At 45.2% G+C, this 72,089-nt stretch overlaps 1 pseudogene; it reads left to right on the top strand.

Annotated features, from left to right (window-relative positions):
• The first annotated feature begins 24,130 nt into the window (after positions 1 to 24,130).
• Positions 24,131 to 67,654, top strand: LOC144095585 (uncharacterized; annotated as a pseudogene).
• Positions 67,655 to 72,089: the final 4,435 nt, after the last annotated feature.

Genomic DNA, 72,089 nt, shown 5'->3' with positions numbered 1-72,089 from the left:
TTGCGACCGGCGAACGCTGGGCACCAAACGACCAACTCCTTGTCACTTGTTAGCTGGTATCCGGCTGAGCTTGCCACGCCGAGTCGAGGGCATCTCCTCTGTGACCGAGGCCGCTACCCCCACACGCTCTAATGGTGTCTGGGAGCGCACGCGAAAGTGCGCGAAGTGGTGACATATTGGCGTCCACGACAGGACGTTTGGTGCTTTGTAAGCTCAGAGAACGGAGAAAGAGTCGGAAGGAGTTTACGAAGAGGTCGCAAACGAGTGTTTAGCAGCAGAGCGATATTGTGAGGTGCCGCGCAGAGGCGGTTTTATACGGTTCCCCGAGTTGAGCTATACCTGAGGCTTGAACAGGTGGGATTCCAAAATGGATCTAAGAGATCGTTGAGTTGGATCGTCAGCTGGGCCTGGAAGAATCCGAGATTGCGGATTGGGTGAACCAAGAATTAGAAGGGAGAAAGAGAGGACGAAAAGAAATAGAGACAGAGAGAGATGGCTAGAGAAGCCGCCGGGAGAGAAAGAGAAATGGTTTCAGTAGCTAAGAAAGCCTGAGAAGAAGCGCACAGAGAAAGGAATAGAGCACGTTATGGTGCTTAGGAAAGGGAAGGAGCCTGAAGCGAGGCAGTGAATTTCGAAGTGAATCCTGGAAGAGAATTTCAACGAGGTAAAGAGATTCCCGTTATGAGGGATAATGAAGAGAGAAGTAAGAGCGAGCTTCAGCTCACAGCTCAAGGCAAAAGAAGGGGCAGGAGCGGAAGACTGCCACAGCCATCAGTGAAATGCTACCGGTGCAAGAAGGTAGGCCACTACGCCTCGGATTGCCGTAGCAACGTAGCCAGCAAACGAATGGCTGTATGTTTCAAGTGCGGAGATAAGGGACACAAAGCTGCGGCGTGTCCAAGTCTAGAGAAACCCCTTCAAAAGGTGTCGCATGCCTTTGCCTCTTCGTTCGACAGAGAGGAGCAAAATGCTAGTGCCGACCACGTAGAACAGGTGTACTGGGAGAAACCTCCAGTGTTATGGACCATTTCGTGCTTCAGATCAAGGTCTGTCATTGAGGGAATGCCGGTTCTTACCGGAAAAATTCGGGAAAATTCTGTTTCTGTTCTGAGAAACACAGGAGGCACCGGTGTTTTCATCAAAAGAAAATTGGTTACCAATGAAGAACTTACTGGAGAGATGAGCCCTGTGTATTTCGTGGATGGTTCCGCTAAATTGTTACCCGAAGCCAGAGTGCACTTGATAACTCCGTTCTTCAGCGGAGAAGTGACAGCGCTATGCATGGAGTACCCGCTGTATGACCTCATCCTGGGTAACATCAAGGGCGCGAGATCGCCGAACGACCCAGAGATATAGGCCACCGATGTGGTTGACGAACCTCTCACTCCCAGAGCGGAAGATAGGTCGCCAGAGAAGAGGTCTACACTAGAAGCGGCGACGAAAGCACAAGCGAAGGCTGAGAACACGGAGTCCTATTTGTTAGCCCTTGGCGAGAACATGTGCAGGAATAACGAGCCTGATCCACCAGCAGACATAGAAGATGCTGTAGCTAACTCCACAGGTCACAGTTTGGTTGAACAGCGAATTCCTGCTGCCGAAATTAAAGAGATTGAGGAGCAGACCAGAGTGTCACTTCCTCAGGAAAGTGATAGTATAGCTACTACCGAGGTTGGAGACACTGAAGAGACGGCCAGCCTGGCGCTTCAATCAGAGGGCACCTCAGGGAAGGCGCCTGAAGTTCAGGAAGAAAGCAGAAGCTTCACCGAGAAGTCAGATTGCTGCACGCCTGAGAGGTGAAGTAGTGAGCGTGAGGAAGAGCAGTTAAATGACAAAGAACGCGAAAGCTCCTACGCCACTACAGTTGAGGACAGCACTCTGAGTGAGAACCCGGAAACCGTTTCAAATGAACCCTCTACAAGAGAGAAGGCCTTTCCTTCTCGGGAAGGTGAAAGGGCAGTACAAGCAATGAAGCACGGCTCCGCTGTAACAGACGAGCCCAAAAACGGATCACCGGAAGCTGAATTGAAAGCAAAGGAGAATGCATCTCCAATGGATAAAGAGTTGTGCTCCGAGCACTTGGCACGAGGAAAAGCCAACAAGAGAACACAGAAGGAATCGAGAAGAGGAAATTCAGTCCATGAAGAAAAAAAGTGACTGAAACAGTGGCTTCATCACGAGAGCGTAGCTCGGATGATGCATGTGGAAACGAGCTTGGCTTGCCGCCGAAAAATTTGGAAGTAGAAGGAAAGAAAAGTGATTCGGGTACCACCGAAGCGGGTGAACGCGAGCATCAGAAGCACGGGAGAAAATGCAGCAAGAAACTGGGACAAAAGGGAATCAAGCTGAAAACAACTGAGACGAGTGCATTCAAGGTGCACATTCATCACAGCAAAAAGAAAAAGAAGCTGCGAGGAACGAGCTCAACTTTCAGAAGCGACTCAGTGTGGAAGCAGAAGCGGAAACAGATGAGCACGCGCAGAGAAGAACACGCGGCAAGTGGAGGCAAAATGAGCGAACTGGCCTAAAAGCTGTCCACAACAGACGCGCTAGCAGAAGAAATAGAGGAAGGGCTTGAAGTTTGAGCAGAAACACTCGGAGGGGTACGAGTAGGAAGCATAGGCAGAATCATGTTCGGAAGAGAAAACTCTGTAGAAAGAGGAAAACGAGCAGAACGTGCGTGAGGAACAAAACCCACAGTCACGTTAGAAAACGAGCCACTAAGGCTTCCGAAATCTAGAGCAGGGCAAGTTTATGTCGAACCGACTACATACGCCGATTTTGGAAATATAGGCGCAGGAATGCCTTGAACTTGTGTGCTCCCTGTGTAATGATGTGTCAATGTGTTGCCGAGTTGCGGTAGGGGTTGAAGTACATTGTGATTATTGTCAAGTGACATGTATGTAACAACATGATTGAATGTATGTATTCTGGCATTCGCCATACAGATTGTGAGCGCAAGCGTGTGCGCACGAACTTTGTGTTTTGTGAGTATTGTTGCACAATATTCTTAAAGGAAGGGGCAGTGCCACAAAATTCGGCGCATGTTCGAAACAAACCGGCGCTGCGCCTAAACAATCGCGCCCGCGCGCGGTAAAGTAAAACAAAAAAACAGCGGGAAAGAACCCCGGAGCGCACGGTGCTTTTCACTCAGCTCGCCGGCGGGGCGCCAAAGTAAAGACACGCGCGGCGTCGATTTTTCTCGAATGTTGGAGAAGTTTTTGCTTGTTGTCGACGGAAAGGGGGTAACTTTGTGCGCACCAATTGATACCCGCCCTCCTTCGCGCCGGCGCCGATGAATCAGCGTGCCACGAATGACCTAGATTGTTCTAGAAGGTGGTTTCCGCGCTCGACCAACGGAGTCGCGCGCCCGGCGCAAGAAACAGAAGGAGTTGGTGTGGTTAAAGCTGCGTGCAAGTGCGCGCCTGCCAAGGCAGGCGCGCACAATAGACGTGGTCCGCGCCTATAAATGAGGGGCTGCAACCGGCCTCTGTGAGCCCGAGCCGCCGTTCAAGCTTCCGAGAAGTGCGCCCGCTGGACTCCCGGGAGAACACCACTCGCCCAGCCTGGACCAGCGAGACAACGTGCGCCAGTCTGCGGATCGGCCCGTCGTGCTCCTGAAGTCGTCGGACTGTCGCAGTGCCCGGTGAACAAATTGTGTTTTGTTTATTTTTCTCTCCCTGTGTTAGTGCACTTTAGGTGCAAAGATTTTGTTGAATTGTTATCTCTCTCAAGCGTTACCTTGCACGTGTTGCATGTTATTGGTGAATCACTTTGTATGTGCTCGTACGAGTGAAAGTGCAATCCTTTGTATCGTCTCTTCACTGCATAAACTTTGTTTTGTTTTGTGAACCTTTGGCTCCGACCCATTCTCTGGCTTGCGACCGGCGAAAGCTGGACACCAAATGACCAACCCCTTGTCAGTTGGTAGCTGGTCTCCGGCTGAGTTTGCCATGCTGAGTCGAGGGCATCTCCTCTGTGACCGAGGCCGCTACCCCCATACGCTCTAAGGGTGTCTGGGAGCACACGCGAAAGTGCGCGAAGTGGTGACAACCACACAATTTACATGGAAAAATTACTTTTGAAAGGTAGTTAAATATCATTATTAATCACTTTCCTAGAAATCACAGAAGTAAATAAATTACATTATTAATTACTGGTCTCAAAAAGTAATGACATTACATTAAAAATACCTGCTTTAAGTAACGAAAATTGCTCCTTAGGTTCGATGCCAAAATGCCTCGCATTGGTCATAGTTTGTGCAAAAATTCAAAAGTTTTTTGTTTGCACCGCCACTGAGCTTGAAAATGGGCGTCAGAAATTTTGCTCCTCTTTAGCCAATTTGAACAGCCGTTTTGCTGATGTAGATGAGGTCTTTGTAATATCACTCTTCAATCAGAAGTACATCGTTCAATGTGCAATATGGCGCCACCATTATGATTTTGAAGAATTTGTCATCCGCGTAAACAGCGGAAGTGCATTGACTCCTTATCTGCGCATCATCCCAGAAGTGCACAGGTGCGCGAGATGCTGGCAGTTCGGCTGATCAATTGATTTGTTCTGATGGCAAGTTTGTGGAAATACATTGCATGCCGCTGGGACGCTGTTGCCTACATTGCCCTTGAGTTAGAAATAGGGACTGATATGAGGCCACAAAAACCTGAAAACCAACTTTCTTAGACGTGTCAGTTGAGACTTCTTGTCAGTGCGGCGACGTCAAATTACTTGGTCAAGCACTCGCAGTGCGTCTGTGCAAAGGTGCCACACGGCATGCCTTGGTCATGGAGCTCTCCTGGTTGCCATGTAGTGCTTTTCTGTGTGCGACCGTATGCAGTGCAGGAACATGCGTAGCAGCCCTGTGGCTTATATGCAGACTCTTCACCAAGGCAGTGCTGACGCCTGCGTGCACATCACTTCTCGTCCGCGTGCGCCGCTTCCCTGGGGTGCTGGCTATTACTGCTTGCGCGCTTTTAAGGCGCAAGCTTTAAGTGGCACATTAACATCGATACCCGGCGTCGTTGTCGACGTCCAGGAAAAGTGATCCACAACCCCCAATGACAACATCAGCAAAGAGAAAAATTTCTTCCGAGGGTGCACCGCATATAACCAAGGAAGATCAGATTGCGAGGCAATCGCGCATCCCATGGGCCACAAAACCGCGTTGCTTCGTGGCGAATAATGATTCATTTATTGTATGTGTTGGCCTATGACTCTATGCTAATGAGTAGGTGTGGTACTGGAAAGGAAGGAAACAATATAAATTAAAAAGTGAATGTTTTTCGTATTCAAATCATGAAACTAGCCTGTAGTGCCCTGCGTAATTTATTCTTCCTTTGGTAGTTGCTGCGGTGGCTCATTGGTTATATGGTGCTCGGCTGCTGACCCGAAAGACTCTGGTTTGATTCCGGCCGCAGCAGTCTCATTTCGGCGGAGGTGAAGTGCTATAGACCCGTGTACTGTGCGATGTCAGTGAACGTTAGAGAACCACTGGTGGTCGAAATTCCCGCAGCCCTTCACTATGGCGTCCCTCAGAGCCCGAGGCGATTGCTCTGAGACATAAAACCCCTATAAACGGCATCTTTGCTTTGCATATGCTCATCTCCACAAACGTGAGGCCAAAGCATGGCAGATACCAAGAGAAGCATTGACTCGGTATGCAGCAAAAGTATTATCGCAAGTGGCTAATTTCTTTTCCATGAAATTACTGCTTGAAAGTAATGAAATACATTAGAAATTACCGAGAAAAGTAATTTATTTCTTGAGTTTTATTACAGTAATTTAATTTCTGGCTAGTCTGCCACACACTGATTTCATGGTGATTGCACACTGCTTTTCAATGAATGAGAAATTCTGACATGATAGCGTCTGCTAATGGTAGGAGACAAGGCCTTTTGCATCTTTAAGGCAAAGGTTTGTGCCACCTTCCCTTTAATATTTTTTCTCCCCCCTTCCGCCTTTACTTTTTTTTGATGTGATGAATGCAGTGTTTTAGCAACAAGTTTGAATGAGCACCTTCGAAAAATTTGTTTGCTGGTCTGCACGTGATTGTCTCTATGTCCAGGTTCTGCTCCATTTCCTAGTTCCTCGCAGTTATTGGCACTTTCACTTCATTAAAGTTTTTGTGAATGTGCTGGCACAATTTCTGGAAAGTTTCTTTACTAGGGCTTGCAAGTTGTTTCCATATTTTCGTTTTCTATGGGGCTGAAGTTCAATGGCACGCCCAGTTCGTCAGCTATTTCATAGCGTTGTCAGATACTTTGTATTATTACACTTGTGCATTATGGAGGACCCGCAGCTGCTCTTAAGATTCTTTGTCTCCATGCCTTTGCGCAGAGCAGCAGCGGCGTTTTCTTCGCAGTGCTGAAGTGCATTTGGGCAAAGCTTCCCAAAATGATGACTCGTTTGGCTGGCATTTTCTCTTGGTCTCTGAATGCATCGTATGATCAGAATTTGGCAAAATTACGGACATGTATACCAGAGAATCGTTTCAAAAAGTCATCCAGGGTTTTTATTGTGCATAAAAATAGCTCAACACGCATAATTTTTGGTTTCGTGAAACTGCAGATTACGCGAGCCAAGAACAAAGAGGCAAGGTTCTAATGTATTTCTTTGAACGGCTGTGACGGTATTAAAGGGTATCAATTAACCTAGAATTGTCAGAGGAATTTTTCTTACCTCAAAAAATCGGAGAATTGTGAGCGATACCATTAAGAAAGTGGCCAAGTCTGGGAAAAGAACGGACTGAAATTAACGCAGGGGTCTGGCGCGAGTTTTAATGACACTGTGAGTGTACAGCACACGGTCCGTTCTCATTGGCGTGACATATTTTGGTTCTAAAGAGTATTAGTCTTGGCAGCCTGTCTGTTTTAGCTGTCTTTTTCTTGTCTTCAATAAAGTGAGAATTGTATATACTGGTTGCTTCTGTGCAGGTCGCCACACAAGTCATTAAATTTGAGCTGGGGCATATGAATAGACGCCGCTGCTTTCAAAAGTATTTTCTGTTGAATAAGCCGTAGTCAGAGTAATGTGCAGAATTTATGCACTTTCGGTATGATGATGCGAGGTGCCACGCCACCCTAGCGTGGCATAAAAATCTATGTGCAAATCTTGCTGTCAGGCCTCGTCAATCTTGTAGGCTATTGCAGAAACAAACAAATAGAGGTTATTTTCTTTGCAGTTCGAGCTGTGATGACGAGGTCAAAAAAAGCTGTTACTTTTTGTGGAAATCGCTTGGTGCTTTTCCCGCGGCATTGCTGCTATCGAAAGGGATGCCAGAGTGCGCCTTCAATGGAAAGGCAGTGAAAGGCTGATGAGAAAATCAACCTTTGTCAGCCCTCTTGTTCAAGAGTTCCTTCTTGAAAGCCTGAACTATTCTTTTGCAGTACAAGAAGCAGTGTATGAAGCACCTGAAAGCATGCAGAGTGTTCCGCGTAGAAATTTCCCAGAATTTTCTAAAAGTAGCGTTGTTTGTTTCTTCTGTGCAACACATGTCAGCACATATGGCCAACACTCTGATGAACCAATAAATGAAAGGAAAAACTTGTGAGCATAATTTTAACAAACTTCCAAATCTAAGAGTCCGGATCAGTCAGGCACTTTTCTACCAGTGAGATGGGAAACAGCTGCTGAAATTCCTGCACAGATTCCTAGTTGAAATGTGCCAGCATCTGTGGGTCCGTTACGGCCAGGAATTCCAGTGTGGTGGAACCCATACACAAGGGTTAAGCGGGTCATGTCCCGCCAAGAATTCTGCATCTTTGGCTGCATTCCACGGCTGGAGGTGTCACAAGGGAGTGTGGAAGAGGTCGTCTTGTTAATACTCTCTCTCTCCTTGTAGTTTAACTATCTGTTCATCAATTTTTTGTGTCATTTTATGTTTCTCAACATTGCCACATGACTTCATACGCCTTTTCAGTGTCTGAACTGTGGCAAGAAGAGTATCTCCACCTCAGGCGTAGCCTCCCCTTATAAAAATGAGCCTTGAATTTATGTTGACGCAATGTTGAGCATGTGTTGAGCCAACAGAAATTCAATGGAAATTCAACTCGTGTTGAGTTTACACAACACTCACCCAGCAGAATTTCTGTGCCCAAAACCTCAACACAAATATGGTGCATAATTTCTGTTGAATTTCAGTTGTTTTTTTCTTTGAGCACCCACCAGAAAAATGTTCAACAGTAAGTGCTTTGCAACCATCCGTAGCACTGTGTGCCACGTCATGAGCTGTTCTGACAGGAGAATCTACTGCTATGTTAGAAATCGGCTGCTACTTTTGATTCATGCACAAACAAAACGGCGCGAAATGCGGGGACAAAAGAGAAACATACACGACAGACCAGAGCCACGGTGTCTCCGCGACGAGGCCTCCCCTCTCGCGAGCACACACCGTCGCCTGCAGTTCTTTCGAAAGAATTAACACACACACCTCTCGCTGAACGTTGATCCGTTGGCTACAAATGGACTTCTACAGTGGACTTAGGGTTGCTTATTGACGGCGGAATTTATCTCTGATCCATCAAGGCGACTATTTGGTCCGAGACCTTTTTCTCAAGCATCACACCTTAGAAGGCCCAAGGACCAAGGCAGGTGAGATCTTGTACCCATTAAAAACCGGTGGGTACCCGGGGGCACTGGGGATCCAACCTGGCACCTCCCAAATGCGTTGAGTAAAAGAAAAATCTCCCACATCATTAGCACTAATGAACTTCATAAGAACCACTTGAAAGCATGCACAGTGTCTGCATGCTGGCAGGTAATGCCGCTCTTTCTTGTTTTGGTAAAGTTATCTTATACCCAACCACACTTGCCTTACGAGCAATTGCAGTGGATCGACAAGATTGCATTCATCAAATGCTCTAAGAGATATGATAGAAAATGACATAAAAACTGAAATGCATGAAATGCTTATTCATTGCCTGTAACATTCCTATACTTCTGCTTTCTCAAAATGTCAAGGTAAGGACTATGAAAAGCAGAAGCTGGTTTTTTGAATAATACTGCGGTGTTATCAGTAGCTATAGACGGATAAAACTCATGATCAAAGCAGCAAATGCTCTTCATACGAGGCATGGCCCCAACCGATCGTCATGATATCCTGGTTTATCCAGGATTAATGCCTGTGCACCTGCCATTTGCCTGCGATGTCATGCTAAAGCATGCAAGGGGATTAATATCGTGATGTCATAACAATTGGTTGACACTATTGGCTCTAGGGCCTGCTTTAAAGAGTACTTGTTACATCATTCTTTTGTTTCATCACACTGTAGTAATTTATGCATGTTTTACACAATCGTCTTTAATAACAATATTACTGCAGAGTAGGCAGAACACAAGAATGATTGTAATGTACAGCAGTGTTGTGCCTTTGTATTGATATTTAGAGGCAGGAATTCAGTTCAGCAGAGTGAAGATGGCATTCCGACAAAAAATGGTACTAAAGTACAAGGTTGAAAAGCGAGCAGTTTATTGCACACAAGCTAATTTTTCAAATACAATATTGAGATCTGAACACATTTCTCAACAACATTCAAGGCCAGACTTACTTCAACACATAACGTCTGCACAACACTACGCCTTTAGTCACTATTTACACAACTGTACAGGCAATATCAATGAGCTATTTACAAGCACAGCAGAACACTTGCAAAATAAAAGTGTATGTACAATGTGTAACCCCCTCCCCCTTTTCCTTATATTTATACCTCACATTTGTAAGAAATACTCACATGACACTTTTCTGCTAAGTGCTCCTAATATATTTACACTCTTAGGGCAGCATTTAAATGGCAATTTCCACATGTATATTTCACATTCAGCTAACACTAGCTCTGTTTCATTCAAGTACACTCGCTGCACCAGTTCCTTAAATTTCTTCCGCAGAGCTATAAGTGTGCAGTGCAACTTCTGGTAGTTGAAATGCAACTTTGCACTGGCTGTTCAAAAAAAGAATGGTCAAGTGCAGGCCAGGTAAACAACAAACTGCAGCCAGGTGCATGACACCCACGTAAACGGCTGGCAATATCTTGAAGCATATGAATTTTGCCATAAACCAGCCTCAATGCACGTGCACATCATGGCAGCAGGAGCAAAACGCCCGTGTTCTTTTACTGTTTACTGCACATGACTCAAGCGTCAACTTGCAAAGTGCTGAAGCGAAGGACCGCTCAGGCGACTTGATGAATATGGACTGACCAGACTGCAGTGATGATGATCGCAACTTTGAAGAAGTTGACTCATCTACAAATAGAGATGATAGGCTCCAACAACAGGCATCGCCTCAGACAGACAGCACTTTGGTACTGGGCACCGAATGAGGCTGGTAAACAAGTATGCACATTCAAAGTCAAAGGAATATAATGGCTATCGCACAGCGAAGCAACGTTGGAAAGATCCTGAAGAAGTGCATGAACCACTATCTGCATCACGTGAAGAGAAAGCAGCAGCCTTGAAGAATGAATTTAACGTCCTAAATGTTTCGAAAACAGAGCAGCTTGTGCCACAACCAATGGTCTCAGAGGTTTTCATATGAAAATTACCCCCAAAGGGGATACATAATTCCTAATTACATGTGACAAAATGATAGCATAGCAATTCCCCCTGGACACTCGTACTACAGATGTCCTTGCATGTGTTGGTTGACAGTTCGACGGCCGACCGATGGCTGGTGCAAGCTATGATTAGCAGTTCTGTGCTAGATGTCACACAAATTTTAACACGGTCAGTCCTGCACTGGTGCAACATATGGGGGCCCACAGTCTTTTCTCCAGAAACTGCCGTCTCACTGAGTGTGACAGCAGCACAACACCGCCAATGAGACGCATCAATGGGATCCTTATGCTATCACATAAAATGGGCAGTGCTTATTACATACATTGCAAACTGTGACTTGACGTGACATGCTTGGTAGCCAACTAATACTGTGGGCCCCTTCACTAAGGCTCTCAAACATATGAAAATTTCGGCATCAAGATAATTGACAAGGTCTTATGTCTATCAAGGAGAGGTGTCAGTGGTGTGGCACCTCTACAACAGCTGCTACTTATGACAGAACAAAAGGTACATATGGACTCATACAGACTCTAGCATTTCATTTTCATTCACTACACACAAGTAGATTCTGTGCCATTCAGACATATGCACTTTTTTAAAGACTCAGCGTCAACGATGCAACTTTGTGATGTACACTCTGTCTTCACAAACTGCAAATTCTTATCCAGGGGGACATTACTGAACACTGCTTGCTTTACACTCTGGACATCAACATGCACATCAACATGATCACTTCTGCTTGAAGAATGACTGCAAGGTAAAAGGATTTTGACAATGCGACCAAAAAGCCCGTTCGTGAATACATAGGAATTTCTTCTGCGAGATTTGTCGAGGCCTGCAGTGCAGAATATGAAAGGCCCAAGCACCATTTTTCGGAACACTGTACCACCCTCCACACGTTCACCTTTGCCCAAAAGCAGAACACACCCCACTTTAGTGAAGTTCTTTCTCAAAGTATACCCTTTCATCAGACATCTGAAGTCGGATTCTAGAATGTGGCGCCCTTTTCGGTTTAGCGAGTGTGCTGACCATAGTGTTGAAAGTGCCTGCAGAATACAGAACTTCTGAACAATTTGGAAATGAGGGTATCGGGTTCCTTTCAAAAATCTACATAGTGTCCCGTTCATTGCCTCAAAAGAAAAAAGGGAATAACCCCACAATGGCCCCAGTTTTTCACACTTTCCACGAGGTGAAGCAGGAGATGGGAGTTATATGTCATATACTCTGTGCCGTATAAGGTTTCATAATCCATAAGAAAATTTACCATTTCTTTCTCAATTCGGAGAAGCTCTTCTATGTGTACTGACGGACCAAGCAGATAGTGCATCATGGCAACAAACCTTAACCAACCAATGCTTGTAGTGCTTTTCTGGAAAAAAGTCCTTGAGCACAACAGGCGAATAGAACAACATCCAGTTCTTCCACTCTGACGCCTTACATTCTTTGATCTGTGATAGTGACCTTGGGAGTCTCGATATCTCCCATATAGGAGTCAGGCTTAGTAGCAACTTGTTTGCATCTTCAAGGTGCTTGCGCAGTCTGAACTTCCGACAGCGATGTGATTTGAGCCACATGAACAAGGTGCTTCGAACGAAGCTTAAGCACACCGCGTGCATATGGTCAACTGCAAACCCTCCTCCAAATGTAAAAAATGCAAGCATTGTCAAAACACTTGCACCCTTAATGCCACAGCTTGCCTGCTTACTGACCCTTGCCTTACTGGCATGCTCAGCAAAAGAATCTTGTGTCCTCGGCTTGGGCAATGGTGTGGCTGGTGGATACACACGGCAAAAGCCATTATCTTTAGCTACAACTTGGCCAGGGTGCTCACACCAAGCACAACCATTTGCCCCATTAAATTGGGTCATATTCAATACATCGCACCTTGCGACGCTGTCCACTGAACAGGGTCCAGGAAATGCCTTCGACAAGTGTGTATTTCCATCTCTGTCCTGCCACGTGACACCCTCAGCAGACAACTCATTTATTGCCCTCACAAATGGAATAAAAAATGTATTCATTACTGGCTTCCCAGACCCTACCCACAAGCCTGCCAAAAGAAGCTTCTCTCTCCGGTGCTTGTAAGGCAGTTCATTCACCATTACCAGCAGTGGCCACATACTCAGATTTCAACTCTCAAAGAGAGGCACACCATCAGTGTTGAAGGTGAGTGTGACATCATCGGCAGACAAAGGCAATTTATGATAATGAATGCTTTGTGTAATGTCTGCCACTTCGTATTGAACCGAGGTTCCCTCTCTTTTAGCCACTGTAGACTCTAGCACCTCTCGGAGCTGGCTTTTGAGGTCCATGACAAGAAAAAAGGAAGAAGATTTGATAAGACTCTCATGCGTGTGCATTAAATTACATTTAGGACATGAAATATCTTCTCCTTCCATCGCCTCACATATGTACTCAGTGCAAGCAGTACAGTAAAAGTGTTTTTGTATTGCTTTTCACAGGCAATAAAATGCCTAAATAAGGCATATTTCGATCTTGGGTATGTCACCTCTGAGGGCAAGTGGGCACCAATAAGTCGTACTAGGCTCTCTGTCGCCTCCTTGGAGCAGCCATGTCGCAAAAAGTGAGCCATCACCATGAGCAAACTTTCTGCTTGCGTTATATTTGCTCCTGGAAACAGCAAGTCGTCCTAAAAAAAGAAAAAAAACAGTAACCAACATTTGAAGTGCAATGCGAGCGTGTTCTGAGCAAACGAGCAAGGTTTCATGAAAAACGCTGTGCGTGGAAGATGCTCTTATAACTGTACATTACTGCATTACCAATCGTCTTCATGACATTACAATGCATCTCGTTGCTAGACTGTATGCGTCTTAGGGAACAAAAGATAAAATTGCACTCAGAATGACTAGAAATTAAATGACATCACTTTCAAGCATTTCAACTACTAGTTTGTAGAAAAAAAAGTGGTGCACATTTGTGGCAATGACTATGTGAAGAGACCTCAAGTGTGCTCGTCAAGTGTGCTGTGCGGCCATACCGCAGTCCTCTCGACATAAAAAACACCTGCATTAGGAGTGCAAATTATGTCAGAAAGTATTGTAAGCCAGCTTACTGATGGAAGAGGCTGAAAAACTTTTGAATTTTTTCTCCGTCTTAATGGGATATGATTTATGGTGCACCTGCACTTGTAAATGCAGATAACGAAGGGTGCCTATTAGTGACAGATAGAAACATGCTAAGTAATGTTTTGTTGTTTGGTAGCTTTCAGCATGCAAAAATGTGGTACTATCGAGACGCAACTTTATGTGCAACAAGCAATCTAGTCACACAGGAGCCTCTTTTGACTGCCACATCATTTAAATACTGCATATAAGTGCATGTAAGCCAGACTTCAACATCTAGAAGTGCGGCCTCAAGCAACCGGACAATAATAATTTTTCCATTTCTGTTGTCACTCGCTGGTCCTGCAGACTTTTCGTCCCGACAGTACATAGGTGCACAGTTTTCCATTTGCTGACACTTGAAGCAAGTGCAACACATGTTAAGCTCTCTTACAAAGGGATAAGAACTCTGTGGGCTCTTCATCTCTTAAACAAGAAACAGCATTTAAATTGAAAAATACTATATTCTCCTGTCAACATTGCATGGCGGCTCTTAAAAAGAAACAGCACTTAAACTGAAAATAACCTAACTATAAGGTTCTGCTATAAGCTCCTGTCAAACAACATATAATCCATTATCCCTTTTCATACTGCAGTACAGTACGGCCTACTGATAAATGATCTGGTCTATAGTCTATGGGGGTATAACATCCCAAAATGACTCTGGCTATAACGGACGCCATAGTGAAGGGCTCCGGAAATTTCGACCAGCTGAGGTTCTTTAACGTGCACTTGCATCGCGCAGTACACGGGCCTCTAGAACTTCGCCTCCATCGAAATTCGACCGCCGCGGCAGGGATCTAACTCGCGTATTTCGGGTTAGGAGCCGAGCGTCACAACCATTGAGCCAACACGGCGGCTAAAGAATACACACGACTGCGTGGCCTCCACGCTTCGTGAAACTCTACAACCGACTGACGGCGAAAGCAGCACCAGGCGCATGCCCGGAAAAAGCAACCGAGCGTACTAACGGCGCATGCTTCTTGTCATGAAGTCTTTTCTCGCCAGCTTTCGCGGCAGCGCTTCCCGAAACTCGGAGGCCACGCGATCGCGTGTTCCCTTAATTCAGCAGTTCACCGCACATGCAGAAACAAATGGCAAGGGCTGTTACCAATTCACCAGTCCGCTCATCCGGTGAGGCCTCGTGACTTTCGGGTTCATGCGGTTCAGGTTCGCTTTCTTCGGACGAGACGTCGTCAACTTCGTCCGATGAGACATCTTCGGGAAAAGCGCCTTCAGAAGATTCACAAGAACGTGAGCGGCTGTGCGCAGTCTCCCCAGCACAGGCACCAGAGCTGGAATCTATAACACCCGCTGTGTTCTGTTCTTCATTACTTGCATAGGAGCTTTCATCACCCGATTCATCCGAGTCACTATCAGCTCGAGAAGCTGATGGCGCGCCATGTAACTCCCGCTGCTTGAACCTACACTTTGAACGATGCGGAACCTCGGCCGACGAGTCCCATAAGTATTTACTGTACTGCCTTTTCGGAGGCATGGTGGCAGCAGGCACAGTACCAGGTTAACTGGAGATTATATGGGACAGGAAGCTATATATATCTTCCGTGTTATGGTCACCCGTGCTTTCCAAGAAGCTTTCAAAGGATTTTCGGTCGCTTCTACCAGTAACAAAGGAAGGGCGCTCGCATGGGCGCTCGGATGTTGTTGTCATCGTCTGCTATTTATGACGGCGCTACTGGCATTCGCGTATGCAATTTTCGAACGCGGTTTGAAGTGCATGTGCTAGGATAAATGATTACTTTCCTCTCACTGCCTACCGGTGCATTTTCCTGTCTTATTATTTTGAAATCGAGTAATGAAGCGTGCTTGAAGTAAAGTAATGGCAAATGCAATCTTGCCCAACAGGTTGACTGTAGCGCCACACCAACAGTAGGTGCCCTTCCCTAGCGGCAAAAGGCATGAGTGCAGCCAAATACCGCACCTGTAATTCCAACCATCCAAGCCAAGCCACCAAGCCCTGTTTGCGGTCCAGTCGGTTCAGCAGGTGCTACAGGAAGGCCTCGTGTTTCTACCCAGTCCGTGACAATGAGCCACATTTTGATAAAATGGGTGGAGGAAGCTAAGTGGGATGTTTATCCTATTAAAGCCCTCGCGGACCCTGCCATCGGCATCCGACTTTTAACCGAAGAAGGCGCCATAAAACAATTGAAAGGCTCAGTTGTGAGCGTTTTCCGGAAGGAGGGCGAGCAGCCGGCGAAAGCTGAATTGCTGTACCTAGGTGAGTACTTTTATTTCTTTTGCGTGTTTAGTCAATTTTACGCCTTTTCAGGTAGTGGAGTTCATTTGCATTGTTTCTGTCAGGTAAACAAGCCTCACTAGAAAAAAAAGGGCGAAACTTGCCGCGGAAGCGCCAGAATGCGTGGACAGGCGGAGGGAGGACAGCCAACCGTCAGCCGGGATGGCCACGTGCAAAGTCCGTATCAATGATGCTGCTACGTGTGTTCTTTGCACTGTCGTTCATTTCAAAGCGATTTCAGTTCAAAGGGAGCCGTTTGAATATTTGTGCGTGCGCGGTGGCGAACGCAATATCAAGGATAACTGTGGCCATTTCACCACAGACGCTGTTATTGTAACATGCTTTTAATGCGGGGCAATTTACTGTATCAGGTTTACTAATAACTTTGTTCCTGTGCCTCTTGTCGAGCAAGGGAACAAAAATGTGTTCCGCGTGCATTCGCAACCTGCACGCAGAAGTTGCATATGTAAACCCTTTACTGCCTAGGCCATCGCTTATTTTCTCTGTGTGGTATATAAATAGTGTGACTTATAAATTTTTGCCGCAAAAGACGGAAAGGCGGGAAACCAAATACTTTAGAGGACATCCAGGCCTGGGCTGTTTGTACACGCCTGAGAAAAAGTAGAGACCACAAGAACGGTCACACAACTGCATGCAAGGGCTATAAAGTAACGAACTGCTCAGGACTTTGTTAAGGTCTGTTGCCAATTATTGCATTGGTGCAGATGGTAGTTCGTTGCATGTGCTTAGCAGCCCAAACCTAGCTGATGCATAGGTGCCCCAGCGCTTGCTGCTACGACGATGAGTTGCTAATCATTTGTAATAGCATGATCTACAATGCTGCATTTTGCTGCTGATGGTAGGGCTTTTTGTGTGTGGGGGTGTGCATTGATCAAATTATCATCAGACTAACTATGCTACGTCCACTGCAAAACAAAGGCCTCTCCTGCTTCGCTTAAACTGACCCTGTCGGGTTCCAGGCATAGTTAACAATGTCTCCTTAGAATCTTTCAAACATCTCCTCATAATGTCTGGGTATAGCTGTGTAAACCTGCGCAGTCATGTAATTTATGAGCATGAGCACTGAAGTGCGTGCCGAGCAGCCTCGAACTCTACTTGTGGTGATGCACGGCGATTGCTTTAAAAAACAGTAGAAAGGGAGGTGCGTTTCTCCGTTTGCCAGAAGCAGGCAAGGCAGCAGAACCCTTTTTGCAACATTGTGAAAAGTAGCCACCGCGCATTGCCACAACTAGGGTTTGTAGCTATCTGCCATAGGTTTTTGTGTTCACGAACATAAGTTCATTGACTGCACTGCTGTCGGCACACTTAACACGAATGCTTGACAGCATGGCTTGGACTGACGCCAGTTCCATTGAGCGTTGGCCACTGTTGCTGAGATAATATCTCAGTATGTTTACGGCAGCTAACCACAGCCGGAGTTCAGCTCGATTTGACTGGTCGACTTGTCTATCTCCTGTGTCTGACCGGCAGGGGAAGAGCACCCACTTGACAGGCTTGTTTTGCCACTTTTTGGTCGTGGCTGCAGTCTCATGTGCACCCGGAAAATGTTACGGTTTGCTTATCTCAGCAAAGCAACATGGTGTGCGATGTCTTGCATGCCTTTCGAGTTTGGCCTCAAAGTATGCATCAAAGGGTTCTTTGCAGGACGGCTTCCTGCATAGTCCATGCTGCTCTGAAGATCTAGTGTCGGGGCATAGGAACTGCACGTACATGTCTTGAGCTAGAAAGACTCGTCGATGCGATTCAAACTAAGCTTTTAATAAAGTGGAGTTTTAGGCCAGTTGGTGATTCATGATATCCAGGTTGCCTTAGCATGAGACAAACGAGGACAAGAGACTGACACAGGACGAGCGCTCGTCCTTTGTCCCTTTCAACACAGACTGCTGTACAGGGCAACACTCATCAATGACGTCTCGTCTGGAGTCTCCAAATCTGCAGTGTCGTTTCCGCGATGTTTTAGGTTATCCGCAGTTTCCTTTTCGCACTCAGCGTGGTTCCTTAATTTTTGGGTACCATTCTTTCCATTCAGCATGTAGAAAGTGCAAAATATGATGGACCTCAACCCTAGCATTACAACTTGTATAAGTATCATATTATTGAACAAAAATCTGCAATGGACTAAAGGCTCCACTACGGTACCTGTTTCTTCCTTTCTTCTTTTAGTCCCTCCTTTATCCCTTCCCTGATGGCAGGGTTCAGGTGTCCTGTTCAGGTGTCTGCTGATATTTGTGAGACAGACACTGGGCCATTTCCTTTCCCCAAGAAATCAATTTTTAATTTTCTGTAAAGGGTGTGATTCCCCTAGCCTAGCAAACATTGTGCAAAGCCTGCCATTTTCTAGCCTGCAAGACAGCAGGAAAATAAATCATTTCAGAGCATATGGCAATAAAATGTGTAGGGTTTTCAAGGGACTATGCAATAAATAATTGAGATTACATAAAGCAGACGAGAGATAGGCATTTCATCACTCGTCACCCCAATGCAAGTATTTTTAAGCTAGCATCAATAACACCGAAGATATAGACGATATAAAAATACGCTCCTCCTCTCCCCCCTCAACTCGTACACGGGGGGCACCAGACAAAAATAAAGAAAACAGCTCTGGGACTGTGCCCCGCCCATGAATACGTCATCCGCTGACGTTCCTTTTGCAACTTCCGGTTGTCGCTCCTAGCACCCCCGCAGCAGCGTCGGCGGCGTGATTGCGGCGCGCGTCGGGTTTCTTTGCTTGTCGTCTGTTGTAGTTAGCAGTAATCGATCGGAACCTCAAGGCGCGACTGCTCGCTCTTACGGCCGCGATGGGCATCAAGCCCTATGCGTTCACGCCATACCGACTGAACGCCAGTGACGACAGTAGCGACTCGGCGAGCCACTGCGAGTGGCTCCGGAACTCCATACAGAAGGAGGCGGCAGAGGAAAATTGAAACCATATGCGCGAAGGCAATGCCCTGGCTCGCGCTTGCCCGAGAGAGTCGTGCGGTGGCACGAGCAGACGATTTTCACGGCTACCGGAAGAGTGCCTGTGACTTCGTGGCTGCCGTGGCTCCAGCGAATGAGAGCGTGTGGTGGCCTGGCGACGTCTTGGGTACAGTGACGTCTTTTTTCACGATATAAGTTTAAAAATCGGTCACTACGAGAACACCAATCAGCCCGCAAATTTTAAAAAACACGGTTTTTAAAAATTCATGATAAATTGCCGGTTCAGTTTCGAAGACTCATACTTGGTGCGAATGCTTCTTAGCATCATTTCTAAGCATTGAAAACATTTACAAGTGACTTATTATTCATTGCATAGTCCCATAGTCTCTTTAACACAGTGAAACTGAGTAGAGGTCATGATTTTGCTTTGCTGGGCCGTCGACACATCTGGGGACAATATTACACTCCTGTAAAGCTTGTCTGATCTGTTTGCACTGCAACCGCCGCCGCGGTGGCTTAGTGGTTATGGCGCTCGGCTGCCGGCCTGAAAGACGCGGGTTCGATCTCGTCCGCGGCGGTCAAATTTCGGTGGAGGCGAAATCCTAGAGGCCCGTGTACTGTGCGATGTTAGTGCACGTTAAAGAACCCCAGGTGGTCGAAATTTCCGGAGCCCTTCACTGCGGCGTCTCTCATAGCCTGAGTTGCTTTGGGACGTTAAACCCCTATAAGCCTATTTGCACTGCAGATTTGCAATTCACGGCATAACTGTGTTCTGCAGTTTAACACGAGGCGTGTTTGGCTGCGGTGATAGCCTAGTGCTCTCGCGCAGCGGCCTGCAAATCTGATCAGTTCACCTCGCCGCGGGTTCGACTCCCAGTGGTGGATGTTATCTTGATTTCTTTTTAACTTACCTGATGTATCATCGCTATTGCTAGGAAACTGCACAAGATCCAATGATCACAAAATTCCTGGTTGATGTTAGTGAGCAAAACTGCTTTTGCACTAAAAGCTTATGGGTTGTATGTGTACTCGCAGGTGGTATCGAAAATCACAGATAGCAAGTGAAAAGGGTGATGTCGTCAAGCGTCCTTATAGTACAGCAAGTCGAGCACTGCCACTTCAGACAATCGTATACATGTCGCTCCTCTATACAAACCTACCACTGGCCGACCTCCATGTGGCGTCATTCATGACCTGACAGTCGTACCAAAATTGTGACGCGCCGCAGCGCTGACATCAGTCCAAGCCAGCCCAAGCCATGCTGCCGAGCGTTCATGTTAAGCATGCTGATGGCGGTACAACCTTCTCGTTAAGCTCAATTACAATAGTTGCCAACATCTCATTAAGGCTGCAGAATTCCTTTTTGTTTCCAGGGATGTCACATCTAGCTCTCTCCTTGACATTAATCAGCAACATAGTACGGTGTCACCCGTTAACATTTTATATGTTTCATCTGCCCTCCTAACATCACTAAACCCTAGACATCCAATACCTGGAAATTCTTTTAACACTGCCAGGCTAGCCTCACTCTTAATGTTTTTGCTTTACATGTTGCCAGGTTTAGTTTCCAATGGTAGCCTGTCTGGATCAAGCGATTGTTAGGACTCTCCACTGCATTGTTGTTTAGAGTGCCGCCTTGGTTAGTTTGCTCTGCGGCTGCTGGGGATTGAGAGCTAGAGTTTGATTGACTGCAATTAGCCATGGATTAACCATAATGGCATAAAGATCGGTTGATGCCAATGAATGAAGGTCCTCCTTTGGGGCATTTTGCCACTTCTTTCTTGAGCTGTATCTGACTGTAGTAGATGCATAGTTTATAGCCAGAAACTCAACTGTGAGAGCTTTAAAAATTTCAAAACCGCCTTCACTGCTTTCCTCTTATATTAATGTTAGGTGCAGTGCACTACAAACCTTGCTTATGGGGGTGGAGGACAAGGGTCCAAGTGGTCGGGAGGGTGCACTCACACTCAAACCGTAGGCAGTCGCTAAGTAGGTGCCCGATCCGCTCATCAAACCCGTAGTTCTCACGTGCAGGAGAGTCTGCCATTGTGATGAGGTCCGAATAGGCATTTGTAAATGCCACTCTGAGCCACTGGTGACAAACAGCGTAGAATCGCAGTGGGAGAGGTCATACGGTATATCTAGTCTTTAGGGTTAGGAGCCGAGCACCATAACTACCGAGCCACCCTGGCAGAGTAGATGGCAGTTGTATTGTATTATGGCATAAAACCACTAGCAGGTTTTCGCTTCATCCTTAAACTCCCATTTGATGGAAAAATAAGGGCTGGGTACGCAGTACCTCCAAGGTAAACCAAATCAATTTGCTCTTTTTTAGTTTCACATTACATATGACTGAATTGCTTAATAATCAACAAGAAAACTGTCACTAAGCATGGACTCGCAATTAATTGCTGCCATTCTATTAACTGGTAATGGGTGATGCCAGGGGTCACAACCTCTAAGAGTGCCAGTCAAATGGCTGAAATAGTCCTTACATTTTGGTTGGTATATTTGCCCTTTGTTTTGGTGGAGTCAAGGGGTGGTTCCATATGTGTGCACAAACATGGCTGAACTTTAGGTTTCCCACTGCCAAAGCATGCCTTTGCCTACAAATTGCACAGTGTGTGCTCCTCTTTTCTTCTCAAACCAAATCAGGGGCAAACCTGAAGCGCTAATTACTTCTGGCTGTTCATATTATGAACTAACGGATGGTGCATTATGTTAATCCATTGGTGTCTTGGTTGAAGTTAGTGTTTTTCATTTAATGCATGTCGTACTTGATGAGAATATGCAACCGCAATAAAGTGGCTTCTAAACTATAAAGGTAGTTTTTTTGCACATGGTGCTTGTTTATTTGTGACGAGTGCACAGGTAAGCAGATTGTTCATATTCGCCTGTGTCCTTGATAGTGGTTGTTTTTTTCTTGTGGATTCAGTTTTTCTACCTCAGCAATGAAATGCAATCTGAAATACTCATACTTTTCAGTGCTGGATGTTTCATTATGTTAGAAATGTGTAGCCCTTGCTAGTAGCGCATATCATGTGGACATTAGAACAGCTGAAGTGCGTGCTATTCATTTTTAAGTGGTCATGCAGTAAACTACTGCAGTCATTACAAAAACCAAACCTTTTTTTTTTATACTGAAGACATCTGGCATGTATACTACATCCAGAAGTGGTTGAAACTGCACAAGAATATGCTTCAATTTTTAAAATATTTTACATTTCAATAATTGTCATGCCACTTCTTCAGGAACACCCATGCTGTAGATCAGCTGCACAGCAACTTAAGGAGCAGCAGGAGGAGATTTCCTGCCTGAGAAATGAAAATCAAAGTTTGAAGAGGCAGCTGGAAGCGGCCGAGAAAATAGCTGGTGAGAATTCTGGGATGGCTTCACATTCCTTGCACTTGAAATTTTAGTTTTGGCATGAAACCTGTTCTTGCAATAAATCATTAAGTGCGTGCATTTTGTGCTTGGAGGCATTACGTCATACACGTCTGAATACTTAGCATAACTGTGTGCAGTCTGCTGGTTCTTGATCACCACTTCACAGATACAACTGTTCATGCCCGAAGCATACATTTGTACTGTGTTCGTGCTCAGCGGGTGTAATGTTTCCTCTTCTACAGCACTGTTTATTCTTTGCCTTTAACTGTCAACACTTTCAGATCAAGATGGTCTCTTTATAAGCACGCACCGTTGGGCAATGTTAGTATTGCCATATCTATTGCTTAAAGAAAATATTTGCCTGCCTGAGTTTTCAAACTTATGTCTGTGCTAACATTGTTTACTGATTTCATTTTCCTCTTGCTTCTTTTTCTGCTTCACCATTGCCCCGACACTCCTTTCTCACAGTGCAGCACAGCAAAATGGTTTGTTCTGATTAACCTTCCATGTCTTTCCTTTTCCTTCTCCTTGCTGGTAAGCACAAGTCATAACAATCTCTTTCTTGGTGTTCATTTCAGATATGAGTGTTTTAATCAGGCTGGTTAACAATGCAATATTCATTTTTAATGTAAGACGTCTGTGTTTGTTTTTAAGCAGAGTGACATCTCGGACATATCTTGCAATTTGAGATTTTATTTATGCGCAATATACTCTAGGGCATCTCATGGACTCAAGCAAGGCCCATCATATGAACTGTGTGAAAATGTTTGCAAAAAGTTCTTCAGTTGATAGCTTGTGGATAGGCTTTGCACTTAGAGATGTTTCTTCATTTTAAAAAAATGTGTTTGTCAGCCAGTTGTATAGATGACAGATAGTGTTCAACCTAACACCCAGTTTCTGGAGAATCTTCGAGAGAGCCTTGATACAGTATACTCCAATGAGATGGCTCATCATTTTGTTCATGAACTAGGTTGAATTCCAGCTTTATTCTAAGTAGCTATAAACCTTTGGTTCCACACATTGCCGAGCAATATTCACTACTTATGATAATAAACTTTCCTAGAACCTATGCGGCTGCTACAGCTTAGATGCTAGGCCCCTTGCGCTTTTTGAAGGAGGAAACGAAACCTTGTGGCAGTATTTTTATTCATGTAAATTTAAAATATAGGCCAGCGATAGGAATGCCTCTTGAATATTTGTGTATTTTGGAAAGGAAAATGTACGAAGCCTGCTCTGCGAAACAGGCATTGGCTACCCTTAACATGCCAAGAAACCGGTGTTTTTGTTTTAAAGGGCCCCTGATATCATTTTGATGGGCTCATTCTAGTGGACCAGATTTGTAGAGTTGGTCTTTGTGGGCATTCGAGTCATATTTGGAAGCACTGCATGGACCCTATCATTTGGAAATAATTTTTAAAAAATCTGCTCGCAGTAGCTTGCAACCGGTTACGGAGACACGCCTCACCGCCTCTGCCCACTGATGTCATTGGGGTGGGGGACGCACGATGAGGTGTGTCTCCTTAATCGATTGCGAGGTACTGCGAGCAGAGATTTAAAAATTATTTAAAATATAGGGTTCATGCACAGCTTTCAAATATGAATTGAATGCTTACAAAGACCACCTCTGCAGATATGTTGCACTAGAATAAGCTCATCGAATTCATTTCAGGGCCCTTTTAACTGATTCCATACTTTTTTATAATGGTAGATGTTTATAGGTGTGTTTTGTTTACAACTGGAAAATAGACTACTTACTTGCGGGTTGCTGCCTGGGCTTTGAGTGGTGTGCTCACATTCTTCCTGTTTTAATAGAATGCTAACAATTTTCTTTCCCTGTCCATTGCAGTGCCAGCCAAAATGGTGAAACGGCTGTAGAGGATGCTGGAGTCCAAAAAGAAGCCAGATCAGCCTGTTGTGCCATGTGCAAAGGTTTGTGAGCTAAACTATGATCGTTGCACATACTCGTGAATATACAAGTGAGGTACTCTTCTGCGTTTGAAATTTTCTCTGGCATTCGATAGAGAAGTTATCACGGCTTCTTGAATTCATGCATGAGCACATTAGAGGCATGTCCTAAAATGTATATCTGCATGTCTGCAGACCGTCGCCCCACCGGACAGTGAAAGGGAGAATCGCCAGAAAGAGGGCACTGCGGGTGATCGGCAGCACATGCATGTTTTTCGCTTAGCCAGCCACGTGCAATCATCCTTGTTGCTTCCTCAAGGCATGGAGACGAAATGCTAAATCAGACGCGCATTGGTGCCTTAGTATACCAACTGAGCCGTCTACAACCATAAATTCCTCAAATCTTTGCCGCGAAGTGCTGAGCACGAACAGGTTATGAAACACGTATCGAAGAAATGACCAAATTAAGTTATGACTGGCAGTTGCAGTGTGATCAGTCCTAAAAAAATTGGCAATTGAAAAGGTTATTGTAGAGGCATGCATGTAAATAGATGCTCAGGAAACCCCAAAAAGCCCTCCATCATACCTCGGTGTACCATAGATCCAATTTGAGGACCCCTGAAGTAGATGGTCATACAGTGCAATATGCTCAGGTAACGTGAAAGAGCCCATGCTTTCCTTGCAGGCACTTCATCTAGTCGCTAGGCTATTACAGCACTACAATTCACATTGAACCCATTATTGCAGGATCTCTTTCGAAAAATTTTTGCAGTTGCAGTACAGTTAAGTAATTTCCTCGCAATAAACAACTGCTGACATCCCAACTGCACAGAGGATAACGGGCAATCTAGCATTTCCATTGAAACAGCTGAATTCGCTTGCTTGCCTTTATCTTTGATTGCTGTGCTGTTTGCAGGTTGACATTGGGAATGGTGTACTGGTTGACCGCACCATTCTTCAAATGTTGGAGCGGCAGTGTCAAAGCAGCCCTGGGAAATTCGCCAGGGCGCTCCTTCGGAATGTGTTCACGGAGGAGGAGTTGAGGGGAAAGTCCCTCTATGGTATGAAAAATAACGTGCAAAAGGGCCTTCCTGTGAAGGCGGCCCTAGACCCTGTTCGGCTGTCTGCTGTGATAGGTGAGTGTTCCATCTCTTCTCTGCTTGCTTGCTTAAAAATTAAGGGCAAAACTATAGCAAAGCATTGAAGAAGGAAAAGTATAGGCCATGTAGTTAAGTTTGAGTTTTAAGTTATGAGAGAGACCCGGCTGCTTGCAAGACTTTAGAGCAGTCCCTTCCAACACTCCACTGCCTCGCTGCTCAGAAATTTGGTGCACTTCTTTTATGGGCTGTACTGTCATGGCTTCAGCCTAGAAGGCTAATTTTTCTAGCGCCAGATTAACATAACATTCCACAGCACGACAGCACTTGCAAGTGTGTGTGTATTGGTTGCGCCCATGGCGACATCACTGCTTTTGTGCCATATTATGGCACTTGGCACCCCCCTTTTCTATGTCTACATAAACTTTTCCATAGGTGAAGACTACAAGGTCCACCGACCGCAAACTGCCTTGTGCTAACATTTCTCATGGTTGTTTATTATATTATTTCTACCAGAAATGTGTGCTGGCAGATATCTTAGCCCACATGGTATGCTGAAAACACCAAACCTGGCATGTGCAGTCATGTGCAAAGGTGGAGGGACCACATGAGTGGGGATGTTTGCGTGGCTGGCAGAAGTGTGTGGGCAAATAGGCTGACATATTTTATCAGTCACCCAATGCATACCTTAAAAACAGACGCTGCACCATGAGAAAGTGCTGGCACGTGCCGCATTTGCTCGCGTATAACCTGCACCGAAATTTGGAAAAACGCCTTTAATAAGTGAGGGTGCGAGTTACCTGCTAATTTTTTCTTTTGGGGGGGTCAGCTTCACAGCAGTGCGCGATGGCGGCCTTCCACGTGTAGTCTGCCATTCTCATTGTCGTCAACGCTCGTCAAGTCGACGAGGGGCCAACGAAACGTGTAGCGGAATCCACATTCATAGTCTGTTTATTCTTCCCCCGCCATTGGCCACGTTTTCTTCAGCCAGTGTTGTTGAGCCTAGTGTCGGGCACTCTTTCATGTACTGCACCCCAGTTTGCACTATTTCCATGCTTTGTTTTGGCGTCATGAGTGCAACTCGGTGGCAGTGTTTCGCAGCGAAAGAGAAGTTAAGCGGAAAATTTCTCTTGCTGCCGACGATATGTGCCAAAGTTGTGCTTTCACTGTCTACGCGAGACAGCAAGGTCACGGCGTTTAGCTTAATACTTCCCGCGTTTCCTTGACGGACCTGGCGGGGCCATGTTATCCACAACCCAAGTGTGCACTACACCGCTTGTCAAACACACTCAAAGACTAGGCACTTTTCGTTCAAAGCAATCACAAAATGGCGAATGGATGTAACTTCATGAAGACGGAGCGTCACTCTGTCGACACGGTCGGAGAAATCCAATGACGAAACGGCGAATGACTGTATGAGACCCGCTGTGGTGGCTCAGTGGTTAGGGAGCTCGGCTACTAATCCGGATTCCCCGAGTTCGTACCCGACCGCAGCCGCCGCATTTCAATGGAGGCGAAATGCACAGGCGCCCCTGTGCTGTGCGATGTCAGTGCACGTTTAAAGATCCCCAGGTAGTCGAAATTACTCCGGAGCCCCCCACTATGGCACCTCATTGTTCTCCTAGTCCCTTCCTTATCCCTTCTCTTAATGCACGGTTCAGGTGTCCACCGAGGTGTGAGACAGATATTGCACCACTTCCTTCCCCCAACAACCAGTTTTTAATTTTTAACGTATGAGACAAGCGATAACTGCCCCCGAGAATTTTGGCAACAAAAGCAAGCTGACGGCGATGACTATCCGACTGCCACCTCGAAGTGTCAGAGATCGCAGGGACCTCTACTGGCAAAAATGAGGTACCAAAAGTATTTCAAGCCAATCCAACTGCAGAGTAAATCCACCTCAATCCAAGATGGCGCCTTTTGCGCCAGCAAAAAGCCAATAAGATGGCCGATTTTGGCCCGCAGGCGACTGAAATTAGTCTGAAAAATCAAACTTTCGGACTTTGAAAGTCCAAAATATCCGTCGTGAATACGTATGCGCTTCTATGGGGTAACTGACAGTGCCTCATCGAACTCCGAATTACTCGTCGGTTACTGCACTTTATTACTTGCTAAGGAGGCACAAGATAAACTGTGCGTTCATGAAATTTAGCGTTCTGTAAGCTCGGTCCTCATGACTCATTTCTGGTGCAAATAGCTGAAGCAAGCATGGGCACATTCAGTTGGGTGAGGTATGCGAGATATGCCTTACCACTATGAAGGTTACCATAGGCCAAAACAGGCTAATGTATGAATAATAGGACTCTTTAGAAGACTGTTTTGTTTGAAGCAGAGTAAAACATGTGTGCTGACATGCTTTCTTTGTGGAGTGCCATGGAAATCAGAGCTATAAAATTGAATGTTCTGTACACAACTGTAATTAATGCACAAGTAGCATGGCAGTGGTTCTTTAGGAAGGTAGTTTTATCTGCTTGTGCAGTTTAAGTGCTTTTTCTGCTTTTGTGTACTTAGCATTTATCTTAGTATAACCCAGCCTGCCCAACATTGTAGTTTATTTTTTTTGCAGTTACTGTTTCTCAGTGGTTGTGGATGTCGAATTTTCTTTTACTTTTCCTGAACAATTAATATTGCTGAAACTGTTCAAGACGGACAGTATTGAAGTGCACATTCTGTGTGTAACCCGATGCTTTAGTGTACTCTGTTCTGTTTCATGTACAAGGAGAAAGTACGCATAGTAAGGTAATGTTCACCGAGTTGAGGCAGCTAGTTGTGGCAATAGTTTCAGTTGATATCATGCAAGCAGTGACAGGCATATTGACTCATTCTTGACGGCACATGTAATTTCATGCATGCCCCAGTGCAGTGGCTCAGTGGTTATGCACTCGGCGGCCATATTTCAGTGCACAGAACGCCATGTGGTTCAAATCTGGAGCCTTCCACTGCGGCGCCCCTTATAGCCTTGTGTTGTTCTGGGATGGTAAACCCTATATACCATACCAGTATGATGAGGTGATCAAGGGCAGTGCACACAAATAATATTAACTTTGTGTTTCAGTTAATATGTAGCACACTGTAATTGTGATTTGTTTTATATCTTTGCAGGGTACACGTGTGACCATTTTCCTGGAGTCAATGTTGCGTATTTAAAAAACAGCCTGGCAGCACTCCTTGCACGGGAACTAAAATAAACTGAAATGAGTTCAACTATTATTTCCTGCCTTCTGTTAAAAAATGAATATCCAACTATATTTGCTGTTGGTCAGTAACAACGCGCCCGAATATGCTCATAATCTACAGCTGACAGAACTACTCGTCTCTAAGCTAAGCAGATATCTGAAATATCACTTCTTGAAAGATTTGCGAGTTGAATGAGTGTGATGCAGTAAAATGGTTGCTTCATCCAAAATAGTTCAAACCAGCTGTGCACGAAAAAATTACTAATGCATGCCCACTTTATCCAAGGTACACACTGGCTTCATCACCTAGAAAGTGCACTAGCCTGTCTGGAGGTGAATTGTGATATGACGCAGCTAAATTAACATGACGTACATACTACAGCTTTAAGCTGTACAAAACTCATGGAAATGGGGATGAGTCAGGCAAGCTTGTGCTTATCTGCCAGGTGGTAGTAAATTTAGAAGGACAAGTTGATTTCTATGGTCCATAGTAGGAGATGAAGCATTGCATTGGGGAGGTGTACCTGCCTGCCACCAGCTCTGAATGTAGGTCCTGGCTGCCGATAGCTAGAAAGGCACGAGGTGGTAGTGATTGCTGTACAGTATGCACTGTACTGCGGCCTGGAAGTTTTCTGGACCAGGAATCATTCGCCCAGCTTATTCATTGTGGCACTACTTTCACCCCTCAAGCTCATCACCATTTTGTACTCTTCAATGATCCGGAACAATCGCTCATGGCCCCAGATAGTGTTACAAAGACGACGAGGCTGGTAGTGGCATGGTGCTCGTGCCTAACTGCCATTAAATCATATCTCTGCCGTTGCTCATCGCGCCTCATTCTTTGGCTGGCCGCCACGTGCCAAGTTAGCTGCTGGCTAACTTATGATCGTACACATTTTTTGTTGTCTATTGGTCGAAATTCAACAGATAATCAACTTTTAGCTTTTCAACATCACTTCAACAGAAAATCAACAGCAGTTAGTGTTGAATTAATTCAACACATGCACAACAGAAACTCATGTGCCAATTTTCAACATGGGCTCAACATTTTGTCAACACTGAATCACCCAAAACTCTCCACCGTTTCAACACAATTTCAACAGTGTGTGTTGACATGGGTTGCTGGAATTTCAACACAAAGCCAACATGGATTTTTGTAAGGGGCTTGTGTGCTCGCCTCGAATACGGGTGGTTGTGGGTTCGATTCCCGTGGTCTCCGGTCCACCAGCCGTTTAATCCAATGGGGAACAGGCGGTCCTCCGGCATAGTTATCGGCTCTCCAGGGGTGCACCGCGTGGGAAGGACAGCCTGCGCCTAACATTTCCGTCAAATGCAGCCACAACAACGACTCCACGTGGTTAGTGCCCGCAGTCCAAAACTCTCGTCGTCTGCCAGTTACAAAACTAACAACGTTCATTGCACTCTCCGCTCACAAACCCACTTCGATCAAAGTGCAGCGGTATTTGCTCGCTACTGTTGTGGCTGGCTCACACGCATCGTCAGGTCTGCATGACGGGTTAAAAAAAATAGCTTTGCTTAATTATGGAGTGACACGATAGCTACACCTGGCCGAGTGGAACTTCGTCACGAGACAAACCACGTGACAAGCGACGTGGTCAGCCACGGTGCCGTGCCGCCGGCGGCTGCTTCGCACCACATGAAGCATGGCGATGCAGCCACAGGATGGCGGCGCCGCCACGCTGAAGGCTCGAAATGCTACCGTAGTGTAGCTATCGCTACAAAAAAGATGGGCTTCTACCAAACGAGGCGGATTTAGGATTGCTTGACGGCGGAACATAGCTCTGATCCGTCAAGGCAACGATATGGTCGAACATTCGTTTCCCAAGGATTCCATCCTAGGTGAGCCGAGCACCATGCCGGTTGAAGTCTTGTACCCATTAAACAACCAGTGGGTACCCGGCAGCACTGGGAATCGAACACAGCACCTCCCGAATGTGAGATGGATGCTCTACCACAAGGACGCGCTTCGGTGCTATGATCTTCTCCAAAAGGCCGAGAAATGAAAAGCCGTAAGATTGTCGTTCCGCCAGCTTACAATGTCAAGATGTCATGTTTTTTCCTGACCACAGTTGTGGCTCAGACAAATTGTACCAATCTATATTACTTCCTTCATTCATTGCGGTGCTCAATAAGGTTTAGGATGTGATATATGATGAGTGGGAATAAAATACTTGTGTGAAATGTTTCTTTTCATCACTGCATTTTGTGGAAACATGTTTGTATTGTAGTTTCAAATATCTGTTTAATAATTCAACTACTCGAAAATAAAGCATATCGCAGAACTGGCCGGCATTTCGAAAGGTCCTTGTATGCGCAGCATGTGTACGAGAGCAGACGTTGCAGCGGTCTCTGTGGCATTACTTTTGGAGCCCACATGACCAGGGTTGCTGTTATTCCTTGGGAGTGACGTCATAACGTACCCTGACACTCAGAAACCATTTAGAAATCGCTTACTAACAATAATGCGATAATATTTAATGCGCATATTTGAATCGCGGAGCACGTATCACGCGCCTGGTAGGAGTATGCAATGTTTCGAACTATGAACATTCCAACCAAAAATTTGGTGTCTTCACCCCTGTAAGGTGTTGGGCTTGACATATGGAGCTTGTCACCTCCTGTGTGCCAGCGTCAGACGACTTTCAGAAAGCCTTTATTTTGTCTCGACGATTTTCATTCATTCTTGATCTCTGCCTTGTACACACTTCTTTTTGTGTGTGGTTTCTTCGGCAAATCTTGAACAATGTTTTTTTATCATTTTTTGATGATATTTCTAATGTCTGTACGCACAGCCGCTACAGGGTGGCGTGGGCTGCTGCTATAGCCTGTTGGGAAATTCCTTACCTTTTTTTTTTCTCTCATACGCATTTAATTTTTTTTGTAATTGTTTGTGGGTTCTTTTAGTGGTTTATTAGTTGCATTTTATTGTTATGAGTTTGCATAACTTTTCTCTTTTCATGGCATGACTAACACTAGTAGAGAGACTGCAGCAGCCGACCTTGCATGGCGCGGCATTTTCTGGTCCAAGGCACCTATTTCCCGTTCCAGGCTACTGGCTCAGGATTGTGCCCACAAGTTTGCACCTTGGCATACAGAGTCGCATTAGACCCACATCGGCCAGGACTTCCGTGAAAAATAAAGTATTCCTACCGACATGCCTTGTCAGTAATTAATGAAGCATAAGAATAAATGAGTAACAACTTCGTTGGCCGTATAGAAAAACCGTGTTACAATGCAGTGTTTTTTAAAGACTATATCCAACGACCACATTGTTTCCTCTGAGTAACCTACTCACTTTTGCGGTAAGTGCTTCCGTGTATCGCAGTCTAAAGTGCTGCTGCAGAAGCACATATTGCCTTCCTCTTTATGCCGTTGCACCAGGAAATGCTCCGCAAAGCTAATGAGGAAAAGAAATTTCACCAACATACTGCTGTCAGGCAACTGCTAAAACGGTGCTGATGCCCAATGAAAATGTAAATAAGGTAATGAACAGGATGTTTGTGGGCACTGCGCGTTTCCACTTTTGATGCATAGGAGGGGCCAGTTCCAACTTTTTTTACAGGTGGGTAGCGGTTTTCCTAATTCCATCACCACTGAGTGTGGGATGCTTGTACCCATACCATCACCTCACTCTGCACTTGAGAATTGACAGTGCTTTGGAAGCTCTTGCTGAAGTTTGTAATTCGGGAGGGCTTCCCCTCTCGATTTACAAAGTTCAAAGGGGGGCTTTGAATTGAGTGTTCATTGTAGGTATTTTACAAAGGTAAGGTAACTAACTGTCCAAGCAGCGCTACTGGGATTGCAACTCGCAAACGAGGCGGATTCTGTAGCACGTAGCCCTTGCTGGCAGTTTGTGAAATTGGTATTGCCTGAAACTGATCTGTAAAGAGCATAAAGAAAATGATGTTTTCCACAGTAATTAATGTCATGCAACATGACATGCAAGCCATCACATGACTAGCTTTTCTATTGTCTTCAGTTTCAAGACATCTGCCAGTTTCTATACGGTAGCTTCAGCCTGTCGCATGAGAAAACCACACTTAACTAGAAGACAGTTTTTTAGCAAGAATTGAGTTGAACCTGGTTTTCATGATTTATGCTTCGGGTGCACAAACTGGGTAATATCGGGTTTTAACTGACAACAAGAGGCCCTAAATATGTGCGAAATTTGTTTTATAGTCTTCTCTTGGTCTCTTATCTTACTCTTGTGAGCAATCTTTCCTCAAACAAAACAGTGGCCTAGCTGAGCTAGGTGGCTGAGTTAATTCGCATCACCTCTTCTCAGATTAATATTTTCTTTTTCTATCTTTTCTCAGCTGCTGAGGGCCATTAGTGCCAGAGAGGTATTTAAGGGGCGTACTGTACACAGACAGGGAACTCGCTTAATTCAAACCTGCGGTATTTACAAAGTGGCACTTCGCTCCCGTCAGAATCGCATAAATCAGTGCGAGAAAGCTGCCGGTTATATAAGCGTACACAACGGCTGTAGAGCTTGCGTGTCCTGACCGTTGAAGCATGGCAATGCAGCATGCTGCATGCCGCCCTCGAGGAGAACCACTCGCTTACTGCCCCTGTCACACGGTGCTTTCGAAGTACAGTTTATCTCCCCTTCTGTGCTGCTGTTCCTGTCACGAAGTGGGACCAGTTTATTTTACCAAATGCGGTGCCGATCGAGTGGAATCTGCGAGGCGCGGCTATTAATGCTGTCAGTGCTGAAGAGCGGTCGCAAAAGTATGAAACACCCGTACACCAATCCCTCTCGTCGGGCTCTCTTTAATCCGAACTCTGTGTAAAGAATCATTATTCAGTCCGCTGGTCCTTTTTTTCAAATCAGCATATTTTCAACACATTTTCGGTCGCGTAATAGTTGAAGTATCTATACGTCGAAAGCCTAACCATTGGCACGTCGCCATATATATATTTCCCATCCATGGCGCGCGCACAATTTGTCCCTAAATTTAATGGTCCTTGGATATGTTGTCTTCATCTCCAAAAGACTTGCCGAAAATCTCAAAAGTTAATTATAGCGACAAAATCATACATAAGACTGGTCAAAGGGAGCACGGCTACAAAACCACCGCCGCACACACGCGTCCATGCACTGTTGGAGCTTTTAATTTAGTTCCAATAGATTGACCGAAAGTTTGAGCTAAAATAGCGAGCACGAAACAACGAGAGCTCAATGTTCTAGCGTGTGTTTGAGGAAGGTTCACGCATAAAAGGGTTTTACTACTAAACGCACTGATAATGGTGCTTGCCTGCGGCACAGGGAAACAGTGATATCGATACGAGATTTAATTCCGCAGCTGGCGCTTCTAGCTCTCGCAATGAAAAGAGGCAGGATTAGTTTTTCCCTTTGCAAAAAAAAGCATCTATCAGATCCCCGCTTTTACGTTCGCGGTTGCTGCGTTTTACCCGGTGCTACGTTTTTATTTCCTTTCATATGACGCCAGATAGTTTAGCTGCCACAGAATTAAACCCCTACAACTGAAACTCGATCGTCTATATCTGTTACATAATGCAATTGTTGTATAGTTCCTTTGTAGTACGTCGAGAAAATCATCTGACGATTGTAGTTTACACCGTCCCAGGATTTGTTTAATGCGCGCGTAATGGCGAGAGTATACTCGAACTCTATGTAGGCGCTTATTTTTTCGCCGCTGCATTCGGCGACTTCTGGAAGAAAGCACCCAGGCCAACGCCAACACACTTATAACAGGCAATGTGATTTTTGTGCGTCTGTTGGTACAGTTACATCACCACTGCGACGCTTGCGCTAACGACAGCACAAAAACTGAACTATGCCGCGGCAGACGGCAGAAACAGCGCTGCTCGAAATGCGTTTGCGTGGGTTGGCGCCGAAAATTTTGTTTCTGCCATCCGCTTTATTATTGTCACCTGCACCTTACAATACACAATTTCAAGATTCCAATAGGCGATGATTCTATTGGATATAATGCGGCCACCGTGATAGCAGCGAAGACGCGCACGCGTACCGCAGCTTCGCACGCTCTAGGCAGGCTCCCTCTTCACTGCTAAATCCCTTCCACAGACAGCTTCTCAGACAAACCGAGACTCATCGCAGTGCATTTCTGAAGATTTGCACATATGTAGAACGATCGTGAGAAGCACACACTAATTCCAGAGAAGCATATGGTGCATATGTCACAATAATAAAAACTTATAATGAACTGCACATCTCCAACCAAAAATTTTAATTTTAACCCAACGTTTCGAAGGCGACTCGGCTCCTTGATCAGAGATGTCTGAGGGCAGTAGCTAGCGATTTTTAAGTATGAAGGGAAAGGGGGGGGGGTCAAAGGAACGACAGCTGTGACGCGAAAGGCGCGGGGGAGGGGTAGGGGGTGTTAAGGCTGGTAGTCATGCTGGCGCACTGCAGGGAGGTGGTGAATGGCGACTTTTTTTCGTTGAGTTGAAGAGCGAAGCCTCTAGGCATATACTGGTATACAGGGGGCAGGTTTCTTTTTGTGCGGTTGATATTTTTCGAGGTTGTTTGGATATGCCAGAATTCCAGAAGGAGCCGTCTATAGTAATTTGTTTCGGTTCCGAGGTTGCGGGTTTCTTCGAAGTTGATTCTATGGTCGGAGTCCTCGGAATTTTCGGCTACTGGATTGCGCTCTCTTCCCAAAGACTGGCTGCCGAGAGAAAGAGCCGAAGCAATTGTCTACAAAATTCTATGCGCCGACTGCGACGCAAGCTACATCGGCGAAACCAAAAACTTCAGAGAAAGAATTCGGCAACATAAAAGCGACGTCCGCAAATTCGCAAGAGAGCGCATCCAGTAGCCGAACATTCCGAGGGCTCTGACCATAGAATCAACTTCGAAGAAACCCGCATCCTCGCAACCGAAACAAATTACCACAAAAGCCTCCTTCTGGAATCCTGGCATACCCAAACCACCCCGAACAATATCAACCGCACAAAAGGAAACCTGCAGAAGTATATGCCCAGGGACTTCGCTCTTCAACTCAACGAAAAAAAAGTCGCCATTCACCACCTCCCTGCAGTGCGTCAGCGTGACTAACAGCCTAAACAACCCCTACCCCGCTGCTTTCTCGTCAAAGCTGTCGTTCCTTTGACCCTCCCCCGTCCCCTGCATACATAAAAGACGCTAGCTACTGCCCTCAATAACCCCTAATGGAGGAGGCGAGTCGCCTTCGAAACGTTGCGTTAAAGTTAAAATTTTTGGTAGGATATGTGCAGTTCATTGTAAGTCTTCAAACCCAACCAGACAGACAAATTTGTACAAATGTTTAGTTTTCAATAATAAAAGCTCCAGGCAGCGCTGCACAATTTTTTTCACGCTAAATATTCGGCTAATACTTTTCCTGGCTGCTCTGTTTTTTTGTTTTCGCGGTCCTGTGGAAAACGCGACGGTAATGTTTAGTTGCATTCAACACTTTGGTGCATTTTACAATTATATATGAACACGAGTGCACACTCAACTCTCACATCAAGTTGTACGTGTAGGCCTAAAATTGAACTTCATATTGTCTCTGGAACTTCACATAAAATAAGTAATGTTTTGCTGTATAACTTATGAGATAAAATTATCTTTGGAATACCAAATTTCATCTATATTATTCAGCACATTAGCATACAAAAATCATGTATTTTGATATCAGGTGTACAAGGCCCATAGGGCCATCCTCTTCCAGATGCACACAAATCACGTTCATCACACCCTGGACGATATGACCGCAGATGCCACACATGCCCAAGAATGCTGATTCCATGGCTGCAGCTAAAGTTTTCGGCCAGAAGAATGGGTAACAGGGCGAGCTGATTCAGGTTAATCGCTTGAAACAGAGTAATAATCACTAGAGAAATGCATCCCAGTATGTGCACTCATGACTGCCGCTGAACTAGTTTTTATTGCGAAGTGAAATATGTAGTAGTTAGGGAAGCAGAAGATAAGGCATGTTGTGCACAAAACAAAAAAAAATAAATGCCATTCAGCAGGTTCATGTGAGAGTTTTCAGTTGCGAGGTATATAGATGCCGAGCATAATTTACCTTCTAGAAGGTACCCTACAGATGCTATAATCATTCAAAAATTAATAGTCTACAGTGTGTTTCTCCGAAGGCGTGAGCATTTTTAAATAGGTTTTTTGTGTTAAAAGAGTCCGTCTAAATAAACTAAAATGAATTATTTAACCAGCAGGCTGGTAATCTAATATATAAGATTTAATTTTTTACGAAATACAGTAATGTGCCTTATTTATTGAAAGGTCAGTTATAGCTGACCGTAATATTCTCATCAGTTTTTCAAATTTTCAAAATATCATTCTCGTTGGTGTTGCAGCGCAATGAGTTTACAAGTGCGTACCTAGCTATCTCCTCTAGCAGTTCCTGCCAAGGACACTAAAGTATATATACACTTTATTCCTTGTTACTGATTTTCTAAGTTCTGCTGGTGTCAAAGAGATCTCTTTAAGAGCCATTCCTTATAAAAAAAGAACAAATCAAAACTTGGACACATCTCGCACACGAAGAATACAGCAGAAGCCTTAACGATACGATTTGTTGGACGAGTTAATGCTTTTGACGATCAATAACGCGCGACAGACGGGACAGAGAAGAGAGAACACAACACAGAGCTCTGACTCACGTACAGGTCGTCGGGGATGAAGCTACCTCAGCAGAAGAAAATTAGCTGGTTGAAAGATAACTCATTCTCGCTCCTTCTTGCTGACAAGGACTGAGGTTTCGTTGTTCTGGACAGGCATGTGTATACGTCAAAAGCATCGGAAGCTCTTCTTGCTGTGTTTGACAAACGCATTGATGTCTCAATTGCCGAGCTCAGGACCAAGGCAAAAAAACTCGTCAATAATCTTAATATAAATACGCTGTCAGGTAAGATAAACAGCAGCTCTAAATCCTTGTTGGAATCGTTTCTCACAACGAAAACCCATTATCCAGATGGCCGTGCCGCGTAATAGTCTCCGAAATTGGAACATGGCAGCAGCAAGTAGTGAAATTCGTGCAGAAGAAACTGAAAGTTTTGTCAATTGATAATTCTTTTAAAATAAATCGCTCGGACGACATGATCAATTTCTTGAAATGTCACTACAATAAGAAGCTCCGTGGTTTTTTGGTCGATGTAAAAGATCTGTACTACACCTTGCCTCAAGCAGAAATTTTGTCATCTGGAAATAACCACATTGGCCACCGTGGTGCTATAGCGTTTCAAAATAAGTGCGGAATTTCCAGTGGCGGCTTCCTCGAATTGCTTTCACTCTATCTTGTCTCAACGTTTGCCGAATGGGAAGGCGAGATTTTTTTTTTCACAAAGAGAGAATTTGTATTGGTTCGTGTTTAGCACTTTTTCTTAACGATAAGTTCCTAGCTGCACACGACGGAATGTTGAAAGAGCGTTTTGACAGGTCCAGTGTTTGTCGCATTTTTAGGTTTGTGGACGACTACTTCGTGCTTTTAGACTGACAACCTCGATTTCGAGCAGGATTTGCATGACGTTTTTTTCGGTGTTCTTAGAGTGCCTTAATTCATTGATTTTAACATATGAAGTAGCAGTGAATGATTGTATTAGGTTTTTAGATCTTTTGCTTCATTTCACTTCATCTCACGTTTGCTGGGCTTTTGAGCCCCGTGGTGAAAAGCCAATCTTGCCTTTTTCATCAGCTCATTCGAAGCTGGTGAAGAAAGCCATGGCTTATTCTTTACAACGCTGTAAAAAAAATCTTGTGTGCACAGGTTGGAGCACAGGTTCTGCAAACAACTTTTCCTCCTGACAAAGGCCGTGTACCATGCAGACACTTTAGGTTCCGTTGCAGAAAAAAAAAAAAAATCTCGGATTTGATAGGATAGGAGAAGCGGGAAAAGAGGAAATGAAAAGGATTGCCGTGGTACCGTATCTGCACCAAGTCTCGCACAACTTGAAAAGAATGGGGAAACATGCTGGCGTTGAACTGGTCTTCTCGGAGCCAAAGCGACTGTCTAGCCTGGTCAGAAAAGTAACTGCAGTGGAAAGAGAACCCCGCAGCTGCTTGATAAGGCACGCAAAACAATTCGCGCCTTGCCAGGAAGGAGTTGTTTATTTTCTGCCTGTCATGTGGCAAGTGTTATATCGGCCAAACTGGCCCATGTGTTAACGAAAGATTAAAGCAGCAAGAATATAATGTCTCTCGTGTCACCATCACAGGCCACTTAGCAAAACATTGCAGACACTGCAAAGATGACGAAGACGAGGAAGACGATGACTACTCTAAAGCCTGTATTCCACTCAATAATAAATGCTCTATGATAGCAAAGAACCGCGATTCGCTAGATAGGGAAATAATAGAAGCCCACCTCATAGCTAGGACCTCAGGCCAAGGTATCAATGCTCCCTCTTTAGCACTGTTAGACAAGAAAAATCATTATCTTGATTGTGAATGCTAAATTACGAATGCAAACTTGTGCCTGCAGTAGCGGTGATATATCCCATGTATGACTCTTACCTGGTGACACGTGCCTGATGTACTGGTGATTTTGAATGTCACGCAAGTCAAGCGTGCTTGTATCCTTCCCGGCCACCAGGGCAGTATTTATAATGGTTGGCGGCCAATAAACGTTTTAGTTGTGAGTCAGCGCTCTGTGCTGTGTCCTCTCTTCTCTCTCTCGTCGGTCGCGCTGTTATGGATCACCAGAAGCCTTGACACAGCTGCAATGCATGCCTGCAGGCTTTCCACTGGGACGAACGGAAAATGTCCACAGTTTAATCTCACATATTTGTGCTGAGACTACTTAGAACCCTGTGGTTTCCATAACTGGAGACTATTGGAAATCTGCCATGCTTATGAAGTTGACCTACTGTTGGTCCAAGACAGAAGCATTTAGCTTCTATAAAGTCGCTAACTGGAACTATTTTCCGTTATGTTCCAGGAGCACCTCAGTTTTGATTACAGTTTATTTACTTCTAACTGGAACAATGCTTTGGAAGACAAGGTGTGGCATCACATGTAATTAAACAACCATGATCTTTTAAAAATGTGGCCAACAGGTTTCTGGTTGAGACTCGGTGATATTGGTTCATATAAGCTGCAACTATGCCAAATTCTAAAATTAGGATGTCTCCCTTGCATGTATGTAAATCCAGATGGCAATTACCCAGTGTAGGCAAATTATATTTCACCTTGACTAGCTGATATTATATCTTCTCGACCGCAGAAAAAAATATGTTTAAAGCTCCCTCAAGTGAGTGCTGTAGCAATATATGACCCATTTTATTTGCAATCAAAGGTATGGAATTTTTATCAAGCAGAAAGAAACAATAACGATTTAACTGTAATGCGGGACATAGGTCATATCACAATGCTGAACTTTTCTCATTAAAAATAAGTAGAACTAATTTGCTCATTATGAAAACTTCAGGTTGAAAGCTCTTGACATTTGTTGTTATGAAAGCAGCTGAGGCAAGAAAACTATGTAAAGCATACATTGTACACCGTTAAAGGTGAAGCATGGAGGAATATATATCAGAGAACCTGTCCTCAGTGCAAAAATAATGCACACAGCAAGAAAAGTGACAGTAGCCCCTGTAGAAGAATTTAAATGCCCGCACTGCAGCATAAATCAAAAATCAATCTTTTAGGAACCATGCTTGCATACAAAGCTTCAAATCAGTTCATTTATTAAGCACAACAAAATAAAATGTACTTCACTCGTCCTGTCTATACATTGATGAAAAGGCAGGAATGCCTGAATATGTACCGGTCCTCTTTCCTATTCGTCTCCCAGTCTGACAATAGTAGATATATCAATAAGGCAGACTACATATATATACTGCAACAGGAAGCAAAAGAAGAATGAAAAGAAGCAAAAGTTACCCGAAACAATTATCCCAGGCACAACACGTACACAATTTTTGTTTCTTTTTGAAACGTTGCAGTCAAACTGATTATAGCGCACTCACAGTGGGAATGTGATTTCGCAAGAAGTGTGCTATGAAGTAGAAGTGCTTTTACATGACATGGATTGTATTGTGCCGTGATTAAACATTTTCAGTCACACCTTATCTATCTCTTTCCGAAGATGCCGTCCGGGAAAGGCACTCTCATTTACTTTCCACAAAAACATGCACACAGCTAACAGCGGCTTTTTCACTGCCCGAAGACTGCGAGTGGTAATGCAGTAAAACGTTAAAGATTAATACAGCAATTTCAGCTGCACCTTCAGGCTGTGCATAGATGTCAGAGTAAAGAGCTCATTGGGCGACCAATCAAAGTTGTCAGGTACATAAAAGCCCGCGTGTTGCCTTCCTCTTCCTACCTAAACATAGCAGTTCTGCAACTTTCCAGGAGAAGTAAATTTTTTTTTAAAGTTTGATTTCTAAAAGCGCTGAAGAGTAACAGTAAAAAAGACAATGGAAAAATGTAAGACCTAGAAACAGAAAAACGCGAGCAATTGATGACATCAGATAGTTATTAAAACAAATTTCAAACATGCTTAGAGCTATATTTGTCCACATCAATGTCAACCTGAAGTACGTGAAACAAATATTGTTATACCTCATCTAAAATGTCTGAAATTTTGCATTTCTTTTCATGAATACTAGCCAAGGACTTCGCAATAAAGAGAAACCATGGAATCTTCCGCAATTTGTTGCAAACACAAATGAAGTGGTTACGTAAAAATAAACTACTACTATTGTATCAAAGAATATGCCAGGATATTTGATTGAGTTCACATGTTCTATTCGTATACAGCTGCAGGAGCGAGAACCATGGCTAAGTAGAAATACCACTCTATCTGTAAGCCTTCCTGAAACAGATCATTTTCTTGTGTGTTAACTGAAATTCCATTGTCAGAAACCTTTTAATCACACAATTTACGTCATCCTGTGAATAATGCATTGATGTCGCAAAGTGTGCTTGATCTGTGAGCAAAATTGTGCTCTCTACGCACTGGAAAACCAAGTACGTTAAGTTATCGAGCTGAAACCATCGGTTTGGTTATTTAATCTAATAATAAACGATCATGCAAAAACTCTTAAGGATACCGAAAAGGGACCTTAAACTCTAAGTGACTACAGTTTGATTGGTAAAATCTCATAGCTCACCGCATCAATGATTTTGTGAACATTGAGAAAGAAAGCGCAGTTAAACAAATTTTCAAATGACGAATACAGCGCATATGCAAATTTGCGAAGAAAAAATGCAATGCCCCTTCTTGTTATATAGCCATATCAACAATTCGAAAGAACAGAATGTGAAAAAAGTTGTCATGCATTCAAATAAGAATTTTTCTAGTATTTGTGATGGAATAAATAACAAATAAATTTATTAGCTGTTCTCAGTGCATTCTTTTGCCTTCCCTTGAACAGTGACCTATAGAGAAGCTTTACAGATATATTACAGCATTTTCCTGAACATCATCAATCAAAAATATCAGAACGTTTGCAAATGCACGATGATTTTATGGTAACATTGAAGCGGGCTTATTTAACCAGAAACGGCATCCACCTGGCCAGATTCTTTCGAGAGCCTCAGAAGATATGTTAAAGCAGTTAAAGGTTTTTTAGTGTGCAGATGATGTTGAGTTAATTCGATTCTCACTGCAAGCCTGAAACATTGACAAATTATCAACTTTTTATGCTGTATTATGCAGCAAACCATCGCTGCAAGGCGAGACTATCTCTTCTGTGAAGGAGCTGATGTTTGACATCTTTGCAGGTTTTCTCAATTAATAATAACAGCAACAATAATAAAAATAGCTTATGTGCAATAAAAGAATGTTATGTCTAAGAAAGGTTTCTAAAATACTTCAGATGCAACTGCAGCACAAGCACCCAGAATAACGTAAAACCGATACAAAATAACCGTCTCGTGGCAACATGAGAGGATCTCTTTTGTAGCCATCCTGTTCCAGACAAACCTCTCACTGCTCGCCAACTTCGTATTCTTCAGTGCATCCTTTTTAAGATACACCTCTCACCCCTGGCCAATGTTTCGTCTACCACCTCAGTGCCTGCCCTGTAGGCCCCATCAGCACCAAACCCTATGCTAACCTGGAACATTCCCTTTCCTCCTGCCCCATTGCCTTTCGATTACAGATTTACCCACCACCGCAGACAAGCTGATATTGAACAGTCGGCTTTGGTGACCCGGCCACTGGATGTCCATGGCGCTTCGTGTTGTCATAATAAAGCTTTCTCTTTCCCTCACAAATACACACACACACACACACACACACACACACACACACACACACACACACACACACACACACACACACACACACACACACACACACACACACACACACACACACACACACACACACACACACACACACACACACACACACACACACACACACACACACACACACTTGGCTGTGAATCATTCTTCCATGCGTGTCTTCCTTAATTGGAATGTGGATGTTTGTGCTGTAGGTACGTCCCAAGTATCAAAACAACTTGCCTGAAACATCTTTTTCCTCCTAATATATTTTGTTTACTGGCGATTATATTGGTGTGCTTGTCCATTTTTTGGCTTGGTGGGTGCCATTTATCAAACAATCTTCCCTCTGTATAAATTAAATGGATGATTTGTTGCTTTTTCTGATGTCTTTAAATAATGCTCCTCATTCGCCTATTTATTATTGGCACCGTATATAGAACAGCTGACCACTCGCTTTTGTTCAATATGCAAGAAATAAGCACGTGTGCAGTTTATGTGCAAGTTGAACAAGCCCACGCTTGTCTGTGATTTGTGTTTATGGGGATTATCATGCCAAAGCGACTCAGGGTGTGTGCGAGGCTGTAGTGGTGGGCTCCGGATAATTTCGATCACCTGGGGTTGTTTATGGCTTATTGCAGAACAAAGGCCTGTAGCATTCCATCTTCATTGAAATTAGGCCAACAGGAACAGGATTAAACCTATGTCTTTCAGGTAAGCAGCTGAGCACCATAAACACTAAGCCACCTCGATGGCTTGCTCATGGTTTTAATTTAGTGTTTCGGTGTATACATTGCATTCGTCATCTCATTTTGGGTCACCTCATCAAGCCACTAAGAGCGATAGCTTTTTGTGGCTGTTCCCTCCTTGCATGAGAATAAATTTCAAATTTAATTGCAAAATTATGTTTTCAAATATTTTGTGTCATCACCTTACTTTTTTATTCTCAAGGCTAAAGGGCATTATTAAGAGAAATGGGTGAACAGAACAAATTATTAACACAACAAATAAGGTAAAATTTTTGGGGTGATGTTATGGTGGATCACAGCGATGAAGGCAAAAAAAGGTGCTTGCAATCGTTACTTGTGTGTTGACAAAAGGATTTGGAATATATATTAGTATGACATGAGAGAACACAGTCTTCAAGCATGCGATCATCACGTGATAAAATGTAGGGTTCATTGTAGTGCCATGAAAAGCTGAACATCAGTGCAGATAAACACAAGTAAATGTCGTAAAACAGAAAACAAGACTGACTGTAGTGTCCAAAACTGAATGGTAAAAAGAAAACGCAAAATTTTTATAATAAAGCAAAAGAAATATCAATATTCAGTAATGAAAAATTTGGTGTCAAAGGACATTTCTAATGTTTAAAAACATTATGGCATCCTAATGTCTCTTCTAAATTTCAGCAAGAATGGTGGACAGTGTTAGAATATGCAGTTAAATAATTGTTTTGATCCAAGTTCAACATTATTCTTTGCTGCTCTGCCAGCGCCAAAGACTGATAAAATTTTTCTAAAAACTTGTAATATCTATAAGTACAGTTTGAAGCACTTTACGTATAACATTATCATATAACTGAATTGTCAAGTTTAGATTTTAGGGCACCGTCGAAGGTGTCTACCACTCATAATAATAAGGGAGCAAGAGCTGCATTACAACTATCCAACATTAAAATAACCATTAAACTGAAAACTCAAATGGCCCAAGTTGAAGGATGCATTGTGCTTCTGTAAGTTCCACTGGTTCCTGTTAAGCTAGTCCCAAGACGTGATCCCAGCTCTTTTAACGGCACTTCAACAAACCTTAACAGAAGCACAAAGTTAGTACCATAAAATTGTGGCTGGCCATGCGCATGTTGAGTACCATATATACATATCGACACAGTAGTAAGATTTATTAAAATGGACAGAAGCTTTTCCTTGATGCAAACCAAAATGAATTTGCCAATTTTGCGTCTCTTTCTTAACCTTATGGCAAAGTGAAACGTGCCTTCAGAATTACTTCTGCTTATATGAATTTCTTGCAATGTGACTTATTGATAAAGTTGGCTTAGATCTGATCAAATAATATCAGTCTGAGCAGTTAAGACACAAAAACAGGGAGAAAAAATATGATAAATAAGCTGCAGCAAATCAATTTATTTCATACTGAGACTGAGCGCTCGTGTCTCGTGGTATTCCGGTGTGGTGTTTCTCTTGTCTAGAATCTAGCACTCCCCAGTCTCAGTATGCACGACCAACTAGCCCCCTACAAAGCTCTACTGGCAATTTATTTCTTGCTCAAATTATTACTCTATTATATCCAGTATTCTAATCTCTTAAAAGACGTTCAGTCTCACAGGCAAGTGAATGTGCATGAAAGGATGGGGCATACTCTATTGAAATGCCATCAGCATGACCTACTGACAGAAGTATCCCCTCAGGACACCACTGTAGTGCACAAATTATCTGGAATGTTTTTTCTCCCACCCGTGCATTCTGCCAACACAACAAGTGCGTGGATCCAGGCAGGACAGCTTAAGAAAAGTGGTACAAATTGGATTCCCGAACCGGCTTTTTGACGTCAGTTGTGGAATATATTGGGGGAGCAGGGTACAACTGCTGTTAGCTTAGGTGCATAGGGCAAGATTTGTCGTGGACTTTCCATTTTGCGTTAAAGGTAAAATGAAACGTTTGTCATTGACCATGCTGAACACATTGATCTACATTTTGGAACCCTTACTGGTTTCTTGTTCACAATGACGGACCGATCATGAAAGAAGAAGCTTATGTAGCCTTAACTAATCGGCGCAAAGACTTTGCATAGGCCTTGTGAAGGCTTCCCTTTGTTCTGCTGAGGGTACTCAGTATGTTCTGTATTATTAAGGATTCCAGGTTCAGCTACGCTTACGAATTTCTTTCAGTGGCAGCGATTTCCGCATTATCGCAAGACATTTCACGCCGTTTGCGCATGTTTCCCACAGCACTTGAGGCTGTTTGATTCCTGCCGAATTCATTGCAGTGCTCTTAGCCGCCTTGGTTGATTTCCTGTCTTCTCGATGTAGGCTGAGTTAAAATGGTCGCAGGGTATCTTGTAAACGATTCCAGGAACTGCCAACGAGGCATAAAATTTTTAACATTTGTAATTTAATAGTTAGCACGTGGGCAATATTCACCTAGTGCCTGCGAAGACTCGTGCCCTTCGCATATGTCTAGATTGTACAGGGCCGTCCACCCTTAGTATGAATATAAGTACGAATGGGTGGATGGATGGATGGATGGATGGATGGATCGATGGATGGATGGACGGATGGAGGGGTGCGTGGGTGTGTGGGTGGGTGGGTAAATGGATGGATGGTATCAGGCTGAACTCTTATAATCATGCGGTGGTTCAAGCCACCTAGCCATGACTTGTGAAATTTTACTCTTGTTTTGATTTTAACATCAGCCCGAAAACCTTCGCTTAGTTACTTCTACCCGCTTAAAATTTACTTTTTCTTCACTGTCCGTAAACCCCAATGCTTTGAATGAGTCAGCCCCGCATCATTCCACTGCAGGGTGAAGCCCTTTACAAAGAAGTATCAAGTGTTCAGACGTTTCCTTCTCCTCTCCGTACACAATGCACCGCATTTCTATCTCGTGGTACCTGACTCTATATGTCTTAGTCCGCAAAACTCCCGTCCTGGCAACAAGCAACTAAAAGCTTACCCTACAATTTTCACAGATATTTTCTTTGGCAATATCCTGCTTAAAACTCCGGTGTTTTCAGTGCCGATTTCATTAGCATCACGGTTTTCCACCGAGGTCTCTGTTTCTTTAACCTTTTTCTTAATTGATAATTGCTGATTTGCCCCCTGACTGCTGTCCAGATGTGTGCTTGTCAATTTTCTAGTTGGCTTTCTCTATTTCGTTTGAACATTCATTATTTACAGGTATCTGAAAACTTTCCTAGCCCACCGCTTTCCGCCATATTTCTCAATCGCTCCTCAAATGCTATCTTACTGCTAGCTTCTCTGCTCTTGAACGACGGCCATCCCACATCACCCTGTATTCTTTGATTTGTTGTATTGCCATGTGCTTGCAAAGCTAGCCTCTCTACGCCGCGTTGTTTATTTCCAACGTTGCTTGATCAATCAGGTCTCATGCACAGGACCGAATAGCCGAAAGTCAGGCCAGGAACCATCGCAGCTTTCCAGATCCCTCTTACCACTTCCTACCTATTGTAATTCCACGCAGCCCTATTTTTCATGACAGCTGCATTCCTACTAGCTTTATTCATTACATATTTTTCATGCTCTGTCAGATACTCAGCACCATTATTTATCTACTACCAAAAATACGTGTACTCATCCACCACTTCAAGTGGGAACTGCTGTATTCTATGCTCGCTGCTCCCATCAAATATCATGACTGCAGAGTTTTTTTTACTAAACTTGATGCCTAATCTATCACCCTCTTCACCAAAAATGTCCATCAGCTTCTGCAAATCTTCCTTGTTGTCAGCCATTAGCAATACATCGTCCATATACATTAGTCCCGGTAATGACTGTTTAATCCATTCTCCTTGCTTGAAAAAAGATTTGATGCCTAGTCCACTCCTCCCTAGCTTGGTCTCCAACCCTTGCAGGTACAACATGAACAGCAAAGGAGACAGAGAACGTCCTTTGCCAAATCCCCCGCTGTATCTCTATAGGCCCCGATCATTTTTTATGATTTTATAAGCACTCTGTTACCGACATATATACCTTTAAAAATTTTAATTACTCCATCTTCCACATCCAATATGCCCAGTCTGTCCCACAAAACCTTTTGAATAACGTTGCCGTAGGCTCCCCTGATATCCAAAAATGCTAGCCGTAGGGGCCTGTGTTCCTTTTCAGCAATCTCTATACACTGCGTCAATGAAAACAGATTGTCCTCCAACCTCCTCTGTTTCCGGAACCCATTGGAGCTCCCCTAGCACTCCCTCGTTCTCCCCCCAAGCCTACAATTTGTCTTTTATAATCTGCATCACAACCATGTAAACCACAGATGTCACTGTTCTGGCACGGTATTTGCTTATGTCAGCTTTGTCCACTTTTTTCATATATATCATGTTCAGTCTACTTGATCGCCATTAATTGGTGGCTTTGACATCCACTATCATTTTGTTCACCACCTCTTTTAATGTTTGCTTGGATTTTGGTTCAAGCTTCTATATTCTTATAATCTGAATACCATCAGGTCCTGTCGACGTGCCACGAGCAAAGTTCTCTTATCGTAACACGAGCACATGGTTGCGCTGTGTGGAGGGCCAATGCGTCCGATACGGCCGCGCATCGAAGCGAAGTGGCAGATGAAGCAAAGCGCCACGCCCAGGTGCAACATCTCCTCCACCACTCGGCTGCGCCACTCGGCTGCGATGAGTGGCCGTGTCGGACGCACTGGCCCTCCAGAGAGTGCATCCACGCACTCGCGTGCTCAGGGTGGACGACTCTTTACGTATGGGACGGCTGCTCGCTTCGACTGACGAATGCCTCGGGGACTGCAGAACCACCGTGCTTGATCGTATTTCTGACCATTGCAACACATGTTGTAATGAATTCACACTACTAACTTGCCTATAATCTGCGCAAATCAGGATGAAAGTTCGAAACGGATGAATTCACATATGCACACACGACCAAACCGTAAATTACGCGAAATGAAAGTGTATTCCCATATGGTCATTTATTGCAACAAATCACAGGCACTACACAAGTGCGAGCACACAAACCACGCAAGCATACAAGCGTCCTTTCACAACGAACGTGCCCACCCGACACGTCAAGAGCATCCAGAGGCCGATCAAAGAAGCAAGTGATGCAAAACACCCGCACGACCGCAATCTACAAATCACAAGTGACGCCAAGCCAATTCATCATCCATGCGTTAAATTAACGCTTTCGTTATTACGACCTAACAATTTGGCTTGGCTTTCCGTAATTACGACCATGTGGAAATGGAAGTGACTGCTGCTAACAGGTCGAAGGAACGCAAGCGTTATTTCAACCCTTGACGCCGCATCTGATTCGAAGCAAAGACGTCACATCTGGCCATTTTTTTGCTGTTTGAGCGATGTTTGAGCCGACCAGAGCACTGCTGTCAGTAGCACTGCGGCCGGTCGTCGAAGAGAGTGGGCGATCGTGTTGCACGAGAGTAATTTTTTTATTCTATCTTCTGGTATGCACATACTGAGTGATTGCCTGTTATCACACACTCGGCATTCCGTTGTCAACTTCCTTGCGCCCGAATATTTTGTGTTAGCAGATAACCCAGGACTAGCACGGAGCCCGCTTGCCCGGCAGTGGACCCAAAGGCCCGGAGCGAAAGAGTCATCTATTTTGTGGTTAGTTCTGCTCAAAAGCTCTGTGCAGGTCTACGAAAAAGAGCAAGCGCTAAGCTTGTTTTTATATCATTAGTCAACCCAGCCCAACGTAACTCATGGTGATGTAAAACACGCATAATTACCAGCTTTTGCGTGCTCCCGAAAGATGGCGGGAAACTGTTGACAGCAGTCCTGTTGAATCACGACCTAGTTTATTACTAAAAAAACCGGTCGTGAGTTGAACAAGCCGATTGTGCGATTACTTTTATGCGCGGTCCGATTTTGGTTGCCCCGTGGCTGGGAAAGTCTGTAGAGTGTTGACTTAGTTGCACTTTACAATTGTGTGCTGCTGTTACAATTCGCTTTCTAAAACAGTTGCAAAAATTGCGGCTAGATAAGCAATTACGCTTTGGTGTCTGCAGAGCGAAACATAATCTTGTTTTAAATTCATATTTATTTAAACAGCACTAAAAAAACTGACAGGCAATTTTCTGGTATGTACGGACCCTCCCGTATGCTGCTTCGAGTCCGGGGTTCGCTTACTGGCGCAGAGGCTGAGAAGTTGGGACTTTAAAAGGTTGGGGCAGCAATGGCTTTAAGGCGCCACAAGGTCAGCCCTCCACCTTCTGTGAGAATTTTAAAATGAGTGCGGTGCCGCCTGCTGCACTGAAGACCGGTTTTACGTAGAGAAGGTGTTTGGACCCAGGTGGCCTAATAGCATGGATCGCATGAGGCAAGTGTAAAAGCGAGCTTCCTTTTAAGGCCTCTAATCTTAAGACCTTTTTACAGCTGATGGTGTAAAGAGTTGAACAATATGGGCAATGTGCAATTGTGGGCAATGTGCTTGATGTCCTTTGACTGTATGGAATCATGTGAGGTGCATAAAGCTCGCAAGGCACTGTTGCAGTGTGTGACAGGTTGTTCTGGTGATATTAGAAGACATAGTACAGCAAACACAATGGCACCGAGAAAAGGAGCACACAGGATAGGCGCTCGTCCTCTGTGCTCCTCTTCTTTGAACGGCTGTGCTGCGCTATGTTTTCTAATATGCTATACCAACAAGCCCAAACTACCACTTTCTTAAGATTGTGGTCATGATAGGTTTCTTTGATTTGGCTGCACTCTCTGCAATAGTTCTGTAAAGTTCCGCGGTGGTATCCGCAACGTGCAGCGTCAGTTGAGGCAGTTCAAATGCAGCTTGGCACTGGCTGCATCCAAAAGGAATGGTCGAGATTAGACCCGATTGTCTGATAGCCTTGCTGTCGTCACACAGGCGACTTACGAATTAACGCTGAAATGCTGGTCATGCGACTCGACTTACCGCTTAGGCTTTCATTATTACGCCTCATTAGTCACTCACCTCCTCCATGTGTAGGTCGATGAAGCAGGGGAAGGTATGACACATGTTATTTAATAAATGATGAGAATTATTTGCTGAAAGGTTATGGTTTATGGGGTTTAACGTCCCAAAGCGACTCAGGCTATGAGGGACGCCGTAGTTTAAAAGGCTTCGGAAAATTTGACCACCTGATGTTCTTTAAGGGATCATAGACACCAAACTTTTGGATGCGTGGTTTATGCTTAATGTAATGACGCCGCTGCGGTGGCTCAGTGGTTAAATGGCTCGGCTGCTGACCCGAACGACAATGGTTCGATTCCGGCCGCGGGGGTCGAATTTCAATGGAGGCGAAATTCTAGAGGCCCGTGGACTGTACGATTTCAGTGCACGTTAAAAAACCCCAGGCGGTAGAAGTTTCCGGAACCCTTCACTACAGTATCTCTCATAGCCTGAGTCGCTTTGGGACGTTAAACCCCCATAAACAAAACCAATCTTTTAAAGCGAAAGCTTTACTGGCCGCAGGTTGAGCAGTTTCGCGTGATTCCTGGAGAGCAGCGCTGCGCATGTGCGAGGAGCAGTGACGACACACGGCGCATTTCTCTCTCTCGCTCCCTAGTCACAACTGTACATGTGCCACTGAGCGCTGCGCAGCGCCGTGCATTTCTCCAAAATGAGACTTTCAATTTTCAGTTTTCTCTTTCTTAATTCTTTCGCTCCCTCTTTTTTCTTCCTTTACGGCACGGTTCGGGTGTCCACCGAGATATGTAAGACGGTTACTGTACTTTGCGCGCTCGCCGCGTCATCTGGCATTACGTCACACCGCGCGGCTCAGCACCGCCGTTTGGTAGGACGTCACACCGCGTTCCTCGTCGTTGCGCCACCCTCCGCTCGCGTCGCCAGCTGCGTCGCATGCCTGATAACATGTCGGAGGATTGTAAAAGGAGAGGTCGCATGGGCCACAACCACAGTTGTGTAGTCTTTAATGCGACAACAACTTAGCTAGACAACCAGACTAACCTGGACTTTCAATCAAAATTAACCAAGGCTAACCATGCTACGCCTTAGCTTTCGCTACCTATATCCTGGCATAGGCGAGCTAAGCAACTATCCGCAGCGTTCATTGGGTGACCTACCTCTCGCGATCAACCATTAATTCAACCACCACCTGCCAGGGTAGGCGCGTTGCTTATACAGTGTGCGGAACGCACTCAACGTTACAGGCCAAGCCACGTCTACTTACCCGATACTTACCCGAGCCAAGTCTACTTACCCGAGCTGCAGCCGTGGCTTAGTTGGTTGGGCGCCCGTCTCGGCTGCGGGAGGTGGTTGGTTCGAAACCCACCGCCGGACACCCACCGGTAACAATGGGTACAAGCGCCCCCCGGCCTCGCGCCCGGCTTTCTTTAGGGGTGTTCGCTTGGGAGAAGCTCCGCAAACCCCGCTGCGCCCCTCGCGGGCCAAGCAGCTGTTTCAAACGACCTCGCAGCCAGCTAAAGGTGGTAGGGCGCTCCTGTCAACAAGTGACCAGCAAAGCAGCAGCAGCAAAAAAAGGACCACAAGTGGGCTTCTACTGCACGAGGCCAATTTAACGTTGTCGGCGGAACTTATCGCTGATCCATCAGAGCATCTGTGGTCAAGACCCTTTTCCCAAGCATCTCACCCAGAAGAGCCGAGCACCAGGCCGGGGGAAATCTTGTACCCATTAAAAACCGGTGGGTACCCGGCGGCACTGGGGATCGAACCCAGCACCTCCAGAATGCGAGGCGGATGCTCTACCACAAGGCCACCGCTTCGGTATTACGCTGCCGCTTTCGCTCTCTAACTAGATTCAGCAGTAGTTGAGCCGCAGGTAATTATTTTGTAATGAGGCGTAAGGCATTATTATTCACGGATTACTACGTGGTGTGCTCCTACGGCTGCTAAATAATTTTTAACTGAATTGTTTTTGTGCTGTTTCAGTTTTAAAAGCTGAACGATGACTGTGACATCGAAGAGAGGTTGTAGGTCATATGAGGCGTCAAAAACTGCAATGTAATTGGTGCTTGCACGCTTGTTGTCATTGCTGCTCTTGAGGAAGGCTGTCTTTAGCATTGCAGTAAATTAAAACAATAAAGCAGCATTTATATCGCAGTTTTTATATGCCTCATATGACCTAAAACCTCTCTCAGCCGTTACAGCTCTCATTCGGCTGTTGAAACCGAAACAGCGTTACAGAAAAATGCGATTGTGGGGACCCCACATGGTATTCATGCATAGTAGTGTCTTCCACATCATTATAAAGAAGAAAATATGCCATCATAATTACTTCTATTTCCTCCCTTAATGTGCACTGACATCGCACAGTACACGGGCCCCTAGAATTTCGCCTGCATCGAAATTCGACCGCCGCGGCCAGGATGAAACCCGTGACCGCAAAAAGGCAGGTTCGATGCTGGCCGCGGCGGTCGAACTTCGATGGAGACAAAATTCTAGAGGCCCGTGTACTGTGATGTCAGTGCATGGTAAAGAACCGCAGGTGGTCGAAATTTCCAGAGCCCTTCACTCTGGCATCCCTCATAGCCTGAGTCACTTTGGAACGTTAAACCCTAATTAACCATGAAAATTTCAAGAAACAACACTCATCATTTCATTAAAAAACTAGTGCCTTACCTTCTCAGCTTCTTCGATTTACACATCGGCACCGCCACATTGCTGCACCGCAGCTAATCTTCCATTTCAGCGAGTGCGAGGCAGCCTAGAACTCGTGCTGCACTTGTTGACAAGTGCAGAGAGTGCAGCCAAATGCAAGAGACCTTATGATTATGTGGCTCTTTCCTTTGCATTGGGTGGGCGACAGTTTTTGTCCTAGCCATTACATAGAAAGAAGAAACAAAAAGGAAACATGGAAACATTCACTATTAGGACAACAGCTTTCGCGTCCAGACCCCAAATGAACGAAGCCTGCCTGTATAATTAACAAAGCACCTAGGCTTTCACGGATCTAGCAAATAATTATTTTGAAAGTGGGCCTCCTGCTGTGAAACCAGCAATGTTTGTGCCTCTAGAGAGAAGCAGTGGCGAGAGGCGAGCAGCCACAGGCGAATGTAGGTAGGAAAGCTAGGTGAACGAGGCAGTAGTTCCCATAATTGAAGAATACTTGGAAAGACAAGGACGAAACATGTTTATGTTATTCCTTCTATGTTTGTCGTTTTGTTTTCACAAGTTAGGAGTAGATATTTGTTGTAATTTCACTCTTAAAGGGCCTCTGAAAGGGGGGTCTGAGGTTGGCTATAAAATGGTTTGATTAAGTAGAGTACAGACACCTGAGCGTTCATGCCTCGTACGAGGCCTCAGAAGCGAGCGGATAATTTACAATACCTTTGAAAAAACTCCCGCTTTCGAACCTCTAGGCGACCAGCGGTGGCAGGATTTCGAGCGAAATCGGTCAGACAACATCACATCTTGCAGATGACGTCAGTAGCAGGAGGTTCCCATTGGTTCACCATGCCAACGTGACAAAACGACAGACCCCATAATTACCATAATAAAAACGCTAGATACTTAAAATTTTTAGTTCTTCGAAAACTTTTCTAATCTTAGAAAGGAAAGTAGTCGTTTATATGCATGTTTACGCCGTTATTGTGTGTGCAGCATCAAAAATTAGTGCTGCATTTCCGGTTTTAAACACTGTCGTCTGCTCGTAGCGCTTGTGTCACTCCGCCCGCGCCACTGTTGAATCGGGAACTATACCCACCCAACGTCTTTCCCACGTGTTAGAAGGGGACGCACTACTGTCTCCTAATATAGACACGGAAATATCGCTCGGTAACAAATGTATAAGAATTCGGAATATTAGAAACGGTGCTAGTGCTAACGTTCCAGCGATATCGGTCGAAACCTCCATCACAAAAAAATTCAATAGTGCCTTTCAAATGCTTCGTCACGATGCATTTTGTTTCGAAGAAAAATGCGCGCATAGCCTGCCAGTTATGAGAGAATCTTTCTGTCCGCAAAAATTTCATGAGTGCAAAGACATGCTGGCCATTGAAGGAGGTCGGGAGAGGTAAGGCAATAAAGACAGGTCTCCACTCAAAAGCGCCATAAACATTAAGCAGATACTACGAACTGTTTCACTGTTTACTGTTTTTACGAACATACTGCTTTTACATACTGTTCTTACGAACGTAAAAACATACTGTTTTTACGTTCGTTTACTTTTTAATTATCAGTTCACCCAATAAACTTTCTTATGAAATAGATTTCTCTTTCTGGCACTAATTGGTAACTTTGTTTTCAGTATTCAATGAATAGAGAGAGATATATAAAACATTTATTATTTCATTGATGTGTTCTACGAGTAAAGTAGGCGGACTCCTCAGTTAAGGACTCCGGTGGCTTGGGCGAATGCTTGGACCAGTCTGATGAAGCGACACTGGTCCTCCAGACCATTGTTGGTCAGGGCTGCCTCCCACTGCTTGTATGATGTCTTTAATGTTTTTAGCTGAGGTGGTCTTTGGGAACAATTCCAGGAAAAGTAAAACAGCGCAGGACAATTCCAGGAAATGTGAAACAGCGTAGGCTTCCGCCGCCGCACCATGGACCGAAGGGGCGGTATTTGGAAAGGTGAATGAAGCTGTACAAGTACAGGTTAGGGAAGGTATTCGTTTGTATTCGCCTCTAAAATGTGGCTTCTCCTGTGGTGAGTTTAATACGGGGAGGGGGATATTCTACGATCTAATCTAAGCATCTCCAGCCGCTCCCCATAGTTTGATGGTAGAGGGGTGAGGTACGGGCAACGATCCGCTCGGTTTGTTAGCTCACGAGCTAGATCGTTTGCCGCCTCGTTGCCTTCAAGACCTGGATGGCCCGGGGTCCAAGTAATGTTATGGGGGCGTTGAAGTGTAGGTGAGAGGCCCGACGGTATGAGTAGAGCCGCTGTCATTTTTGGGACTCTCCCTGTAATGTAATATTGAGAGGCTCGCTTCGAGTCAGTCATTATGTGAGCTGTTTGTCCGCCAGATCACAATGCCTTATGGCAATGGCGATGGCGGGGGCTTCTGCCGCGGCACAATCCTCAGCCCGGAGTGAAGCACTCGTCAGTAGTTGAAAATTGTGGTCAAGGGCGACTGCAACAAAGATGCTCGGTTCAGTGTACGCCGCCATGTCTACATAGACTGCTTTGCGATCTGACTCTAGACGCCGGCGTAGATGAGTGACCCTAGTCTCCCGTCTGCCTTTGTGGATTTCTGGATGCATATGTTTTGGGAGCGGAGCCACCGAGATCTGTCTTCTTATGTTTGCAGGTAGGGAAGTGTGTCGCCAGAGCTCTTGTAGATATCGTGGTGTACCAATGAGCTGAAGAATGGCTCTTCCGGTGGTGGTCTGTTGGAGTCGGGCTCTCTGCGATGCTAAGTCCGCATCTCTGATCTCCTCAAAGGTGTTGTGGACTCCAAGCTTGATTAGACGTTCGGTCGAGGTGCTTGTAGGAAGGCCGAGGGCTGTTTTGTACGCGCTGCGAATGACAGTGTCGGCCTGCTTAAGTTCTCCCTTTGTGAGATGATGATACGGAAGGCCGTCTGCTATTCCGCAGATAACCAAGGACTGTACAAGTCGAAGAGCGTCTTCCTCGCGCATGCCTTTCTTGTGGCGTGTTATACGACGAATCATACGTGTAATTTGGTGGGTGGTTGTTTTGAGAGTTTTTATGGTATGTCCTGCGCGTAGGTTACTTTGAATACAGAGCCCTAGAATTCTAATGACCGAGACCTCTCGAATCTGTTGGTCTTCTACATAGAGATCTACTGGTCCAGAGTTTTTGTAATTTTGACCGTGCACCCTGATTACGTCTGGTGCACAGCGAAGGCCACTACTAGAGGCAAATGTTTAGACAATCGATGCAGCTTCCTGTAGGGCTTGTTCCTTCTGTGCAAGGGATCCCTTAGTCGTCCAGATAGTTGTATCGTCTGCATACAGTGTAAATCCTATATCGGGTAATTCCTGCAGCCGACGAGCCAATCCTGTCATGGCAATATTGAATAAGAGGGGCGAGATGACTGATCCCTGCGGAGTGCCCTTGTTTGGCATTGTTATGGTATCTGAGCTGGTATTTCCAATTTAAATTGTTGCAGTGCGGTTCATGAGGAAAGCTGAGAGAAGATTTCAGTGAACAGAGAAGGCTTCTTTATATAGCACTGTTCAATATAGAGCAAATTGCTGACTTGAAAAACAAGTAAATTTGCATGTTCTTCATAATATATACAAAATTAACAACACTGCATCGAAAGAAACATTTCTTCTTGCATTTGAGTGCTGGTTCACCTTCAGTGTTCTTGATATTGTGTTTTATCATGTCCTGCAGTTTGTTTACTACATACGAGAAACGAGGTAGCTCAGCCTTGTTTAAGAGGGCTCACCAGATACGAGGCAACTCAGATTTGAACTTTTTCTTTCGATAGATGGCAGCACTTAGGTACCACAAAAGGGAGAGAACTTCTATTACCCCTCCAGGTGTGTAAATACTACCGCGACATCTCCTCGACCGCGACACGCAAGTATTAGGTCTTCCGCGAACAAAATGTAGGGCCGAGAACTTTATGTGTATGTCCTGCCAAAGCAGGGAGACGGAAGCAAAAAAGAATAACCCGTCTCATGGGGTGGTGGTCACGGATTGGACCTTTTTCCAGTAACGCACCATTCTGCTGCCACAAGGAAAAGTACGTTTTCCGGTTTGGGTTATCTAAGCTCCCTCGCATATTTTCTGCGAAAATACATTTACAATGATAGGGTGGGGTATACAGCCTGTAGTTAGCAGCAGTGTTAGCTTAGCCTAGCCAGAGCAGATGAGTGTGAGTCATCATTTGGTACACCTCGGAAACACCTCTCCTTCCGCACTTCGGCCGGCTATTCTGTATTCCTCGTATTCCTCCCTCGCGACACGCAATATAAGCCCGATATCCGTTACCAGTGTGGACGCCGATTCGACGACGCGGCCTCTGTGAAAAGCTTTTTGCGCTCTCATTGTTTACACTGCCAGTGTTTCTTTGTAATGTCTTTGCTGCTGTTGAACTTACTTTTTGTTTAAGCATCCGGCCGATGCTTCTTTGACAAAAGGAGTGCCGCGAAACTGTTGTACTACATGTTTGTTCGAGCTCAAAACCGTTGGCGCGCGGTAATATAACTTTGTTGCGCGACATGCGATCAGCGTTACCTGGAAGGAATGCACCCAGGCGCAACTAGTTCCACATTATTCTGGGTTGTCGTAGTTGTTTTAGAGTTTTATTTTTAAGGTTCCTCTTTTATCACCACTGAGCACGTTTGTTGCTATCGGCGTCGCCGAATTTTTCAGTTTATTTATGGGCGATAGTCACTTCAGTAACTAAATTACTGCTGAAATACTTCGTTTCATGTCTCCTTCAGTGCTTATTATTTCACCGCGGAACAAATCAGACTTGGGGAAAAGGATGAGATGTGTGGTTTGCAAAAACACTGAGATTGTCCTGTTACTAGTCGTGGTGACTTTTGAAAGCGAATTTCGTCATTGCACAAGCGACTACCAACTGTTCTGGACAAAGTTGGTAGTAGTGGTTTATTGTTAAAAATAATGAAAATTGCACTGTAATAGAAGATGACCACTGCAGCCACGCCATCCGTGTGTGCTCTTTTTGAACACAACAACGGCAGCGCACATAAATTGTTATGACGTCAGGGGTGTGAAAGCGAAAACTCCACACCTACTATGGTTTCAGAAAAAAGTCTCATGAGCTCAGCTTTTTTATGTTCTATTATATATTTCATATATTATATACTTTTATGTATTATATATTTTACATATATATTTATATAGCGCCCCTTCCGAGTCCTTTTCTGATTGAAATATGCGACTTTCGAAAGCGTAGTGCAGGAGGTGCGACTTGGTGTGGCGCATACCGAGGCGTATCTAATTGGGAGAATAAAGACGGTTGGGGAACTCTCGACCCATGCAAAACTGGTTCAGGAGCAAAACTGGATGATTTTGCCAGCCTGGCCATGAACGTTTGACATCACGTTATGTACACCGCAGAGATGTCTATTCAGGAGTTGGGGGCTCGGAAATCCGCGAGCTCCTTTCTGCAGATAAGGTGCAACACTGCTTACCCGCGTACAGTGGACAGGACCTACACTAATAACGCGAACATTTTGGCAGAGATATGCCTGGGAGTGAGGAGATTTGGGGAAAAAGAGCGACGCTCGACCAAAGATTCTTTAGAGAACCGATGATTCGAAGCCAATTCGACACATTCTGGTTTCACTAGCTTGGAGCCAAAGCCAAACGATGGCTTCGACCGGTTCTCATGAAGCTGCAGTGCATCAGGGGCTGAGCAGGAAAAGGAAGGAGACGGTCCTTTCTCCCCTTGGTGTGGGCTGTTGCACTGGCATACATAGTTGTCCGCGAGTATAGCGTGAAATCGCAGGTGATTCGCAAGTTCCTCAGTGAAAGGAGGTTAATCGCTACGTCAGGACAATCAGTCCAAGCCATTAGCCCTGTTCACATGAACCCGATGCCACGGGTCGATTCGGGGATCGGGTTGAGCATGGCCAATCCAACCCGACCACTGCGTGTTTACACGAACTCGATTTTAGCAATTCGAGACCGGTGCAGCTGTAGCGATACCAAGTGTCGAGCAAGCAGTAGCAGCCTCCAAGTTTGAGACACGCCATCGCTATATCGGAGGTGCGACGGCGCACGAGGAAAGCAAGCGCGAATTTATACCCTTCACTCTCAATATTCCTACTTTTCGACCCAACAGAGTTTACAAGCACATCGGTTCATGCTCGAGTTGAGTCACCTACTCCTTGCGGTGGGACTGACGACCCGAACCGTCGACTCCCGGCTCGATGTGCGCACCAGTACCGGTTTTCGAACAACCAGGTGTGTGGGTTCATGTAGGCGCCGGCCGCTATCGGCTCGAGGGTCTCCTATGAGGAATATTTGCGGCTTCATTCTTGACTTGTATAGACACCTGGGTCACTACGCCCTTGGGCTGGGCAAGGAACAATGCTGTTCTCCCACACTGTCCTGAATAGGGAGCCCCCATCCTTTGCTCTGGCACTAACAATGCCTTATTGTGTGGCTGCCGGGAGGGGAAGGGGGTAACTTTTGGGTGTGGCCTTGCATTCCCCTTCCTTTCCACACCAAGAGCTCGAGCGAAAAAGAAACGCAGAAATCCTTTCCGAATACAGCCCCAGCAAGAAAAAAAGAGGTCAGGTCAGTCCAAGTTCTGAGAAAAAACCTGCGCGCGCGAACGCAGACAACCAAGAGGTTGGTGGTAGAGTGTAGTAGCGACAAAATATTCTGACGCTAGAAGGAGCCACGTCGCGCTAGTTAAATTTAGCGCAAATTTGAAATCACCACAGAAAATGCACAACTCTCAGAGCCTGTAAAACGCAAATACTATGCTCGATATGAATGAAAATTGCAGCTTGACAATCAAGAAAGAAAAAGAAAGGAAATGTTGCGGACGGAATTCTGTTATTTGGCTTAGTTTTTTCACGAGGTGACATGAAAGAGTGACATAACTAAATGTGCAATATTTCTTGATATTTACCTCTGATTTGTAAAAAAATGAAACTAAGAAAATAATATCTGTCTGCAACAATTCCATCATTCATTAAAGAAGAAAACGCTCCAGAGGCCTCATGAAAATCGAGCCATTTTTAGACACGCTACAGCTTCTGAAACTATCTATGTATTTCCTAAGGACACTGTCACTGGTGAACCCTCTTAATATACACATCATAGACAATAGAAATTGTGCTTCCTTATGATGTTGGAAAACCACAAATTTGGCTTCAACGTCAAGGTCTAACACAGGCTGTGGTAGAAAACAGTGAAGCCACTGAAACACTACCAGCCAGCTAAGAACTTCAGTAAGTTGTAGCCCAAGTTGGCTGCCGCTAGACACTTGTCTTAGTTCTTTCATAAGCTAGGAACTGTTATCAGTTACTATGCAACAGCTACACTTAATAGCATTATTATGCTATAACACGTGCCTTTCACAGAACCAATGTAAACTTTTCTATGCTGCTGGGCTGTGGACATTCGTTTCATGACATAAGAAAAAATCAGGGTAGTCCCACTGATACGATGCCCCCAAGACACACCATTCTGACTCTTTGCTCGCGATTGTGGTCCTTTGCTTCCTACACATGGCCGACAACGGCATATACCGAGCAGATGATGATCACAAAAGTTAGCTGTGCAACTCACAGCGCTGTTTTTGGCTGTTAAGAATTTACGCTAAAGCGAGGCCTTCCTTTGCTCTGCAAGAGCATCAGCATGCATCAGAAAATCGTAGGAGTACTACTATACACACCCACTCTAGTGAGCATGCCATAAGTTCACAACTTTCAGATAAATGCATCTGCTTTTTTTTAGGAGCCACTTCGTAAGTTCACGTGCTCCACAATAATGAACACGTTGGAAGCACAGACCACAGAGCAGTGGCCTGATGTGCCCAGCACAACGTTGCGACGGTCTTCTTGTAAGTAGGGTGCACTCCGCAACATGGTAGGGGCTTCCAGCCGGAAAATGCTGGAAACCACTACTAGTCAGGTAATAAGGGCACTATTCAGGTAATAAGTGCAGAAAATTGCTGCAGCTACACAAGTAAACTGCAGCATCAAACCTCTTGTTGCGGCCAGGACACAGATCGAGCCACCTGCAATGCTACCTGCCCCGCTGTCGCCCATACCACCCAGCTTCAGAGCGCAGAGTGCGTCAACGCCACAGAAACAAGAGACAGCGAGTGTGGTGTCGGAGACAGTGGACAGTTTTTATTGCGATGGAGGTGAATAGCAAGCTGCAGCGCTCGATACCACATACATGCCATCATTTGATCCAAGTGTCGTCGGGTATGTGGAGTGTATGATTAATATTGTAACACCTACACCATCAGCTGCTCCCGTCACAGCAACCTTATGGTCACTTTTCGGTAGCTCAGCCTGAGAATTTGTGATTAAATATTGCCCTTAGTGAGCTAATTTTGATGCACGCAAAATACAGAAGGCATCTACATGCAGAAAGATGCGAGATAATATTTAAGAGCTCCATTTCACTGCAATAATACAGGGCCCTCAACTATGGTGCCTTTTCTTTCCCGTTTTTCACTCCATCCATCATACTGCATGTGTGTTATCCGTTCAAAGTGATACATGAACTGTGCTTTTCTTTTTACTCATAGCTAATTTATGTGTGCAAGTGCTGAAGTGCACTATGAAATAAGGTATATGCAGTGTGTGAAGCTGGGGTGGCATGTCAATTATTTCAATAGGTGTTGAAGTCTTAATAAACTCAGCGTTAGCGCCAAACGGGCCCATGAAACGTGGAAGCCACCAGGAGTGTTTACTTTGACAACATTCATTTTGCATTGCAGGAGTTCATTTGTGAAAACCTCGGACAAGGGCAGCTCAGTGAAAGGTCTTACCTTTTGTATTGCAAGGAAAAAAAATGTGTGATGAGTGCATGACAACTGGGATGCAGTGGAATGCTATTCATTTCCAGCTCACATGCAGATTCACCTGTTGAAGGTGAACGAAAGTTCATTGTATTTTAGGTGCCTGCGAGAGCTAGTGGGCACCTGCCGCACCTGCTGCCATCCCTCCCGCAGCCACCTCACTGTGGAGGCCACACTGCTCACCGCGCAGGCTGTGTGTGCACTAGGCCATAGTTATACCTGGGAGAGCCAGCGACATGCAGGTGATAAACAGCTGGCAATCTTCTACTGGCTGCGGCAATACTGTTCTCCAGATGCCCGGTGGCTGCATCACTGCGTTGCTTGATGTCCATCAATGTGCAGACCATCTGCGAGAGAACATTCTACAATTATCAGCGGGTCTACTTGCTAGCCGTTATAAAGAAGGTAACGGCTGCATGCTGTACAAAGCTCTGTGCAAATTGATAGCCCGGCACAAGCACCAGTTTCATCAGAGAAAGAAAACATACAATGTAATAAATCAGTCAGTAATGATGCAGGCCTAGTTCATTGGTTTTTTTTAAGGAATTTGATGCAAGTAGTATCGTAAAGTTCAAAGGATGCATGACTGTGCATAGCTGCAAGTGATTCTTCAAATGGACAGGTTCCATTTAGCTTTTAAAATTAGCATGGCAGACCATTTTTCAAATCAAAATAAGCTTTGGAGCTGGCACTATGAAACTTGGCTTGTGGCTGTTAGATTCTGACGCTGTACAATGTGTTGAGATTTGAAACGTCCTGCTTTCGTTGTTGCATCAATGCAAAAACATATTTTCATTGCAGAATTGAATGACTCACAATTTGGCACTGAATTTAGAAAAAAAATGGTTTTTAGCGCTCCTTACAACTGCCTTTTCAAGGATTATTTACCACAAATAGCCATGCCCAAGCCATGACCCATGACCCAGCCATAGCCCTGACCCTAACTTTCTGCAGTAGAAAATAATAAATTCTGCTAACTGAGACCAAACAATTGTGATTTTCTGCGGGAGGTATCAAATAATGCTGCAGAATACATACTACAATGTGAATTGTTTTCAAGTTTTTCATGGTAGCTAAATTAACCTTCGTCATGAATCTTGAGAGCAGCTTTTTGCTAGCCTTGGGTCAAAGGACTATGCGCAAGTGCAGAAAAGGTGGCTCTGGATGAAGAAAGAATGTAGTGTGGGTCGCTGCGAAAGAGAAGGCACTAAAAATTTGAGCAGAGTAGAAGAAGAAAGGGCAAACAGGTGCCAGACTGGGCAGCTTTAAAAACTGGGTCGCGGCAGCAAGGAAGTGATGTCCAGTGCTGCCGCATCAGCGGCGGCTACATGTCTTAAAACTATTGCTGGCTTCACTTCCCTCTATTGTGGCATGGGAATCTTAAGAATCGCCTTTTTAGTAGCATGGCATCTGCATTTTTGGGTGCTCTCGGATATGGTTGGCCAGCCGTGACATCACAAGGTCACGTGACCGAAAATGTAATGGGCGGATGTAAGTATGAACAATTAAAGACTATGGCGTTAATAAGATACATCTGATGTTTTTATCATACTGCCATTCCCGCTGATCTACTGTCAAAACAATTGCACTAAAAAGAGAATGTGGCGACTAACAAATTCTGTGAAAAATGCATGTCTTGTGATTTTTCATGGAACCGCAACAAATCAGACAACAAACCAGGGCATGACTGTTAAACCCTAAAATATAGAGTCTATATCATGTACTAATTATGGGAATTATGTATGTCAAACAAGTAAGGTGCTTATTGATTGAGGAACGAAATGAAAGGTACGTGTTGTCTTGCTTGCAGCTTTTTCAGGAGCAGCAGGCAACGCTGGCAGAAGAACTGCAAAGCGTACAACTTGTACAGGCTGATGGCGGTCGCTGTGACTCACCAGGCTACAGAGCCAAATACCTGACGTACAGCCTGCTCGCCACGAAAGTCGGCAAAATTGTCTGCACGGAACAAGTTGCGGTTAAAGAGGCGAGTTTTCTTTACCTGCGAGCAAAGAGCAATGCAGTCACGTCACAATGCTGACACACAAATTGATCACCTTTCTTGTTTGTAAAAGGCCCTTGATTTAAATTGTACTGCCACCGCAAAAAAGAATTGGGGCTACATTATAAAAACGCATTCCACTTAATTAAAATGTCAGCAGTCATGCAAGCTATGCATAACCAGGAAGTAAAAGAGGTACATGTAAATGTTTCAGAAGAGGCCTACAGACTGCACAGTAGTCATGCTCCTTTACAAGAAATATTGAAATACTAATCAGAAACATAAACGCAGACAAAATTATTGCACTGCTCACTGCATGTTTACATGAGAAATGAAAACTTGTTATAAAAGCTAATGAAGCGCACCCTGGCAACCTTTGATTTGCTAATGACCGTGTTCTGTAAGTAATTCAGGGGAGGTACTGCAGTGCGCAACAGTGGACATGAACATGTCAAGGGCAAAGGTACGACTTAAAGCGATGAAGAGAAAAAACTGAATTCACGGGAAAGACAGTTTAAAGTGAGTAGTGAGGTATCAGAAGTAGAAAATAGATCTGTCTTGCTCAAGTAGCAACTGCTCACCAGGCGCACAGGAAGGAAGCCACCATGGAAGTTATAAAAGTATAGGACACTTGAAAGACCCCTCAAGTAAAACCGGACCCAACTAATATTCCTCAGATGAAGCCGAGATGAAAGGGAGGAAATGGTAGAGAACAGATATAACTGATAATCCCTTACCATAACGAACAGGATTCCAAGAGTAGACAAACACATCAGGGTGAAACAGAGTTAAAGAAGCAGGTAACATAGAGAAATTCGCAAGCCGCAGCTGGTGCTAGACAGGGTTAGTTGGACGTATTGGACACAGCTGAGCTGATAATTGTAAGGAATGAAAGAAGCGGGTCAATGAATCAGCATGTTGTAACTTTTTGCTTCTTTCACAGTCACTTGCAGTGCCAAACAGTGTGGCGATTGAAAATGAAGGGGTCAGTAAGTGCCTGGAAACTTCAGAATGCAGGTGTCACGGTATGCTCTCTGAACACAGGTAACACTCCAGGGTTCTGTACATTGCTAGCGCATGAAAAGGCGGTGTGTCATGTTTTGCTAATACCCCTGTCACAAGGGCACTTCCAACTGGCCAGTGAGTTCAGACGCGATGGACACATGGCAGTGAAGAAGCTGCGCAGAAACCAGCAAGCCATGCTGGGTGTGGAATATTGCAGCTGCACAGTCGATCGCTTGTGGGATTATGCACTGGAGGCCCTGCAGGAAGTCGATCAATTCTCGCCCAGAGCCTGCCACAAAGATTGTCAATAGCCACTGAGCTGTAAAAATTGTGCCACTGCCACACGACAAGCTCTAGCACTGCTGGAAAGTTTCATTTTTCCCCAGAAAACTGCAGTGGCACCACTGCCGCCACCAATATTTGTTCGTTTGCAAACAACAAGCCTGGAAATTTTTCACCTAGAAAAGGCTGAAACTTAAAAACAGCAATAATTTCTCCAGAAATGATTTGCTTTCAGCGAGCTGTAGTAGTATTTATGCAATTTTGAGCAAACCAATTTGGATGTTTTTATATGCCTGGAAACAATAAGCTTATGTTAGCTGCAGTGTATTGTGGGTGCCCATGTTTTTTCTCTGCAAAATAAGCTGTATTTTTTAACTGCAGTAAAATTTCACCGCTTTTACTACTACGAAATCATTCAGTTGAGGTTGATTGTGATTTCCCGCCCCTGCTCAAAGGCCTTTCAAATCTGACCACAGCTCTCCGCTGCTCTGTTCATTCAATGGCCATTACAGCTGCCCATGCTGCAGCGTCCAATAAGCATTTGAGTTGATAGACCATCAGTTAAGGGGGTTTCAAAATGGCACTCTGACCGGGATATGCATAAGTCCTGATGTTGTGCTGCTTCTGCAGACAAATATTTTTCTCAGTAATTACAGTGCCTTGCTTGTTATTGTTGTCCATTTTCAGACAGACATCCCGGTGTCGCGTTTCTGCCGGGTGGAGAAGCCGGGCATCAAGCATTGATTTGATGCATGGCATGTTGCTAAAGGTAATTAAGGCGCCGTATTGTTAGTGCGAGAGGTCCATTGTATGCTTTGCAAGCAGGGTAATTTTAGCTTTGTTCTAGGCCTCAAGAAAAAGCTACAGGTATGCAGCCGCATACACACAATTCTTGAGGGTTAGATTGTGAGCATTATTGACCACCTCTACTGGGTGGCTGCTATAGGCCGCGGAGATGGGGACCTCGTATTCAGCATGTGGAAGAGCTTGCTGAACCATGTATGCAACAAGCACAACGGCCATGAAGGCCCCTACCAAAAATTCATACATGGCCCTCTTGAAAAACGCCAGTGGATGAAGCGAAGTAAGTGCTAATGCCGAATGCTGTTGCTTTATTACTTAGTCACTGTTGATGTTTAGTCTCCGGTAATGGGCTTAAAGCAGCCCTTGACAAAATACCTTTTAATCCAGACTCAAAGGCCTTCCAAGAGCTACAGAAAATTGTGAGCTCCACTTTGTTGCTGCGCGACATCCGTCAGCTGTCTCCTGAGGTGCAACCGTTTTCGTTAGAGTTGTTCCACGGACTGCTTATACAGTTCGCTCCAAAGCAAATGCCTTCTCGGAGGAAGGGATGCAAGCAAGGCCCATGCGCACTTTGACCTGTGGCATGCAAGCAGGTTAGATGAACATTGCTCTTCAGGACTCAGCTGGCTGTGATGCACTACAACGAGAACTCTACGAAAGTGCAAGCGGAGACAGCTGATGGTGAACATCGGTGGAAGGTGAAAACTTCCAAGGCGAGAAAGGGGCACTTCACTGTCTGTCCGGTAAAAGAGGTGACAACATACAGTAAGCAAACAATTGTTATAACTCGGGTAGCAGCATTTCACCGCAGCCACCAGTTGTAATAGGCCGGGTAGAATGGCAGGCAGTTGTGATGAAAGGTGGCGTCGTTGGGCCGGAGAAGGGATGAGGAAGGATGGAAGCTGACATTTGGGAACGACAAAAACACAAACAGGTTTACTGGCTTTAATCTTATTTACATATTTTACGAAAGAAAGAATAAACAATCAAGAATTAAGAGTTAAAAGCATCAAGAAGCTGGATGAGCCTTATCGCCAAGGCCCAGAGCCTTCGTTCCTAGTCAGGATGCTCGTTAAATACACTGAGGCTTAGCCCCTTTCACCAGGCGGTATCCAATTGAACACGAGGCAGAGATCAGAAGAGTCAACACACATAACACGCGGAGCCCCGTGGGAATGGGCGAGGAGGATTTGAAGGTCCGCTGCTACTTCGCCCGAAGCTGTACGTCCATCCTAACACAGGCACTTGTCAGTCACGGCTAATTTTGGGAAGGCACTGTTTCTTTCTTCCCTTCTGGTCTGACTTCCGTCAGAAAACAGACAAAGAGAAGGTCATCTCCCCCTTCCTTAAGAGCGTGGGAAAGATTCGCAGGCAGGCTCCCAGCACATCTTTTTTCGTGGTGTCCTCGTGGGGCCAAATGACCTGTCGAAATTGCTGCTACCGCGTGATCATCCTTGTGCATTGAATATTCGCTTTGATCTTCAGCTGGTGTGCATCCCGTTCATAACACAATGTAGACATCAAACATCTGTAATATTGTGGTAATGAAATCATTTTCTGAAAATATTGCCTTTCCATGTTGGCCATTAGACTTGCAGTAATACCAAAATACTTACTAGTTTATCATTCAGTGGAAACACACATGCTGAATTATCAGCAACTTGATGCTCATTGCACAAACTTGGATAGATACTTCGTCTAATACCGCTGTTGTGTACTCAAACATATAATTTGGTGTTTTTCTCCGCAGGCTATGTTGACACCTCTTGCTGAAAGTTGTCGAAAGTTTCGAGGGCTCCTCCTACAAGGAAAGCTTTCTGAGCAGTGAGCCTTCAACTCTACACCACATGACAAGCCACTACAACAGGACTGAAAAGCAAGACGTCATTACTACCAGACATTCCCGATTTTTAAAAACGCCACTTGACCCACTCTCACTGCCTGCCTTACAACGGCATCATAATCGTGAGCAACATCTCTGAGCACATCGCGGCAGAGTCCTCCAGTCTGGCCCTCAGAGAAAGCACTCGACCATTTAATATCTTGGCAACATTCACCCTGCCCTGTGTTTGGACACTACATAGACTATATCACTGTCATCTTGCTGGTCTCGCACTCCTATGCCTGTGTGCCAACTACCCCCTCTCATGTACGGTATGCCTTTGTGAAAGGTGATCCTTATTTATTGGAGGTCCCAGCAGCCGCGGCTGGTGAGCCTGCGGAGCGGGCTATCGACGTTGCTGGCCAGGCCGGTTGCCGAATGTGTTCTGTTCTGCGCGAGCCAGATCGCGCTCCAGCTTCATCTTCATCAGCGCTGCTGGAATGGTCAGGGTCGCTACAGGTGCTGCTCCCCTAGTGTGATGTGCGATGAAAGAAAAAATAAATACGCCATCTGCAAGTTTCTTCATGCCAGTGAAGATCGTGTCAGAGTTCGTGATGATCGCCGGCAGGAGAAACGAGCTCTGGCTGACGAGCGTGGCTGCTTCGCAAAGGGCGAGGGGAGCCAAAGATGAGAATGACGACGGAATGAACAGGCAGAAAAAATCGAGGAATTGGAGGCGAGCTAGTCGTGTTTCACTCATAAGGTATACTGGTGGGGCCGCCAGTTGGGTTGAAGTTGACCGGGAAATGTACATACAGAAAATGCAGCGACGTGGCGATTTACAGGAGGGATGCGATGTTCGCTGGCCCTGTCGGTGCGCACGAAGGTATGGCGTGCGGAAGCCACAGCTGTAGAAATGAAGACGATGCCTTGGCTGCTGGCGAAAGCGAAACGACGGCGCACGACACTTGGCTGGAGATCTGCTGCGTGGGGCTCAGGGTGTCATTTAGGGAAGTGGACCAACGGTCGACGGGGTGAACCGGCTGTCTGCAAAAGTGAGCCCACTGTGGCATTGGGACCGCTTTCCGGGTACAGAGGGCACAAATCCGTGACGTAGAGGTCGGAATGTGAAGGAAGCAGTGGTGCTGAGTCCATTGGCGGGGGTGGATGGGGCACGCTGTAATGTGTCGAAAGCATCACACCACCTTCAGTGTCTTTCTCGTCTGTTGCGGAGGCACAGTCACTGGTGAAGGCGTCAAGTGGGCAGGAATTCGTGGCAGGCGGTTCGGGTGGCGTGCTATGCGCAACAAGGCTCTGGTGTGGCGTGCATGCGTGCCTCACGACAGGAAAGACAGATGGGCTCACTGTGGTTGAACATGAGGTAGCAGGCGAACAGGCGACTAGAAGCGAGTTGGGGCCCGGGTCGAGAGAGAACTCTTCTGGTGATGGTCCAAGGGCAGGCGCCACGGTTGGCAAGCAGGGCTGGGCACGAGGCAATGTTGGACGGGAGCTCGCAGGTGGATGGTCGTCCATAAGAGCCGGTGGAGCAAACTGGGAGAGACCGGGGTGGGGAACGGCTCCGATGTAGTAGCTGGCAGAGAGAAAACCGAAGCAGCAATGAGGGGGGATTCGGCCAATCGTCGCAAGTTGAGCGGCGGCACTGCTTCTGAGCCCTGAACAGTAGCGCAGAAAGCCGGCGGGAGCTCCAAGCCAAAACTCGCCGTCAGGTCGGTCTTGAAGTTGGCGTAAATATCTTCGCCAGGAGGCGGCAACCGCAACTTTGCCAGGAGACTGGGCACAAGTTCGCGGCTGGCATGCTGATAGCGCAGGAGCTCGCTGGACACGTGGTTTATGTGAAAGTGCGAGTCCAGCAGCACCAGCCACAAAACGAGGTCCCTGGCATAAAACGAAGGCAGGCCAAGCATCCGAGGAAGCAAAGAGCGCTGATACAGCTAGAGCAGCTCACCGGATATGATGGCAGGCGCGTACTTTGCAGCGAAAGGAAGCTGCCGAAAACCGGGCGCGAACAACGGGCATGCAGCGGCAAGGCCAAGAAAAGGAACAGGACGGGCGGGAGAGCCGGTGGGGGAGGCGTTGCGTGCGTCGAAGCTGTCGTCCGGACGAGTCACCAGATATGGAAGGTGATCCACATTTACTGTGGATCACGTACCGTGTGGTACCGTTAGCGGCGGCTGGTGAACCGGTGGAGCGGGCTGTCGACGTTGCTGGCGAGGCCGATTGCCGTTGTGTTCTGTTCTGTGCGAGCCAGGTCGCATTCCCAGCTTCATCAGCGCCGCTGGCGATGCCGCCCCGCTACACCTTCAATGATTCCAGCTGCGCAGAGTGAAGCAGTCCAATGTGTATCAAGACCAGTGCATCCACCTTTTCAGGTGACCTGTGCTGTTATCCTCAGCTGTGCTAACACTGAGAACCTTTTCCCCTGGAGCCTACAGCCCCCCCCCCCCCTATACGCTCACTACAAATGACTTCTGGGGCCTGACGTCAAAAAAAACTCAGGCTATTGTCAAATCTAGAATGGGAATAAGTGCCCTGTTCTGGAATTGTTTGTTTTTATTTTGTTTTTTGCACGCTTGATTAATCGCATTTAGTTGCATTGCCCTTTTTCTTTTTGCAAGTTATTTTGCAAGGAAGAGTTCATTTTTAATATTATTGTTTATTGTTCTTTCATTTGTGCAGTAACCTGACTGTTTTTCAAGTGTGTATACAATTTATCCCTGTCCTGCAAAAGCCTCCACTCTGAGGCTATAGTATGTTGTAAATAAATAGAATAAAATGAGGAAGGGCCGTGGATTAATTTCTGTCAACTAGGATTCCTTAATATGCAGACATCGCACAGTTCATACGCGTTCGCATTTTACATCCATCAATATGTGTCCAACAAGGTCCGGCTCGAACCCGCATACCCGGGTCAGCAGCTTAGTGGCATAACCATTGAGTCGCCAGAAAGGCTGAAGATGTTTTTTCCTCACTTGATGGGCACAGGAAGGTCCGAATGTTTACAATATTGTCAAGGCTAAGTTCTAAGCCCATTTTATACCACATGTCATGTGAATGTGATCTATGGAAGGGCAAAATGCAGTACGAGGAAGAAAGCCCAGCAAACCGGTGGAGGCTTTCATAACAGCACTGACCAGATTGGCAGATAGATGCAGACACACACACAGAAGACAGAGTGAGAAACTGCAGGTTGAAGCTGAGCTCATCCTGCACGGTGCTATCACTTTTTAGCGCGTTCGACTGCTAGGCTACCTACAAATGTACTGAAGCCCTTCATCTTCTCACTGTAGCACCATTTTCAGCTTCATCCTGAGCGGCCTGTTTCGGAAGCAGGTGCGCGGTGCTTAGCTGGGCCCGAGCAGTGGCGAGACTAAGAGTGATGAAGAATCTTAATGGTATTCATGAGTAGGCACCAGATGATGTGATATCCAACGGGACAATAAATAACGTAGTGTCCTAGAATACAAGTTAAGAATCGAAATGCAAAATACCACTTTTCTGTAAGCAGCCCACACCACCAAAACTGCAGAAAAGTCTGCAGTCCTGTTCTTGCCCACTGGAGACCACTAGTAAACTGGCGACGGGCACAGTGGCGCACTGGTTATGGCGCTCGGCTGCTTGCCCGAAAGACGCGGATTCGATACCGGCCGCGGCGGTCAAAGTTCGATGGAGGCGAAATTCTAGAGGCCCGTGTACTGTGCGATTTCAGTGCACATTAAAAAACTACAGGTGGTTGAATTTTACGAAGCTCGTCACTATGGCGTTTGTCATAGCCTCAGTCTCTCTGGGACGTTAAAGCCCCATAGACCAGTAAACTGGCATGACGGCCAATATAAGAACTCTATCTACTGCAGATTTGGTTCAGGTAAAAATAAATTTTTAGTGTCAGACAGAATCTGCAATGCACAAATGATGATGACACACAAAGTAAGGAGGAATGATTAGATATGTAAAAAAATGGAAATCCTATTGTGTCCTTTCCTAATTAAAACTCACAGCTGCCATACTTCTCATTACTGCACCCATAAAAAGCAGCCCACTTGCTGCTACCCTTTGACCATTCGTGTCCTCGTGACATCGAAAATCTACTTAGTGTTGTCCCAGCAGGCACAAGTTACACTTTGTGCTGAATGTTGTGATCCTACTACATTGGTGAGAAAAAAAAGTGGCGTATGCACGATACCGCCTGCACAGATAACGCCATGCACAGAACATTAAACGCATAAAGCACATGTATCTGTAGGCCCTAGAAAGGCCTATATAAATTTGTTGCTGCCTCGCCGAAGCAATGCCTCTGGTCGACAGTGTCAAAACAGTTAACGACAGACATGAGCCGACGGCAGCACTAAGCAGAAAAGAGACAGTAAT

Source organism: Amblyomma americanum, chromosome 6 (genome assembly GCF_052857255.1).
Source record: "Amblyomma americanum isolate KBUSLIRL-KWMA chromosome 6, ASM5285725v1, whole genome shotgun sequence".
Taxonomy (NCBI): Eukaryota; Metazoa; Arthropoda; class Arachnida; order Ixodida; family Ixodidae; genus Amblyomma; species Amblyomma americanum.
The sequence above is the reverse complement of the archived record's forward strand: the minus strand, read 5'-3'. Positions and strand labels throughout refer to the sequence as shown.